This window comes from Salminus brasiliensis, chromosome 24 (assembly GCF_030463535.1).
Source record: "Salminus brasiliensis chromosome 24, fSalBra1.hap2, whole genome shotgun sequence".
In the NCBI taxonomy this organism is placed as follows: Eukaryota; Metazoa; Chordata; class Actinopteri; order Characiformes; family Bryconidae; genus Salminus; species Salminus brasiliensis.
Window position 1 is genome coordinate 4,532,367 of NC_132901.1, and position 72,089 is coordinate 4,604,455.

The following is a 72,089-nucleotide window of genomic DNA, read 5'->3' on the forward strand; positions in this document are numbered from 1 at the left end:
GAAATACGAATCGTAACTGCTGCTGTTGTGAGCTGTAAAGGTAGAGTGTGTGTGAGAAACCCAAGACTGAGCACAGGGCTAGAGGTTGGCTTTCCTTAAATAGGAAAGGTATAGGTGTTGCTCATTTCTCCTAATCAGTGTGTAGTGGATCTGGGTTTCCCACTGGTGACTGGGGGTGGCATAGCAGGTTGCCCAGCCACAGTCTGCACCCTTACAGGACCCCTCCCTCTGAGGAACGGCACCCGACATTCCCAACCCCGCAGCACGGTCATGTCTGAACGCCTGAATGAGCTCAGGCTCTAGAATGTTAAAAGAAGGGACCCAGGAGCGCATCCCAGGCCCAAACCCTTCCCAGGTCACCAGATTCTGAGTGCAGCCCTGGACTAGCCGTGAGTCCATGAGATGCCAAACAGTGTTAGCAGGTGACTCGGCGACCAGAAGTAGGGTTGGATTAGCCGGTACCGAGGAAAGGGTGCTGCAGAGTAAAAGCTTCAGGCCAGAGATGTGGAATGTGGGGTTGATTGCACTGGGTTTACTCAGCAAAGTAACTTGAATGGGCAAGTCTTTAGTGGAGAGTCAGACGCAGTGACCTGGCCATATGGTGGGTCCAGGTCATTGTTTTCCGATCTGCGGCTTGCTTCTGGGCTGCCGAGACAACCTGGAGAGCGGTTCGGGCTTTCTGCCAGATTTAGATTTTGGCTCCTCTACGCTGGGGATTGGAGACCCTTTGGAGTGACCCTGACCCAGGTCCGCAGTTCACCTAACAAAATGCCCAGCTGCTGAGACCCCCACCTCATCCTCCTGCTCTGGAAACATAGGAGGGCATACCCAAACTGGCACTCAAAAGGGGACATGACCAAGCATGAGTGCCACAGGGTGCTATGGGCATACCCCACCCAGAGGAAGAGGCCAGGCTCTAAACTCTAGGTTGACCCTCTCAGTCTGACCATTGGATTGTGATGAAAGCCTGATGATAGGCTCACTGAGGCACTCAGTAGCTGGCAAAATGCTTTCCAGAACCTACTGGCAAACTGCGGACCTGGGTCAGGGTCACTCCAAAGGGTCTCCAATCCCCAGCGTAGAGGAACCAAAATCTAAATCTCAGGTACTAAGGGTTTTGGCGGTTGCTCAGAGGATGGAGGATCAAACTGTCTGGAGAGGGCATCAGGCTTAGCATTCTTTGAACCTGGTTGATGTGACAAGAAAATCAAACCGTTCAAAGAACAGAGCCAACATGGCCTGGCGAGGATTTAGACACTTGTCTTGTTGAACATAAGCCAGGTTTTTGTGATCTGTCCAGACCAGGAACTGGTGTTTTGCCCCCTCCAGCCTGTGCCCCCATTCCTCCAATGCTAGTTTCACTGCCAAAAGCTCCCTGTCACCAACATCATTGTTTTGCTCTGTAGGTGTGAGGTGGTGTGAAAAAAAGCACAAGGGTGCAACTTTGTGAGCACCTGCACGCTGTGACAGCACAGCCCCAACACCTATATAAGAAGCATCCACTTCTACCAAAAAAGGAACATCAGAATCTGGAAGCTGTTACGCTGGAGCTCTTCAAAGGCTTTCTGGGCTGTATTGGTCCATTGAAACCGTTGCATTGTTTTCTTTGTTAGGGAGGTTAGCAGAGCAGCCACTGTACTAAAATTCTGGACAAAGTGCCAGAAAAAAATAGCAAAACGCAAAAAGCGCTGAAGCAGTCGAAGAGAAGTGGGAGGAGGCAAGTTCACAATTGCGTCTGTTTTGGCTGGATCCATGCTCAGCTGGCCCCTGAATACCACAAATCCAAGGAAGGAGACGGATGGCACATGGAAGAGGTATTTCTCCAATTTTACATGGAGATGGTTCTCCAGGAGTAGCTGGAGAATCCTTCTTACATGACCCACATGTTCCTCCATGGAATGACTGTAGATGAGGATATCATCCAGGTAGACAAAGGCACAAACTTCAGAAATGTAAATGTTTTCATTCATGTGTTATGTGTTAATCATGTGTTAATCACTGGCAGCCCCCACTTTTGAAAAAAAGTTGCTAAAGCGATCTATAGAGTAAAAATAAAGACAAAGTGCCACTTGGCCTTTTCTGTTGTAAGAAAAATGATTGCGTGCCCTCTAGTGGTGACAATTGTTTTTTATACATACCCATTGTAAATTATCAATGGGTGCCCTTCTAACAGAAAAAGGGTACAGTTATAAGGTGCACTTTAAGCAGTGTATACTGAGCTTCAATAGGTGACAAAACATGCTGAAGTGCCTAGGTTGGTGGAAACCTAATGGAAATGTCTCCAGTGGATAAAATGTGTGAGATCTATGACCTCCATCATCCCTGACTGTCTCTCAGCTCTCAGCTCCAGGTTGTAGAGTTCTCATGTATCAGTCAGTGAACAACAAACACCACAGTATTAGACAACACATGTGTCTGATCAGTGATTGGTCAGTATTTTAGAATCTTCTGAGGAAGCTCCAGTTAGCATTTTAAACAGCCTGAGTTGGGGAGTCACCTCATAATGATCCACAAGAGGGAGCCAATCAGCAGCTTAAAAGCAGATCCAACCAATGCCTGTATTTCTGAGTTCCTGCATCCAAAGATACTGAGTTTCACACATTACTGTGGAACACATCGGCATCAAGCTGTGCATGTTTCTTACAGTCTGTTAGTCCTCCTAGAGTCTTTAAAGCACAGAGTCTGTATAGAAGTGTAATTTTCAGCAGGAGAACTGTCTCTTGTAAATTCAGTCCTGCTCCAATAGAGAATAAGGAAAGTGTTTGATTGTATATAGTGGTCACTGAATCTCCAGATCAGCTGTTGATCAGTATGTGTGTTGATTTATTAATTATTAAGCTCTACTGTTCACTGTGCTTAAGAATGACATTAATCCAAGATTCCAACAGGGTCACTGTACTGTAGCTGTCCGTGGTGCTGAACTTCATCACCTCTTATTGAGTACAACTGATGCTTCTTCTTTTTCTTTTCTTAATTTTAATGTGAAACTGTGGGGACAAGTGAGTGACATAGAAGCTGCATTATTGTGTATGTTTTTCTTTTTCTATGATAAAAGAACAACTGAACTATCATACCCCACATTACCTTGGAGATGCAGATTCACACCACCATTTGCACTGACTCAAAACAAAAAAAAGGTGAGGAATGGGGGAAGATGGAGTCAGTATTGCTCTATACAGACTGCAGAGGGAGTTGGAGGCGAGAAGAACAGTACAGGGATGGGTTCAGATTGAGTCACTGACCAGTTTACACTACTAGATTACACTCAGAGTCGGGTCAGTATGCTCTGACTGGTCTGAAAAGCAATCAGGAGGCCAAGAATCTGCACCTCTCACACACTAATTGATTCTCTCTCCGAATGTCGACAAAGAAATTAAAATCAGAGTAAAAATCATGTATTGTAATCTGGGCTTTAGTGTGAGGACAAACAGCAGCTCACATGTGAAAAATCTGATATTTGTCAGATGTTGTAGAAATTTAGTCTAAATACTTTTCTAAATGTTGGCATTTTTCCAGATGTATTCAGAGAATTGTCATAGAGTTTTCATGAAGCTAAATGAAGAAAAAATGACAAGCACGGGTAAAATACATTTAATTAAAATAACTGATTAAAATCACTGAAAAACAAATAAATAAGTGTAAAAGAAAAAAGGCCTATTTTCTCACCTCATGACCTTGAGAAGGTCTTCCAACAACAGCAGAGTCCATCCTTCCCATCTTCTCTCTCCATTTATGTCTTAGGAACAAGGTCTTCCATTGAAAACCATCCTATCACAGACTCTGGGTCCAGATCTGCCCATTAAAACTGCTGATTTTGTAAGATCTTTCTGACAGAGTAGTGGGATGCCCATAGACAGATTGTACAAGGCAAAAAGCAACACCTATTCACCTATTCTTCTTTCCAGCTCTCAGACTGACTCAGTGTTTGTGGTTTGTATAATATACACTGCTAAAAAAAATAAAGGGAACACTTAAACAACACAATATAACTCCAAGTAAATCAAACTACTGTGAAATGAAACTGTTCACTTAGGAAGCAACACTGATTGACAATCAATTTCACATGCTCTTGTGCAAATGGAATTGACAACAGGTGGAAATTATTGGCAATTAGCAAGACACACTCAATAAAGGAGTGGTTCTGCAGGTGGGGACCACAGACCACTTCTCAGTACCTATGCTTTCTGGCTGATGTTTTGATCACTTTCGAATAATGGTGGTGTTTTCACACTCGTGGTAGCATGAGACAGACTCTACAACCCACACAAGTGGCTCTGTAGTGCAGCTCATCCAGGATGGCACATCAATGCGAGCTGTGGCAAGAAGGTTTGCTGTGTCTGTGAGCGTAGTGTCCAGAGGCTGGAGGCGCTACCAGGAGACAGGCCAGTACACCAGGAGACATGGAGGAGGCCATTGGAGGGCAACAACCCATCAGCAGGACCGCTACCTCCACTTTTGTGCAAGGAGGAACAGGAGGAGCACTGCCAGAGCCCTGCAAAATGACCTCCAGCAGGCCACAAATGTGCATGTATCTGCACAAACGCAGGCCACAAATGTGCATGTATCTGCACAAACGCAGTAATGGTGTGGGGTGGCATTTCTTTGGAGGGCTGCACAGCAGCTAGACCTCATGTGGCTGAAGTGTGTCAGCGGTTCCTGCAAGATGAAGGCATTGAAGCTATGAACTGGCCCGCCCGTTCCCCAGACCTGAATCCGATTGAGCACATCTGGGACATCATGTCTCCCTCTATCCACCAACGTCACGTTGCACCATATACTGTCCAGAAGTTGGCAGATGCTTTAGTCCAGGTCTGGGAAGAGATCCCTGAGGAGACCCTCAGCCACCTCATCAGGAGCATGCCCAGGCATTGCAAGGAGGTCATACAGGCATGTGGAGGCCACATACAATACTGAGCCTCATTTTGACTTGTCTTAAAGACATTACATCAAAGTTGGATCAGCCTGTAGTGTGTTTTTCCACTTTAATTTTGTGTGTGACTCCAAATCCAGGCCTCCATTGGTTAATACTTTTGATATCCATTGATGATTTTTGTGTGATTTTGTTGTCAGTACATTCAACTTTGTACAGAACAAAGTATTCAATGAGAATGTTTCATTCATTCAGATCTAGGATGTGTTATTTGAGTGTTCCCTTTTTTTTGAGCAGTGTATATATGCTGCTCTGAGGACAGGAAGGTGAGGCCTCAGCTAGTCGGCACAAACCACAGAGCATTCTCACAAGCCCACCTCTCAATCTGCTTTCATGTGTCTCTGCAGATTCAGTTTATTGAACATGTTGTAATTTGTGTGTTCTCTGTGTAGGTTTAACTGTAGTGCCTCAGGATTCAGGATTCAGGGTCTGTGTGTATGTTTGGGGGCTCTCTGAGTGACGGCCTTTAACTGTATTTACACTCTCAATAGTACACACACAATAAACTCATAATATTGACTACTCTTATTCACAGTTGATTAATGCTGAAGTGTGTGTGTGTGTGTGTTTCAGTTGCTCATTGTTGTTTGCTGTGAGCTTTGTGAAAAACCACATTGACAGGAAGCTGAAACCCACAGAACATGGCTGGGCTTAGGCTGTGTAGGTTTAAGGCATAGCTTTGTGGTGTCACACACCCACTTACACACAGTAGTTTCCGGTTGAACTCCACCCCCAGTTCATCACAATATTCAGTGCCCTTGGGCAAGGAAATTAACTGCAAATTGCCCTGTTTTAGATATCTGGAGGAACTTCCACCACCACACTTTTGTATTGATGTACGTGTCATCCTTCTTAAGGGGAGTTCAGCTTTGTCTGTAAGTGAAGATCTAAAGCACTGAAGGAAACACTGCTCAGTTACGATCACCTCTAGTACTGAGATCATCAGCAGTCAGAACCGTGTACTGGTTCAGGTATCATTCATGAGTACAGATGTATTAAAGGAGGCTGTATTAAAGACACAGTGAGAAACTGACCTTTGACCCCTGCTGAGGAAGTGTGACAGACACAGACAGGCCTGTGAAATATGTGTTTTAACAAGCGTTAAAGTAGAAGAACAAAGTATTAATATTGAGATGATAGTTTGTATCATCATCATTTACCTGAATGTAATAATTGATATCTGAGATCACTGAGAGATAAGTTTCTATACTGCCCTCTGGAGGACGTAAGATGATATCATCTAATAAAAGTTTGTCTTATATTAGGAAGGTCTGGCTTAGTTATTGTTCTTATGTGGATTATGAGTAATAATCCACCATTACTTTCAGTTAACCCTTCAGCTAAGAGTGGCCACATACAGGGCATCTCTAACAACCTGGCAACAGTGAGGTTCAGCTACACCCTTTTCTAAGAGGTGCATGAAATGTAGGTTATCTTCAGTGACTAACACTGTGAAGGAGAATTTAAAAGGTTTTTAAAAAGTAAAATTGAAATTAGGAGTAAGCTGAATGCACATGTTGCTTTATTGACATGAATGTGTTCAAATATGTCTGATAAAGTAGGCCCTAGCTAAGAGTTTCTAGAAATACCTAGAGGTTTCACAGTATCCTTAGAGAGCAAGGTCTGCATCCCATGGAGGCGAAGGATAACAATACCAGATGCAGATAACTACACAAGGCAATACAGAGGCCAGGCTGGGGTGAAATAAGTTTAAACTATGATATAGGGCCTTACACCCAGGTCTTCAGGCCTTCTCTGTCTGTGTGTGTGTGTGTGTGTGTGTGTGTGTGTGTGTGTGTGCGTAACAAAACCAACTGGGGTGCCATGGTGTAATAAGAACAGGACTAGTACTGCTGATCTAGGTTTAGGACACACAGGTGTGGGACACACTTCTCTACTGCCCTCTAGAGGAAAGCAGCTGCAGCTCCATCACTGAAGAGGAGCAACAGTGCTGGATCTTCAAAGCACGGTTTGGTGAATCTGCTGGACTCTGGTTTTCTGAATGGATCAGTTGATGATCTTCAGTTCATCTATGAGAGAGAATCAAACTGCTGCTACTGATCAGTGTGTGAAACAGGGGGTAAAACACTCATTAGAAATGTGGAATGATAGATGAGCTGGACATTCAGAACCATGCATGGAAATCTAAACAGACATAAAGAAGCTAAACTCAGATTTTATTATAATATCTCATAAATGTAAAAGTGTATGAGGGTGAGAACCAGCTTTAAGAAAGAGCATGAGGGGCTCTGCTGCATTCACACCTCCAGCATACACAGGAAACTGTTGGTGGTACTTGGTCACTTCCTGCATTAACTCCACTAATGCAGTTAAACTAGCTGAGCCGTGCAGCAGTGCTGTAATGTTCCTACAGAGACGCACTAATTCAGTGTTTCAGTCTTTCAGAGATTAGAGATGTCTCTCAGTGTTTATGATGAAGTGATTGGAACTGAGGAGCTGAACAGAGGAGATAGGGTGGAGATGGTGGTGGAGATCTATGAGAGCGCAGATGCTGTTAGAGGACATGACCCCAACACAGAGACAGAGGCCGTCAACACGAGGAGGAAGCTACAGACACAACAAGCAGGTATCATTACTAATCATTACAAATTTATTGAATCTCTTCTTTCAGAGACAGTAAATACTAGAATACTGAAATACTGAGCTGTATTCTGTAGGAGCTCTACTGTAATGCTGTAATGCTTTCCTTTGAGTGTCTCTGACGTCCGGCAATGCCAGATCGGTGGCAGTTCAAAAAGAGGCGGTGGCCACTCACTTATCAGAGGAGACGTGTTAAGTCCTTACCCTCCTAGGGAGCGAAACACATTCAGAAGTTGATTTAATGACGGAACAAACCTCGTACAAATCAGTGGTCATCAGCTGCTGGTCTAAAACCTTCTTCTCAGGACATGAACATACAGTGGCATGCTAAATTTTGGCCACCCCTGATTAAAATATCTATTACTGCCAGAAGTAAACAGACGATGACCTGGGCAATCAAACTGGCACTGTCCTGCTGGTTAAGCCATCAAACTGGCACTGTCCTGCTGGGTGAGCCATCAAACTGGCACTGTTCTGCTGGGTGAGCCATCAACTTCTGAATCCACCATTACTTTCAGTTAACCCTTCAGCTAAGAGTGGCCACATACAGGGCATCTCTAACAACCTGGCAACAGTGAGGTTCAACTACACCCTTTTCTAAGAGGTGCATGAAATGTAGGTTATCTTCAGTGACTAACACTGTGAAGGAGAATTTAAAATGTTTTTAAAAAGTAAAATTGTAATTAGGAGTAAGCTGAATGCACATGTTGCTTTATTGACATGAATGTGTTCAAATATGTCTGATAAAGTAGGCCCTAGCTAAGAGTTTCTAGAAATACCTAGAGGTTTCACAGTATCCTTAGAGAGCAAGGTCTGCATCCCATGGAGGCGAAGGATAGCAATACCAGATGCAGATAACTACACAAGGCAATACAGAGGCCAGGCTGGGGTGAAATAAGTTTAAACTATGATATAGGGCCTTACACCCAGGTCTTCAGGCCATCAAACTGGCACTGGTCTGCTGGGTGAGCCATCAAACTGGCACTGTTCTCCTGGGTAAGCCATCAAACTGGCCATAGTTTAGCTGACAGCCAGTTCAGGCCAAAAAACATTACACACTTGTTTCACTGTTCAGGTGATGATTTAAAGAGATGATTTAAGGAAGTCGAGGCTCTCGTGGTCAATTTCAGGGTCTGTGATGCTGTGTACACTAGACCTGTTACTCCATTCATGTAAAACAAAGGCTTCAGATCATTAAAATATCATATAAGAAGGGACAGGGAGACTCAGCCTGGCAGCATAATATGTTTGTACCATGACTGGGAGAAGATCTGGCCAGTGGTGGTGTTTCTCCTCCTACAGAATATCTACAGTAGTAAGGCCAGTTCTGGCATTCCCAAACCACCAGCTACATGGTTTTGCTCTCAGACGTCTTTGTGCAGGAAGGTGGAGCAGACTGGATACTTGTTTAGCCCATGATTTTTACCTAATGGACAGCATCCTAACAATTCACTCATTTTTCCAGTAATGAGCTCTGCAGAAAGCAGATCCTACAGACTGACTGCAGTGTGTCTGGGGCTGCTGTGTGTTCTCCTGCTGACTGCCATCACACTGCTGTGGATCAAGTTCAACAACCTGACTGCAGAGAGAGACCAGTTACAAACCAGTTACACCAATCTGACTGCAGAGAGAGACCAGTTACAGACCAGTTACACCAACCTGACTGCAGAGAGAGACCAGTTACACACCAGTTACACCAACCTGACTAAAGAGAGAGACCAGTTACACACCAGTTACGAAGGAAAGCTACAAAGGCAGAAAGATAGACTCCAGAGGAGCCTTTCTGAACTGGGTAGGTGAACAAATGTACACTTCAGGAAAACTGTCTCTTTCTCTTTTTTTCAAAAACTAAAGAGTAAACTTTACTGAACCTGTGAAATATACACTTACTGGCCACTATATTGGAAACCTCTAAAACCATCACAAACACTACCCTGCTGGAAGATCCAGCTCAAGAGCAGCTTTTGCTGCTTTGCCGGTTTCTGGTTTCAGATGGTCCAAGCTGGTCTCTGGTGGTCAAGGTAGTTGAAAAACTGGTAATCCAGTCAAAAACATACCCTATACTGGTAATCCAGCTGGTTACACTGGTTGACTAGCAAAGCTTTTCACAGTATGTGTTTTATTTGTTTTAATGGAAGTGATCAAACCGATTGATGAGTTTGGTCAAGTTGGTCATCTTGGTCAACCAGCATTCAGTGACAAGAGTGTTAGTGAGGTCAGTATGCTGAATGATCAACACCCCACCTCCTCCTATCTCCCCACCTCATCCCAGCTCATCATCAAGTATTGAATGGAGCAGCATCCATCATTCCGGAAAACACAGTTCCACTGTCTATACCCTTCCAGCCCATGCATGACATTTGGCATGGTGCCAATAGGTTTCTTTTGTTTTTATCTGCTCCACTCTAGTAATAAAAGTGTACTTAATTGTGTTTTGAACATCCTGAGATTTGTCTAATCATGTAAATATTTCAGCAGGTTTTAGGTTCTTATTTAAAATATGTTCAAATACATACATTTTATGTTTTCATCAAATGCTTGCGAGTAAACTTTGATCACACTTGCCTGCCCGTGTACTCAACCCCACCTACTATGATAACTTTGAGGTTTTAATATAGCTCTGTATATCTGACTGAGTGTGTGTGTGTGTGTGTGTGTGTGTGTGTGTGTGTATAGTGAAGGCAATGCAGCAGAACTGGAAGATCTTCAACACCAGTCTTTACTACATCTCCACTGAAAGGAAGAGCTGGGATGAGGGACGACAGGACTGCAGAGAGAGAGGAGCAGACCTGGTGATCATAAACAGTGTAGAGGAACAGGTAAATCTCACTGTACTGTAACCTACTGTAATCACTGTCTGTAGCACAGCATGACTGTAGTATTTAGCAAAGTATGAACAAGCTTCAGTATCCATAACAGTACTGTATAGATAAAAGAATTTAGGTTTAAGGAGGAGAACAATACCTGAAGTCCCTGTATCTCAGTCCTACCTCCATCTATCATGACTGGGGAGAAGTTAGGCCTGAACTCCAGCCTCCTCATAACTTCATACAGTCTCTATTCATTCTACAGTCACGTGTTGAAAGCATGGTCTGAACTCACAAACTAATACATTATATGTCCAAATGTTTGTAGATACTCCTTCAATTGAATACTTGCTATCCCAATACTTTTGGCCATATAATGTATGTAATTATTCATCTTTCACTTTTTAGCTCCAGTTATTTGAACAGCGCTGCTTTACACTGGTCTTGGTCTGAGCTGTAATGATCCTGAACTTTCTCACCTCAACAGAAGTTTGTAGATGATCTGAGCAAAAATAAGGATGCTGGGGTTTCTATTGGTCTGACTGACCAAGCTGAAGAAGGAGTCTGGAAATGGGTGGACGGCACAGCTCTGACCACAGCGTAAGAGATGACTGAGTTTTGATGCATTCATGAGCTTTTACATCATTACTCAACATGTTCAGTACAGTTCAATACAGTAAACAGTCTGCATGCTGTTTCAGGTACTGGACGCATAGAAATGTGTTCAGAGACGAGGATGACTGTGTTGTAAACAGGTATTTAGAAGGAATCAGATGGGCTGACAGACCATGCCATGAACGTCACTACTGGATCTGTGAGATACCCTTTCTCCCATGACTGTATGTACTGGTGTAACTGGTAGAGTGCTTTAAGGCTCAGGTTTCCAACCTTATAAAATCATCAGCTTAGCAGCTCTGCCTGCACTTGCATTTTCAAGGTCAATGATGCAGTTCTGTAAATCACAAGCTGTGGATGGGATCTGGGTGGGTGGTGTTTTTAGGAGTGACCTTATGTCTATAAACTGGGGCTACAAATGTATTTGCATGTTGGCAGAGCTGAAGCTCACTGTAATGTCTCCCTCTGCTGGCCTCAGTGTTCATGTGCTCCAGTGTGCAAGAGCTAAGCTCCACCCTTCACCTGAGGCTCACCTCCAGCACAGAGGTGCTGTTCATCATTGGACTGAGTAGGACTCCTCTTGAGCTCCTCAGTTTGGAGGGTTCTTGGTGAAGTCACTGTGACTCCATCAATCTTTGACGTGTTTGTGGTGCATTGTTGCTTATTCTGTTTTGTTTATTGACCTGGATTATGGATTTGCCTGTATTGTACCTGCCTGCCTGTCCTGACGATGAGTGTTGCTTTAGCCCTATTAAAGTCCATTTGCACATGCAGCCAGCCTCACCTACTATGTTACAATAAATGGTTTAAAGAGTGATACCATGAAGACAGTGAGATTAGAATGGCAAAATACAGTCATTTCAGTTAAACTGCCCCTGCACTCTCACGTAGCAAATGCAGTTTTAAACAAATGACTTATTTAATTTTCTAATTTACATTAAAAGGTTTTATAAAAGTCCAAAATATGCTGCCACATCCCACAGATTGTCTTTAAATATTTGATATATGATCAGCCATAACTTTAACACCCCTTACAGGTCAGGTGAAGTGAACTGATTATCTTCATCTACAGTGGCATCTGTCAAAGGGTGAATTTATCAGGATGCAAGTAAACAGGCAGTTCTCAAAGTTAATATTAAAAGCAGCACAAATGGTCCAGTATAAGGACCTGATCCACTTTCATAGGGGTCAAATTGTGATGGCTAGACGACTGGGTCAGAACTTCTCCAAAACATCAGGCAGGTTCTGTGGGGTGCTCCCAGGTATGCAGTGGTCAGTACCTACCAAAACTGCTCCAAAAAAAGAACCATCTATGAACCAGCGACAGAGACATGGGCACCTAAAGCTCATTGATGAAATCAATGGAGGCCTGACCCCTACAACCTTCAGGACTTACAGGATATGCTGCTAACGTCTTGGTGTCAGATACCACAGGATGATTTCAGAGGTCTTGTGGAGTCCAGGTCTGGAATGTTGCTTCAGTTGCAGAAACTGTGGAATGTGGAAAGCGCTTTTACAGTAAAGTTAAAGTGATCGTCTTTAAATCCTGACAGTTTCTATATCTGATCTTTTCATCTGATTGGTTGATCCACATTCACAGCTATTTTAAACTACTGATATTGAATTCTGTACTCATGGGGGCTCTGAGTGGTTCAGGCACTGCCCCCATGACCCAAAGATCGCTGGTTTGAATCCCAGGTCTTGCTGCCTGTCATCATCTATCAGCCTAAAGCGCCGTCACCATGATCGGGAGCATTACATGTGAGGGGGCGTGTACTAACGAGTGGGATTGGTAATTGCCTCTGAAATTCTGATTTTGGGGAGGAAAACTAGGTCAAAATGTGCCTTAAAATGTGTTGTTTATTCAGCTGAGTGTAACTAGATTTTTAATATTAATAAATACTGAACACATCATCTACTAATGACTTAACAACACTTACACTTACACACAATACAGCACTATCAGGAGGTTACCTCCCTATATCTCACTAAAAAAAGGTTGTTTCAACTTAAAACATAAACAAATAAATAAAAGATAAAGCTTCCTATTTATCAAATACAGGTACTGGTCATAAAATTAGAATATCATAAAAAAATTGGATTTATTTCAGTAATTCCATTCAAAAAGTGAAACTTGTATATTATATTCATTCATTACACACAGACTAATATATTTAAGTGTTTATTTCTTTTAATTTGGATGGTTATAACTGACAACTAATTAAACCCCAAATTCAGTATCTCAGAAAATTAGAAAATTACTTAAGACAAAAACAAAAAAAGGATTTTTATAAATGTCGGCAAAATAAAAAGTATGAACATGAAAAGTGTGAGCATGTACAGCACTCAGTACTTAGTTGGGGCTCCTTTAGCCTGGATTACCGCAGCAATGTGGCGTGGCATGGAGTCAATCAGTCTGTGGCACTGCTCGGATGTTATGAGAGCACAGGTTGCTCTGACAGTGGTCCTCAGCATTTCTGCATTGTTGGGTCTGGCATATCGCCTCTGTCTCTTCACAATATCCCATAAATTTTCCATTGGGTTAAGGTCAGGCAAGTTTGCTGGCCAATTAAGAACAGGGATATCATGGTCCTTAAACCAGGTACTGGTAGCTTTGGCACTGTGTGCAGGTGAAATCTGCACCCCATAAAGTTGGTCAGCAGCAGGAAGCATGAAGTGCTCTAAAACTTCCTGGTAGATGGCTGCGTTGACCTTGGACCTCAGAAAACACAGTGGACCAGCAGATGACATGGCACCCCAAACCATCACTGACTATGGAAACTTTACAATGGACCTCAAGCAACGTGGATTCTGTGCATCTCCTCTCTTCCTCCAGACTCTGAGTTTTGTTTTACAATGCTCTCCAGGGTGCGGTTATCCCTATTGCTTGTACACTTTTTTCTACCACATCTTTTCCTTCCCTTCGCCTCTCTATTAATGTGCTTGGACACAGAGTTCTGTGAACAGCAAGCCTCTTTAGCAATGACCTTTTGTGTCTTGCCTTCCTTGTGCAAGGTGTCAAAGGTTGTCTTTTGGACAACTGTCAAGTCAGCAGTGAGCCATTTAAAGGCCTTTGCAGAGTTAATTAGCTGATTAGAGTGTGGCACCAGGTGTCTTCAATTTTGAACCTTTTCACAATATTCTAATTTTTTGAGATACTGAATTTAGGGTTTCATTAGTTGTCAGTTATAACCATCAAAATGAAAAGAAATAAACACTTGAAATAAATCAGTCTGTGTGTAATGAATGAATATAACATTTTTGAATGAAATTACAAAAATTAAAATCAACTTTTCATCATATTCTAATTGTATGACCAGCACCTGTAGATCCCATTTACTTTCACAGCACACACACTTCTCTACTGCCCTCTAGAGGAAAACAGCTGCAGCTCCATCACTGAAGAGGAGCAACAGTGCTGGTTCTTCAAAGCACGGTTTAGTGAATCTGTTGGACTCTGGTTTTCTGAATGGATCAGTTGATGATCTTCAGTTCATCTATGAGAGAGAATCAAACTGCTGCTACTGATCAGTGTGTGAAACAGGGGGTAAAACACTCATTAGAAATGTGGAATGATAGATGAGCTGGACATTCAGAACCATGCATGGAAATCTAAACAGACATAAAGAAGCTAAACTCAGATTTTATTATAATATCTCATAAATGTAAAAGTGTATGAAGGTGAGAACCAGCTTTAAGAAAGAGTATGAGGGGCTCTGCTGCATTCACACCTCCAGCACAAACAGGAAACTGTTTAAAGATGGTTTGGTAACTTCCTTTACTAATACGTCTAATGCAGTTAAACTAGCCGATCCGTGCAGCAGTGCTGTAGTGTTCCTACAGAGACGCAGTAATTCAGTGTTTCAGTCTTTCAGAGATTAGAGATGTCTCTCAGTGTTTATGATGAAGTGATCTACTTTGAGGGCGGAGCGGATGAAGAGAAGATAACTGTAGTTATTTGTGAAAGTGCAGATGCTGTTGGAGGCCTTGACCCCAACACAGAGACAGAGGCAGTCAACACGAGGAGGAAGCTACAGACACAAGCAGGTATCATTACTAATCCTTTATTGAATCTCTTCTTTTAGAGACAGTAAATACTAGAATACTGGAACACTGAGCTGTATTCTGTAGGAGCTCTACTGTAATGCTGAAATGCTTTCCTTTAAGCGTCCGGCAATGCCAGATCGGTGGCTGTTCTATAAGAGGCGGTGGCCACTCATGTATGAGAGGAGACGTGTTAAGTCCTTAGCCTCCTAGGGAGTGAAACACATTCTGAAGTAGATTTAATGATGGACCAAACCTCGTACAAATCAGTGGTCATCAGCTGCTCATCTTAAACCTTCTTCTCAGGACATGAACATACAGTGGCATGCTAAAGTTTGGCCACCCCTGATTAAAATATCTATACTGTCTTGCTTGGTGAGCCATCAAACTGGCTCTGTTTTCCTGGGTGAGCCACCAAACGACACTGTCCTGCTGGGTAAGCCATCAAACTGGCATGTTTCTGCTGGGTGAGCCATCAAACTGGCACTGTTTTCCTGGGTGAGCCACCAAACCACACTGTCCTGCTGGGTAAGCCATCAAACTGGCATGTTTCTGCTGGGTGAGCCATCAAACTGGCACTGTTTTCCTGGGTGAGCCACCAAACCACACTGTCCTGCTGAGTGAGCCATTAAACTGGCACTGTCCTGCTGGGTGAACCATCAAACTGGCATTGTCCTGCTAGGTGAGCCACCAAATGACACTGTCCTACTGGGTGAGCCCCCAAACTGGCACTGTTCTGCTGGGTGAGCCACCAAACTGCACTGTCCTGCTGGGTGAGCCACCAAACTGCACTTTCCTGCTGGGTGAGCCCTGAAACTGGCACTGTTTTCCTGGGTGAGCCACCAAACGACACTGTCCTGCTGGGTGAGCCATGAAACTGACACTGTCCTGCTGGGTGAACCATCAAACTGGCATTGTCCTGCTAGGTGAGCCACCAAATGACACTGTCCTACTGGGTGAGCCCCCAAACTGGCACTGTTCTGCTGGGTGAGCCACCAAACTGCACTGTCCTGCTGGGTGAGCCACCAAACTGCACTGTCCTGCTGGGTGAGCCCTGAAACTGGCACTGTTTTCCTGGGTGAGCCACTAAACGACACTGTCCTGCTGGGTGAGCCATGAAACTGGCACTGTCCTGCTGGGTGAACCATCAAACTGGCATTGTCCTGCTAGGTGAGCCACCAAATGACACTGTCCTACTGGATGAGCCCCCAAACTGGCACTGTCCTGCTGGGTGAGCCACCAAACTGCACTGTCCTGTTGGGTGAGCCACCAAACTGCACTGTCCTGCTGGGTGAGCCCTGAAACTGGCACTTTTTTGGTGTCTGGGCTATCAAACTAGCACTGTTCTGCTGGGTGAGCCATGAAACTGCCACTGTTCTGCTGGGTGTGCCATCACACTGGCACTGTCCTGCTGGGTGAGCCATCAAACTGGCACTGTCCTGCTGAGTGAGCCATCAAACTGGCACTGTCCTGCTGGGTGAGCCATCAAACTGGCTCCGTTTTCCTGGGTGAGCCACCAAACGACACTGTCCTGCTGGGTAAGCCATCAAACTGTCACGTTTCTGCTGGGTGAGCCATCAAACTGGCACTGTTTTCCTGGGTGAGCCACCAAACCACACTGTCCTGCTGGGTAAGCCATCAAACTGGCACTGTTTTCCTGGGTGGGCCACCAAACCACACTGTCCTGTTGGGTGAGCCATCAAACTGGCACTGTTTTCCTGTGTGAGCCACCAAACGACACTGTCCTGCTGGGTGAGCCATCACACTGGCACTGTTGTTCTGGGTGAGCCATCAAACTGGCACTGTTCTCCTGGGTAAGACATCAAACTGGCACTGTCCTGTTGGGTGAGCCATCAAACTGGCACTGTTCTGCTGGGTGAGCCATCAAACTGGCACTGTTCTGCTGGATGTGCCATCACACTGGCACTGTTGTTCTGGTTGAGCCATCATACTGGCACTGTTCTGCTGGGTGAGCCATCAAACTGGCACTGATCTGCTGGGTGAGCCATCAAACTGGCCATAATTTAGCTGACAGCCAGTTCAGGCCAAAAACATTACACACCTGTTTCACTGTTCAGGTAATGATTTAAAGAGATGATTTAAGGAAGCCGAGGCTCTCATGGTCAGTATCAGGGTCAGTGATGCTGTGTACACTAGACCTGTTACTCCATTCATGTAAAACAAAGGTTTTCAGCCAAGCAAAACATCATATAAGAAGTGACTCAAGTCATGTCAAGTGGGTTTTATTGTCATTTCAACTACATACAGAGTACATTTACAATTATGGCATTTAGCAGACGCTCTTATCCAGAGCGACTTACAAGGTTACTCATATTATAAGAAGGCCAATATAGTGTTAGGAGTCTGGCCCAAGGACTCTTATTGGTGTAGCGCAGCATAGTCACCCAGACCGGGAATCAAACCCTGGTCTCCCACATGGTGTTGTTGTAACTCAATGGCAGGTAGTGGTGTTATCTGTTGCGCCACACCAACCACGAAATGAAACAAAACAATGTTCCTCTAGGACCATGGTCCAACATAGACACAGTGCATACAGAACACAAGTGCAACACAATACAAGTGCAGACAGACAATACAACACAGTACAAACAGAGAATAATAAATTATTGGGGGTAGTGTGCAAATTATGCAGTGTGTAATAAATAATAAATATTGAGTCCAGTGAGGTAGTAAAGTTATTTGTGCAAAAATGCTACCCATTTTATCTGGGGTAAGTGGTTGGAGAGAGAGAGAGTATGTGTGTGCATGTAACAAAAAAGACATCAGGTCAGAAGTTGAGTTGAGTTGAGAAGTCTGATGGCTTGGGGGAAGAAGCTATAGAAGAGTCTGGTCGTGTTGGACCGGATGCTGCAGTACCTTCTTCCAGATGGCAGGAGGGTGAACAGTCTGTGTGAATGGTGGGTGGAGTCATCCACAATGCTGGTTGCTTTGCGGATGCAGCGGGCAGTGTAAATGTCCATGACGGAGCTGTCCTCAGCCTGGCAGCATAATATGTTTGGAGATCTGGTCTGTGATGGTGTCTCTCCTCCTACAGAATATCTACAGTAGTAATTGCAACTCAGGCATTCCCAAACCACCAGCTACATGGTTTTGCTCTCAGACGTCTTTGTGCTGGAAGGTGGAGCAGACTGGATATTTGTTTAGCCCATGATTTTTACCTAATGGACAGCATCCTAACAATTCACTCATTTTTCCAGAAATGAGCTCTGCAGAAAGCAGATCCTACAGACTGACTGCAGTGTGTCTGGGACTGCTGTGTGTTCTCCTGCCGACTGCCATCACACTGCTGTGGATCAAGTTCAACAACCTGACTGCAGAGAGAGACCAGTTACAGACCAGTTACACTAACCTGACTGCAGAGAGAGACCAGTTACAGACCAGTTACACCAACCTGACTGCAGAGAGAGACCAGTTACACACCAGTTACGAAGGAAAGCTATTAAGGGAGAAAGGTGGACTCCAGAGGAGCCTTTCTGAACTGGGTAGGTGAACAACTGTCCACTTCAGGAAAACTGTCTCTTTCTCTTTTTTCAAAAACTAAAGAGTAAACTTTACTGAACCTGTGAAATATACACTTACTGGCCACTATATTGGAAACCTCAAAAACCATCACAAACACTACCCTGCTGGAAGATCCAGCTCAAGAGCAGCTTTTGCTGCATTGCCGGTTGCTGGTTTCAGATGGTCCAAGCAGATGGTAGTTGAAAAACTGGTAATCCAGTCGAAAATATACCCTATACTGGTAATCCAGCTGGTTACACTAGTTGACTAGCAAAGCTCTTCACCAGCATAGTATATGTTTTATTTGTTTTAATGGAAGTGATCAAACTGATTGATGAGTTTGGTCAAGCTGGTCATCTTGGTCAACCAGCATTCAGTGACAAGAGCGTTAGTGAGGTCAGTATGTTGGATGATCAACACCTCCCCACCTCATCCTAAATTCTCACCTCATCCCAACTCATCTTCAAGTATTGAATGGAGCAGCATCCATCATTCCGGAAAACACAGTTCCACTGTCTATACCCCTCCAGCCCATGCATGACATTTGGCAGGGTGCCAACAGGTTTCTCTGCTCCACAGTAATGAAAGTGTATTTAATTGTGTTTTAGACATCATGAGATTTGTCTAAGCATGTTGTAAATATTTCAGCAGGTTTTAGGTTCTTATTTAAAATATGTTCAAATACATACATTTTATGTTTTCATCAAATGCTTGCGAGTAAACTTTGATCACACTTGCCTGCCTGTGTACTCAACCCCACCTACTATGATAACTTTGAGGTTTTAATATAGCTCTGTATATCTGACTGAGTGTGTGTGTGTGTGTGTGTATAGTGAAGGCAATGCAGCAGAACTGGAAGATCTTCAACACCAGTCTTTACTACATCTCCACTGAAAGGAAGAGCTGGGATGAGGGACGACAGGACTGCAGAGAGAGAGGAGCAGACCTGGTGATCATAAACAGTGTAGAGGAACAGGTAAATCTCACTGTACTGTAACCTACTGTAATCACTGTCTGTAGGGCAGCATGACTGTAGTATTTAGCAAAGTATGAACAAGCTTCAGTATCCATAACAGTATTGTATAGATGAAAGAATTTAGGTTTAAGGAGGAGAACAATACCTGAAGTCCCTGTATCTCAGTCCTACCTCCATCTATCATGACTGGGGAGAAGTTAGGCCTGAACTCCAGCCTCCTCATAACTTCATACAGTCTCTCTTCATTCTACAGTCATGTGTTGAAAGCATGGTCTGAACAAACTAATACATTATATGTCCAAATGTTTCTAGACACTCCTTCAATTGAATACATTCATTTGCTGTCCCAATACTTTTGGCCATATAATGTATGTAATTATTGATCTTTCACTTTTTAGCTCCAGTTATTTGAACAGTGCTGCTTTACACTGGTTTTGGTCTGAGCTGTAATGATCCTGAACTTTCTCACCTCAACAGGAGTTTGTGGATGATCTGAGCAAGAGTAAGAATCATGGGGTTTCTATTGGTCTGACTGACCGAGATGAAGAAGGAGTCTGGAAATGGGTGGATGGCACAGCTCTGACCACAGTGTAAGAGATCACTGAGTTATGATGCATTCATGAGCTTTTACCCCATTACTCAACATGTTCAGTACAGTTCAATACAGTAAACAGTCTGCATGCTGTTTCAGGTACTGGATGCCAATAAATATGTTCGGAGACGAGGAGGACTGTGTTGTAAACAGGTATTTAGAAGAAATCAGATGGGTTGACAGACCATGCCATGAAACCTACTACTGGATCTGTGAGATACCCTTTCTCCCATGATTCTCCCCATGAAAACACAAAGATGTTTTCATCAAAGACAGATTCATTAACTACAGTTCAAAAGAATTAGAATCAGGATTGTTGGGGGTTTCTGAGTAGAGCTGATGTGTGAGATTAAACAACAATGTAGTGAGTTGAATTTGGTGGGAGCAGTTTGTTCTGAAAGTGATGTGAATCTGGTTCTTTTGTAAAGCTTGCTGTGAATATGAGTGTTAACCTGAGCAGGATTCAGTCAGCTGCTAGAAGAAGAAGCTATGAAGAAGGTCTGCTCTCGTCTTAATCTTATGATGATAAAACTCACTGTGTGTTTCTCTCTTTCTGATTCGGATGTTTTGGGAACTTTAGGGTGTTCGTTTTTAAAGAACTGCTTCTGTTACTGCTGTTACAGAATGTATGAAGGTTTATGGTAATTTATGGAAATGGTTTATAATAAAATGCTGATTGAGATTTAACGGATTTGTCTTTTTCCATAAAAACAATAAACATAATAAACGCCACGGTATTACACAACACATGAGTCTGATCAGTGATTGGTCAGTATTTTAGAATCCTCTGAGGAAGATCCAGTTAGCATTTTAAACCTCCTGAATTGGGGAGTCACCTCATAATGATCCACAAGAGGGAGCCAATCAGCAGCTTAAAAGCAGATCCAACCAATGGCTGTATTTCTGAGTTCCTGCATCCAAAGATAGTGAGTTCACACACATTACTGTAGAACACACCAGCAACAAGCTGTGCATGTTTCTTACAGTCTGTTAGTCCTCATAGAGTCTTTAAAGCACAGAGTCTGTACAGAAGTGTGATTTTCAGCAGGAGAACTGCCTCTTGTACATTCAGTGCCGCTCCAATAGAGAATAAAGACAGTGTTTGATTGTATACAAAGGTCACAGAGTCTCCAAATCAGCTGTTGATTAGTACGTATTTTGATTTATTGCTTATTGAGGATGATAAATGTATCCCAGACTCCACCAGGGTCACCTTACTGGAGCTGTCCATGGTGCTGAAACTCTGAGTTCTACACAGTCCACAGACTGGAGTAACCTACTGAACACAGCACAGTGCCAGAGACACTCACACACTGCTTATGAAACTAGGGGTTGCAGTGTGGGGACAAGTTGATGACAAGAAAGCTGCATCACTATATATGTTTCTCTTTTTCTATGAGAGCTCAGATCCTCCTTTTCTGCAGTTACTGTGTTTTTCACAGTAACACTCCACTGAAACCAATGCTAAAAGCAATGATTGTAAGAGTAAAAAGCAGTGTTTTATATGACTCACCATTTATAACCTTTATGTCTTTAATTTGTGCTGAAAGGATTTTGTGATTTCATCCCTGTAGCAAAGAATAAAGCTCAGATAGATCAAACAGTCCTGAACATAATTGAAATATATAAATGTGTTAGTATTGAGGATTAGAGCTCCCCCTACAGTCAAGAACTGTCATTTGTGCTTTGAGCCATCACTGAAAGGCACATTTTACACATGCATTTCTGGATGAGCTGAAACATTCAGAACAGTCCCTGAAAGTGAAAGAAGTATGTGGACTGAGTCTGTTGAGTCAAATTATAGGCCTTTACACTAATATGACTCGGGTTACACAGATGTCACGAGTGTTATCCTGCCCACTTTACCAGAGTTACACAGTGCACCGAGCCTAGCCCAGAGTAACTGGTTCTAGCGTTCTGAGTCCAGAATAGGAATGACAGACACTACTCTCCCTATTACAGGTCAGTGGAGCATCACAGTGATTCTGAAGCTGCTATTTTAAGATAAAATTGCTGCATGATGTTGCTTTAATCATTGTTCTTCCATTTCTCTTGTTTATGTTTTATATTTTTCACAGTTTGGGAAAGAATGTCTGTGAGGCCAAGCACAGTTCTTTCCCTTTATCCCTGAACCCTCCCGTGTTCCAGTGGGACACTGGTTTCACTGGAAAGCTAGACACATTGGAACAGGGCAGAGTTTTGTCCCAGTTCAGACCTCACTGAGGCCATGAGCTACAGATCAGACAGAATCAGGGACAGCTGTCAGTAAAAGTGTGTGTTTGTTCCAGCACTTGACTAGTAGGACAATATCCATTCTTTTCTGTTCAGGGTTGTGTAAATATCTGTGACTGCTTGGCTACAACACAGGACTTTTAAAGTGGTAGCAGATTTTAAAAAGACTGGGTATCTCACACTTCCCCACTGAGTTTTACTGATTGTTACAATAATGTCCATTGCATAAACGACTAGGTATCATCCACTACACAACTAAAACCTACTGCTGGACTGAACCCAACATTCGTACAACGCGTTGCCTAGGAGATGCAGATTTAGGTCGCTATTTGTGCTGACCCAAAACAAAAGAAAGATGAGGTCGTGGGGAAGACAGAGTCAGTGTGGTCTGTACAGACTGCAGAGGGAGTTAGTTCAGTAACCCAGCACATATTGGAGACTTCCCTGCATCCACCTTAAATGGTGCTGTAGCGTAAAAGTAAGATAAGAAACTGTTCACTGACCAGTAAACACTACTAGATTATGAATCAGGTTGAAAAACAAATCACACATTTAACATGCGCTGACTCATCTGCACCCCTCACACACCACTCTTCAACTCTTGGAAAACCTGCAGACTGAAATCAGGGAAACAATCCCGTCAGCTTTAGTGGCAGGACAAACAGCAGGTCACAAAGGTCACAGCGATTTGCCAGATGTTTTTTTACAGGTTTATTCAGGGAAGCGAAAAATGACAAACTGGAGGCAAAAAGCATTAAATTAAAATAACTGATTTAATCACTGAATAATAAAAGAATAAATATTAAAGAAAAAAGGCCTCTATTCTTGCCTCATGACCTTGAGAAGCAGAGTGACCCGTAGACCCGTAGTCCTGATAAGGCCTCGTCCTCCGTTCTTCTCACTTCTTCCTACAACAGCAGTGTCGATCTTCCCCATCTACTCTCTCCTCTCCGTCTGTATTAACCCTTTATCTCTCAGGAACAAGGTCTACCATTGAAAACCATCCAATCACAGACTCTGCCTCCAGATCTGCCCATTGTAAGGTTTTGTAAGAAATTTGAGGTTTTTTTTCTTAATTTCTGCATATACTACAAACTGCATTCACTAAGTCTGACCTTTACTCTACTTATGTAGTTATGAAATGCTGAAGCTTAAACATCTCCAATCCTGAATTCCCCTGAATATACAGTAATCTCTACAGAATCAATACACACCCAGAAATGAGAGGATATTGTATGTCCATCTATCAATCAAACCAACCATAAATCCCTGAAAGGAAGAAATGTAAAATAGAGCTCATAAGCAACCTTAGATCGAGCAGATTGAACCTCACACATGTGGCATTTAGTGTGAGCAGCAAGGAAACTAGAGGTTTTAAAAAATATGAGTGACACTCTGAACCGCATGTAGTATTGCCATGGGTGTGTGTGTGTGTGTGTGTTTGTGTGAGTGAGAAATCTATTATTTCTAAAACACACTTTTCTCACAGACAGAAAAAAAGCGGTTATCACAGGGATAATCAGCCCAGGCCTTTGTAGAATTGTACGTATAGCCTGTTAGGACACAGTCTTCATCTCCAGCTCTACTGTTGGGTTCTCCAGGGAACCAGAAACTACAAGATAGAATCAGAGGATCAGTGTGTTTATCAGAGCAGTGAGGAGTGAGAGTCAGTAACTGCATCATGATCAGAGTTCAGTTCAGTGCTCTCTTACCCAGTGGTCAGTGCTGAGCCGTCCACCCATTTCCAGACCCCCTCTCTTTCACTGTCAGACAGACCAATCCAAGTCAACTGACTTTTCAGTAGTTTATCAATAAAGTCCTGTTGGCAGTCAGATACACATTCTTAGTAAGAAAGAGGAAAATGTACTTTATTGTAAATGTGTTTCATCACACAAGCACATTCCTCTCTCTCTCTCTCTCTCTCTCTCTCTCTCTCACCTTTTTCTCTCTGCTGTTGATGATCAGCAGATCTCCTCCTCTCTCTCTGCAGTGCTATCTGCTCTCACTCTAGCTCTTCCTCTCAGTAGAGATGTAGTACAAAATAGCATGCGAAAAACGCCCAACCTTGCTGCAAGGCCTTTTCTAGACACAAACATACACACTCAGATATACATTACTGACGTCATATATTTCATACACAATATTTACACACACACACACTTTGGAGTTAGTCCAAAGTGTAAATAAAAGGAAAGCAAGGTCCAGTGTTCATATCATGTACGGCAGGACTGCACAGCGCAGCTACATGCCTACACACTACATTTAAAGGTTGATGAGACCAGGTCCAGAGGGAGAAAACAAATGTTCAGACACCATTTGTAATGCTTTAGAGTTAATCCAGCTTCAACTTCAATTTAGATAACTTTGGACGACTGATATGCAGCTGAAACACGAAGAGGAGATGCAATTCAGTGACTAGTACCCATACAATGTTGGTTGTATTCCACTAGTACATTTATTTACTACTTGACCTTTCATACGTGAACTGAAGAACAGGGGGCAACAATGCCAAACAAAACCAAAGAAATGGAGAAGACTTAAAGGAAAGATTTGTTTTTGTTTTGTTGGTGTTTTTTTTTTGTCTGACTTGAGACAAGCCCAAGAAGAGGTTAGGTCTAACCAGGACCAACAAGAGATCAGAAAAGAGACCCAAGAGAACACTCGAGGGAGGTTTACCCATTTACCAGCCAGACTTGTGTGTGAGAAACCCAAGACTGAGCACAGGGCTAGAGGTTGGCTGTTCTTAAATAGAAAAGGGACAGGTGTTGCTGATTGATCCTAATCAGTGTGTTGTGGTTCTGGGTTTCCCTCTGGTGGCTGGGGATGGCATAGCAGGTTGCCCAGCCACAGTCTGTACCCTTACACCTTTCTAGGTTACATCATTAACACCTTTACCCTTTAGCCTGGGCTGGAACAGCTCACAGCATCCTTACTGGTTCTACTACTAGCCATGAACTCTGATTGTTCTTTCTGTGAGAGCTGTCACCAAAGAGCAAGACTTACATTACTTCATCACAGCATGAGACCACTGTGATCAGGGGGCGGGGACATTGGTTGACTAATTAGCATAATGTGACGTGAGCTATGTCATCTTTGCCTATAGCATAACAGAAGGGGGTCCTGCAGAGGCTGGACCTGGTTGGTGTAACTGGTGTTACTGGTGTGTAACTGGTCTCTCTCTGCAGTCAGGTTGGTGTAACTGGTCTGTAACTGGTCTCTCTCTGCATTGAGGCTGGTGTAACTGGTCTATAACTGGTCTCTCTCTGCAGTCAGGTTGGTGTATCTGGTGTGTAACTGGTCTCTCTCTGCAGTCAGGCTGGTGTAACTGGTCTGTAACTGGTCTCTCTCTGCAGTCAGGTTGGTGTATCTGGTCTGTAACTGGTCTCTCTCTACAGTCAGGTTTGTGTAACCGGTGTGTAACTGGTCTCTCTCTGCAGTCAGGTTGTTGAACTTGATCCACAGCAGTGTGATGGCAGTCAGCAGGAGAACGCACAGCAGCCCCAGAAAAACTGCAGTCAGTCTGTAGAATCTGCTCCATGCAGAGCTGCTTCCTGAAGCTAGAAATAAACACACTCTTCACACTTATGATAGTTTACACATCACAGTGAATACTAGTGTTAAGTCAGAGCCTTCATGAGATGATACTGCTGTGTCTTTAGTAGTGGAGCTTTTAGCTGCAACCCTATGTATGTGAGTGTACCTGTGATCATGGTTCCTTCATGGATTCTTGTCACACGAGTATCTGGGACGTCTGCATTCACACATACAGCTCTTCATATGAGTCCTTGCTGTTGTTTGAAGAGGTCGATTTGAGATCTGCTGTAAATCCTGAATTCATATAAACATCCTTATCTCTGATTCTGCTCTCCTCAATTTAAAAGAAGTAGAAAAATCTTGATTATGATTATTTTTGGTTTAATTTGCAGACTACAATCCTCAGAGCCTCCAGCTCTCAGACTGACTCAGTGTTTGTGGTTTGTGTAATATATATATGCTGCTCTCAGGACAGGAAGTTGAGGCCTCAGCTAGTTGGCACAAACCACAGAGCATTCTCACAAGCCCACCTCTCAATCTGCTTTCTTGTGTCTCTGCAGATTCAGTGTATTGAACATGTTGTAATGTGTGTGTTCTCTGTGTAAGTTAAACTGAAGTGCTTCAGGATTCAGGATTCAGGATTCAGGGTCTGTGTGTGTGTTTAGAGACTCTCTGAGTGACAGCCTTCAACTGTATTTACACTCTCAATATTGAGTACACACACAAACTCATATTGACTACTCTTATTCACAGTTGATTAATGCTGAAGTGTGTGTGTGTGTGTGTGTGTTTCTTGTGTTTCAGATGCTCAGTGTTGTTTTCTGTGAGCTTTGTGAAAAACCACATTAACAGGAAGCTGAAACCCACAGAACATGGCTGGGCTTAGGCTGTGTGGTGTCACGCTCACTCACTCACTCACTCACACACACACACACACACACACACACACACACACACACACACAGTAGTTTCCGGTTGAACTCAACCCCCCTTTCTAGACAGCAGGGGTTGGTAGGGGGACGATTAACCCTGTTGATTCACACTGAGAGCTGAATGAAGATGTTAATAAGGATATGGAAGACACCATAATCACTGCGCCTGGGAGTGATCTTGGGTACACTGGACAACATGGACCTCACTTGTTGGAGTGTAAAGTTTTTTTTTTCGTTTGTTTGCCCCCTGACCTGCAGGAAGGGAAGGTGTAAGGAATGATGGAACATGGCGTTCACCTCCATCAACATTCAGTGCCCATTAGCAAGGAACTTAACTGCAAATTGCTGACCAGGTGCTGAGATGACTGACCACCACTCTGTGTGTGTGCTCTCGGCCCCTAGGATGGGTTCAATTCAAGTTCTATTGTACATGGACAATAAAATGGGAAATAAAGGGAAATAAAGCTGCACAACAGATTATTACATGATGAATTTAATATTTACACCAGTTTTGGTAATATAATGTTAATTAGACGATTATCCACTCCAATATCTGCCCTCATCAGGTCTCTTCGTCAGCCTTGTCTTGTCTCATCTGGTCTCAAGTGAAAATCCCTAAGTCATATCAGTGTTGACTCATTTTATTCACACCCCCAACATTTACACACACCCAGCCCTCTAGCAAAAGACTTTTGATGCCAAATGCAATGGATACTTAGGGAGAATATTGAAACAAGGCTTAAAAGGAGATTAGCAGATTGGGCGAAGCACCGTTTAGAGAGTTTGTGTGTGTCTCTCTGTGTGTGTGTGTGTGTGTGTGTGTGTGTGTGTGTGTGTGTGTGTGTGTAACAAAACCAACTGGGGTGGCCTGACCTCAGGTGTAATAAGAACAGGGCTAGTACTGCTGATCTAGGTTTAGGAAACACAGGTGTGGGATACACTTCTCTACTGCCTTCTAAAGGAAAGCAGCTGCAGCTCCATCACTGAAGAGGAGCAACAGTGCTGGTTCTTCAAAGCATGGTTTAGTGAATCTGTTGGACTTTAGTGAATCTGTTGGGTTTTCTGAATGGATCAGTTGATGATCTTCAGTTCATCTATGAGAAAGAATCAAACTGCTGCTACTGATCAGTGTGTGAAACAGGGGGTAAAACACTCATTAGAAATGTGGAATGATAGATGGGCTGGACATTCAGAACCGTGCATGGAAATCTAAACAGACATAAAGAAGCTAAACTCAGATTTTATTATAATATCTCATAAATGTAAAAGTGTATGAGGGTGAGAACCAGCTTTAAGAAAGAGCATGAGGGGCTCTGCTGCATTCACACCTCCAGCACACACAGGAAACTGTTGGTGGTTCTTGGTCACTTCCTTTACTAACGCCTCTAATGCAGTTAAACTAGCCGAGCCATGCAGCAGTGCTGTAGTGTTCCTACAGAGACGCAGTAATTCAGTCTTTCAGAGATTAGAGATGTCTCTCAGTGTTTATGATGAAGTGATTGGAAATGAGGAGCTGAACAGAGGAGATAGGGTGGAGATGGTGGTGGCGATCTATGAGAGCGCAGACGCTGTTAGAGAACATGACCCCAACACAGAGACAGAGGCCGTCAACACGAGGAGGAAGCTACAGACACAACAAGCAGGTATCATTACTAATCCTTTATTGAATCTCTTCTTTTAGAGACAGTAAATACTAGAACTAGGACTGTAGAGAACATCAGTAGATCACAGGTTCTTGGGAAGCTCTCAGTAAACACAGGTATCTCATACTGATAAAGGTGTAGTTTAGTTTCAGGTAGGATTGGTCAACAGAGAGACTCCACTATAGGTCAGACTCACACTACAGAACTGTTCTCTGGTTACTGAGAGATCAGCATGGGTTTTATACAGCTCTCACAAAGATGTGGTTTGGTGTGAAGTCAGACCACAGACAGTCTGGATGATCTGACTGCTGGATTTGATCAGTCATAGATGAGGAGCTGATGATTATCTTGGCATAGTTGAATAATGAGAGTTAAGTACCTGAAAGTTATATTTACCCCCAAAATAAAGTGAAATACAGCCAGCCCACTAATGAAAGGGTATATAGAATGGCTATTGTCGAGTATGGAAGCAAGGCTAAAAGTTAATGCTGAGCTGACCAGGAAAGAGAGAAGCCTCGAACAGAGGAAGTGACACTGTGGGTATCTGCTCAGAGAAGATGACTGACTGTGGTGTGATGTAATGAAGCCAGAGGTTGACTGGGTGCTAAGCAAAAAGCTAATCAACAAACCAGTTACGATCTCTTCAACTAGCTAGCTAATTGAGAAAAGGCAGCAGGTTCTGCTGAGTTTGGATTTGTAGCCAGCTGTGTGGGCTTAAGTAAGGTAGCTATCAGGCTAAGCACCACGTCACAGACTGTGTTCCAGCTAACTGAGGCTCAAATCACACTCATTTAGAAGAAAAGGCCTCAAATCTGAGAGCACAGAGTCTCAATCCAGCGTTCTCCTCCTTCTGTGTTCATCTCTTAGAGTCACTGGGGAGAGTTTACCTGTGTTTAAACAGTGAGACTGGTTCTGACTGAAGCTCATGTATCTGTGTTTCCACCATAGAGAGTCACTCTACAGGAAGCAGACGCTACAGGCTGACTGCAGTGTGTCTGGGGCTGCTGTGTGTTCTCCTGCTGACTGCCATCACACTGCTGTGGATCAAGTTCAACAACCTGACTGCAGAGAGAGACCAGTTACACACCAGTAACACCAACCTGACTGCAGAGAGAGACCAGTTACAGATCAGTTACACCAACCTGACTGCAGAGAGAGACCAGTTACACACCAGTTACACCAACCTGACTGCAGAGAGAGACCAGTTACACACCAGATACACCAACCTGACTACAGAGAGAGACGGGCTGCAGAGAAGGCTTTCTAAACTGGGTCAGTGATTAACTGCAGTTTTTAATTACACTCACTGACCACTTTATTAGGAACATTCTAATACAAGGGGTCTCAGTTTGAGCCAGGAAAGATCTTCACACACCATCACACTAAACATCAGGTTGATCTGTTGACTCAAGGTCAGACTGGTTCCATGAATTCCTGCTGTTTATGAACTCGGCACTGGAGTGAGGGCAGCAATTACTGGAGTGAAGACTAACTCACACTTTTGACCTGTGTCTGCATAATTTTAACTGATTCTAACTGAGCTGCTGCCACGTGATTGGCTGATTCGGAGATTGGGGGTTGCATGACTAAGAAGGTGTTCCTAATAAAGTGTCTGGTTCTAGTGATTGATTACAGTTCTTAGCTGAAGAGTTGAACTTCATTCCATTAGATTATGAAACAGAGAGACTGAAATATGATATATTATATTTGATATTAATGGAGAATATGAATGATCTTGTGTTTAATCGAGGAAATGCAGAGAAAAACTCCTCCTTTATTTGATCCGTAGGAAAAGCCACTCAGGAGGGATGGATCTGCTTCAGCTCCAGTATCTATTACATCTCTACTGAGGAGAAGAGCTGGAGTGAGGGCAGAGAGGACTGCAGAGAGAGAGGAGCAGACCTGCTGATCATCAACAGCAGAGAGGAACAGGTGAGTGAGAGAGAATGGGGGACGGGGAGGGGGGGCAGAAATCAGAATGTACTGTTAGTCAGTCAAGTTGTTGATTGGTTGGTTAGAACACAAGAACAGAGAAGAGCACAGTTGGAAGAACACAGATCAGCACAGTTAGAAGAACAGTTAGAAGAGCACAGGTTCGAGTGCTGATCATCTCTGTGAACTCCAAACATGATGGATTAGTTCAGTTTACTTCAATAAGGGACTGATTAGATACACTGGGTGCTGGATGAGAACTGGAAACACTGGACATCCTCAAGAAGAGCTTTGAAAACGCTGACAATCACTCATACACATCTCTCTCTCTCTCTCTCACACACACACACACTCACACGCACACACTCATCAGATCACAGTGTGTTTATTAGTTGATCAGTGTTTATTCCACTCTCAGACAGTCTAATGTACAGTTGAGGCTGATGTTCAGTACAGATGTTTTCACAGGCTTCAAACTGATCACATGATCAAATATGTGTGTGTGTGTTGGGTTGCTGGGAATGTGTAAGCAGTTATTTTACTTCAACAGGCCTTTATTAACAAGCTGAGAGGAGGTCAGCAGGCTTGGATTGGTCTGACTGACACTGAAAGAGAGGGGGTCTGAAAATGGGTGGACGGCTCAGCACTGACCACTGAGTAAGAGAGAACTGAACTGAACTCTGATCATGATGCAGTTACTGACTCTCACTCCTCACTGCTCTGATAAACACACTGATCCTCTGATTCTCTCTCTCAGATTCTGGAAAACAGGAGAACCCAACAGATCAGATGAACACTGTGTCATAACTGGCTACGGCTACTGGTCTTATTCTGTAAAGAACTGGGCTGATTTTCACTGTAATCATCAGTTTGTTTGGATCTGTGAAAAGAGAATATTAATGAGGCAGTGAGCCTGAGAGCAGAGAGCAGACGGAGATCAGACGGAGAACAAACGGAGAGCAGACGGAGATCAGACGGAAAACAAACGGAGAGCAGAAGGAGGGCAGACAGAGATCAGACGGAGAACGAACAGAGATTTTACTTTCGTCTGTAGAAGAAGTCGTATCAGTCTCAGAGAATAAAAAGTGGACTGAGCTCTCTTAGCCTTAACCACGACTGAAAAACTAAAGGACTACTCTCTCCCTCTCACCTCTCACAACAGCCCTTTACTCACACAAACACTTTCTGCACAGTCGTTCAGTCTCCTCACCTTCATCACTCTTACTCTCCTTTTAGAGAGCTCAAATACTCTGAAAAATAGCCAAACATTGTTCTTCAGGACTTCTCACATTCAGCAGCAGTGAAATGACCAAGGCTAAAGATGACTAAGAGCCTCACTTCTCTCACTACAATATGGGAACCCTACAATTATATAGGCTAATCCTTTGTGGAGACCTCTGCAGGTCAAGGCCTTTATCTGCAGCCCCTAAAGTCTATTCGGGTCATCTGTCCCTGGTATCTCTATGGCCAGTTCCTAAACCAGTTCAGACGTGGAACCATGTTCTCTGGAGTGATTGTGCTTCATCCAATACTTTTTGGAAGAGGTGGGTAGACCTTATTACCGCTCTTGCTGCTGAATGAAATCAAATCATCACACAAAGGCTCCTCTAAAGTCCAGCAGAATGCCTTCTTCCCTGGACAGTAGAGGCAGTTACTCCAACAAATGCAGGATAGACTTATGATTTCAGAAGAAGAATGAGCAGGTGTCCCAAAACTTTTGTCCATACAGTGCATTTACCTGAAGACCACACTGGGGAGCACATGGCCGAAGCACTGCAAAATGCCCTTGCTGACTGGAACCCAGATGAAGAGAAGCTTGCTGCTGTAACGGGCCACAGTAAGACCGACCTTGTGCTGCAGAGCTGCAGCGCTTTGCTGGCATCAGCTTCTTCTGGCATGTTGTAGGAGCAACTGCTTCAGTGTTGCTCTTATCATAGCCTGAATCAAGCAATAAACAGTGGGGGTTCAATGCTTCACCTTCAGAGTGAGATGTGCCTGTTCACTATGATAACATCTAGAAAATACAGTGAGTGAAACTGTTCAGTAACAGCTCGGACACAAGGTGCACTGGAACTCTCAATGGAGGCGGCACTAGTGCCACCTGCAGGTATCATGCTGTTACTGTGGGGGGGTTCTAACTTTTTCCTCAACGGAAAACTGCATTTCTACTCATTAAATTCTACAAATCATTTTTAAAGACACGTCTAGAGTGATATGTGTACAGTTACATTACCTCTGTCTCTTAATATTGATCAAATGTTTAATATGTTCAAAAATATGTAGAAAAATATATAATTTTCATCGTTTTTTCACTGAGACTGGTCTGGTGTATTGTCTATCATCATTGGTCTAGTAAACTGTGTGAAAGGAATGGACCAATAGCAATGCTTATATATAAACTGTGTGAAAGGAATGGACCAATAGCAATGCTTATATATAAACTGTGTAAAAGGAATGGACCAATAGCAATGCTTATATATAAACTGTGTAAAAGGAATGGACCAATAGAAATGCTTATATATAAACTGTGTGAAAGGAATGGACCAATAGCAATGCTTATATATAAACTGAGTGAAAGGAATGGACCAATAGCAATGCTTATATATAAACTGAGTGAAAGTAAAGGACACTGTATCAAGGCTAGTTGAAATTAGAGGAAATTACAGGTAATTACTGGTTGCTGCTGAAGTGACAGAACTGCTGAAGAACACCAGCCAGGATCTTCTCCACACATCAAGCCATCAAAGGTAGGATAAGCGGTGTATAATCAGTACTCCTGCCCGCTGTGGCAGCGTGTTCTACACTTTGCTGAAGGTCTTCTTGCTCAGGGTTGTTCTTCTCAGCTGTTGGAGTAAATCCAGCCCCTGTATTTCCCTTTACTAGAGTAAAAGGGTAAAAGGGTGACAGTAAAAGGCTTACGATGAAGATTTATGTAGGAATGATCATAACCATAATAATTTCTCTTTTCTGAGACTGATGTGGAAAACTCGACAGTGTTCCCATGGCAATGCTTATCTGTAAATTGTGAAAAGAATAACCACTATGAGTTTTAATACAGTAGCTGGATGGACAGATGTAAAATACAGACAGACAGATAGACAGATAGATGAGGTTCTGGAAGATTAGATAGGTAGATATATAACCAATAGCTAAGCTTATTGGTAAAGTGTGTAAAATTAATTGACCAATAGCAATGCTTATATGTGAACTATGTTAAATCAAAGGACAAATAGCAATGCTTATAGGTAAAATGTGTGAAAGGAATGGAGCAATATGAACACTTTTATGTAAGCAGTTTAAAGGAAATGAATCAATAGCAATGCTTATATAACTGTGTGGAAAAATGGACCAATAGCAATGCTTATGTGTAAATTCATTGAAAATAGTGGACCAATAGCAATGCGTTTATGTAAACTGTGTGAAATAAATGGACCAATAGCAATGCTTATTTGTAGATTGTGTGGATAAAATGGACCAATAGAAATGGTTATACATGAACTGTGTGAAAAATTTTAACCAATATGCTCATGTGTAAATTCAGAGAAAATAGAGGACCAATAGAAATGCTTATGTATAAACTTCAGAAAAGGAATTGACCAATTGCAATGTTTATATGTAAACTGTGTAAATGAAATGTACCAATAGAAATCATTATATGTAAATTGAGTAAAAACAGTGGAGCAATAGCTTCTTTCTAAACTGTGTAAAAGAAATTGATCAATTCGAATGCTTATTTGTAAATGGTGTAAAAAATGGATCCATAGCAATGGTTCTATATACATTAAGTAAAATGAGTGGACCAATAGCAATGCTTTAATATAAACTGTGTTAAAGAAATGGACCAATAGCAATGCTTAATTGTAAACTGTGTGAAAAGAATTGACCAATAGCAATGCTCTTCTGTAAACTCTATGCAAAGAATGAATCAATGGCAATGCTTATTTGTCAACTGTCTGAAAGAAATGGACCAATAGCAATGCTTATGTTTAGATTTTGTGGATAAAATGGACCAATAGCAATGCTTATTGCTAAGGACAATGGTGCCTGAAATTCTGTGAACCCCTTATTCTAGATGGATGGATGTTCAGATACATATAGCAATCTATTCATCTATTCATGAAGATGAATGAAAGAATGAATGAAGGAATGAAGGAATAGAGATGTAGACTTATCACAAAAAATATAACAATGTAAACAGACATATAGACAAAAGGATAGATCATAGGGAGGAGGTGTGGATGGATAGATGGATGGGTGGAGGTTTTTATGATCTGCCAATCAATTAATGAAGATCAAAGAAGGAATGAATGAAAAAACAGATAGGTAAGTGTTACATTACATAGATAGCAGATAGATAGATGCAATGAAGCAATGCTTCCATCTAAACAGTGTGGAAAAAATGGACCAATAGCAATGCTTATTGTTTGGGACAGGGGTGCCTGGGATTCTGTGAACCCCTTATTCTAAAACAGAGATGGATGGATGTTCAGATATATATCTATCTATTCATCTATTCATGAAGATGGATGAAAGATTGAATGAAGGAATGGAGAAATAGACCTCATCATAAAATATATGAAAAATGAAAACAGAAAAAAAGCTAGAACATAGGAAGGAGGTGTGGATAGATGAATGGATGGAGGTTTATCTGATCTGCCCATTGATTAATAAAGATAAAAATAGGAATGAATGAAAAAACAGATAGGCATGTATATTACATTACATAGATACAGTCAGATAGATAGAGGTGGAGGCAAGGACAGTGTGACAGGTGGATGGAGGTTTAACTATCTATCTATCCATCTATAAATCTGGAAGATATGCAGACACGTCATATGAAATATGAAAACATAAAACAGATAGTTAGATGTATGTATGTCTCTATGTATTAATAAAGATAAAAATAAGGAATAAATGAAGAAAATAGATAGTTAGGCATAATGATATTTTCTAAAATATGAAATAGGAAACAGATACATAAAAAAACAGACAGATCTATAGACAGACAGACAGACAGATAGGTTGGGAATGGAAGGATTGACAAAAGTCTATCTATCTATAAATATGGAATATAGGTAGACATGTTATATAAAATATGAAATGGGGAAAAAGATCAACTTAATCTTAATCTTAACATAACCCTTAACCTTAATCTACACATTAATCTACACCTAGCTGTAACCTTAACCTACCCCTTATTCTACACCTAATCTTAACCTACCTTACCCTACACCTTAATCTACACCCAAATCTAACCTTCAACTCTTCTAATCTTAACAAAAGAGAAATGAGGAATTTTAACTGTTAATTTTTACTTTACTGTTTCTTCATTGATGTTCATAAACAGCAGAATTTTCTCTCAGCTGTTTTTCTGAGAACATGAACTGCAGCTTGTGTTTGTGTGCATTTTCCTCAACAGCGCTGAGCTTTTAGATTTGACTTTAAGAATGTTAATAATAACACTGTGAGATTGTCTACGTTTAGCAGTTAAACTTGTTAGAAATCAGACACGGCTATTTTTCTCTAGATTCTTATAAAAACCTTCTAGGAGCAAAACTTCAGACCAGAGGTGAAACTTCACTCAGCTGAGTTTCATTACATCAATCTCTGCTTGGTCTCGGTGTAATCTGTAATTAGTCTTACATTAATACACATGTATTCTTCACTTTTTATCATTTCCTTAATAATGTTTCTGCTTAATAAATTCTACATTTCTTGATCAAATCAAAGCCTCAATGTGGTTTGTTTAATGTTTCTATTATTTATCATTTCTATTCTATAGAATTTCTATTTTTATTCATATTGTGCAATTCTGCGGATGATTATTACTACATATATACCCAATGTTTATAGAGACCCCTTTTAATGAATGGTTACACCCATTTTAGGAAACGTAATCAGATTAAAATAAACTGTTTCTCTGTGTTTGTATAAAAGGAAGTTTCTATCATTAATAATATGTTCAAATTGTTGCCAGGTTTGCCCCTTAGATTATTTCAGAAAAAAAAATTCTTGTGGAAATGTTTGGACTGGTTGTGGCTATGCTTTGACTTCAAGGCCTACTCTAATAAAAAAATAAATAAAAAGAGAGAATACAGAAACATCAGTTCTGCTCAGTAAGAGGTGATGACGTTCAGCACCCTGGAGAGCTCCAGTACAGTTTAAAATGCTAACTGGATCTTCCTCAGAGGATTCTAAAATACTGACCAATCACTGATCAGACTCATGTATTGTGATATATACCATAAATATACACAACACACATCACCACATCCCCACCATGTCAGTATATCTGTAGTGCTAAGAATGACCCACCCCCCAAATACTGCCTGCTCTGTGGTGGTCCAGTTCTGCTGAGCATTGAAGACCAGGGTGAAAGGAGACAGATCTTATGGCTGCATCTTCTACCACCTTCCTAACATTCACATCATCTATAAAACGTTTTTAGGGATTGAAGTGTTCAGAGGAAAAGAGCTACAGTGCACATTATTACAGAATGATGTATATTATACTTATATTTCAATAATAATAATCTGGACATCCTCAATCAATTACAGACATGACTTATTTAAGCTTAATACAGCAGTAAGACAGTAGAAGTGAATCTGAACATTCCTGCAGTAAATTGAAGGACTTCTAGAGTAGGAAACCATAGTTACTTTGACACAGTTTAATAACGAGAGTTTGGTTCATGGAAGTGACAAACTGTGAACCGCAAACACTGTTGTTCCTCTTTCAAAAGGAGAACCCACATGACAGTCTCAACAGTCCCCCAAACTAAAGCCACATACTTAATATTCATACATCAAACAACCTAAATTCTCAATAAACACATTGTTTGACACCTTTAAGAAAAAATATCTACCAACAGATTTTATACAGAAATAATTCTTATGCATTTTCAATTATGAGCACGTCATGAAAGATGCATGCAAAGTTATGTGTGGCATTGACATCAACTGAGTCATTCACTTCCAGGTATGAGCTTTCTCACAGATCCTGATGGTCTCCTACTCAGTGGTCAGTGTGGAACCATCTATCCATTTCCAGACCCCCTTCACCCTTCAGTGCCCCCTCCCCCACCAGTTGCAGCAGCAAACCCAAGACTATTAGTAAACTGGAGGCCACTGCCCATGAGGAATGGACTAAGGAACCTAGTGTTGATCATGAAGTGTTACTGCTGCGTCTTTAGTAGTGGAGCTGTTAGCTGCAACCGCATGTATGTGAGTGTACCTGTGGTCATGGTTCCTTTATAGCCTCTTGTCACACGAGTATCTGGGATGTCTTCGTTCATATAGATCTCTTCATATGAGTGAGGAGACACCACCCTACCCCCCCCCCCTCCCTGATGCTGTTGAAATAAAGGTTGCTAACTCACTTGAGCCCCGTGTTTGTGTTGTCTCTGAGCCTCGCTGCCTACCAAGTCACGGTGGCTCACTCATCTCTGGTTCTGCTCTACTCTGGAACATTTTGAAACAAGTAGAAAAATCTTGATATTGTTTTGTTGTTGATTCACACTGAGAGCTGAAATGAAGGTGTTAATAAGGATCCCTTTAAAGAAGATGCCATCGTTACTGGGCCTGAGAGTGATCTTGGGTACACTGGACACTGACTGTAGAATAAAGATAAAAGGGCTGGTCTGTCTGGTCAACACCACACACTGAAGTGACGTCTGACTTGTTGAAGTGTGGGCGTTAATAAACCAATAAACTCTCATCACCATGTGGGGTTGGGTTGGGACTCAAGTGCAGTTTATTTATTTATAAAGTCATTCATTTAATGAATTTACTTTTTTAATGGTTTAATATCATGTGTGTGTAACAACAAATGAATGAACAATGTGAATGTTTGAAATGAAGACAAGACTGGTGCTCGGTGACTCTACATGGCCGTGGTGATGTTCGAACTCCCAACTCTGGTGATGGAAGCCCAGTGCATGACCACCATGCCAATACAGCTGTAAAGGGTGGGAGCATAAAAACTCTTAAAGGTAATGCAGACTAACGGGCAGAAAACTGTAACAAAGGAAACACCAGGAGTGGCATTTTTCCAACAAAGGAAAATCTGTTTACAACCTAAACTCTTTTCTTTTCCAGCTCTGTGGTAGTTGTAAGTGCAGAAGAACGTCACATGGTTAAAGTGTGAATTCAACAAAGCACACAGCTGAATTATCACATTGCACAGCTGGACTGAGCTGAGTGTGTTCTACCGTAAACTAAAGGAAGGAAAAGCACTGTAAAACAGGCTGTACTTCATGCTGTAAAGAGGGGTGGGGGGTTCATGTGGGCATTATACTGTGGTAAAAGCACTCAGTGGGTGGAAATGAGGCTGGAGGAGCCTGAGTGCAGTTGCTGTCCAGACTGTTGAAAGGTCTGTCGAGCAGGTCTTCTCTCTATCAAAACATTAGCAGACACCCTAAACCCTAAGCTTCTGAACACACTAATTACAGTGAACTTCCCAAATAACCAAATAATTAAATTGGTTTATAGATTCAAAAATAGATTATAGATTCATAGGTTTATATATATATATATATAAAGTATACACTTGTTTAGTATATCAGCTTAACTCACACTGCACAGCTGGACCCAGACTTGAGTTCAATGATGAAAAAAATAGAAGGACAAACATTACATCAATATTTACAAAGTATATATAAATATATATAATAAATATACTGCTCTGACTGATAAAGAGAGCTGCACCATTTTCCACAGCACACACACTTCTCTACTGCCCTCTAGAGGAAAGCAGCTGCAGCTCCATCACTGAAGAGGAGCAACAGTGCTGGTTCTTCAAAGCACGGCTTAGTGAATCTGTTGGACTCTGGTTTTCTGAATGGATCAGTTGATGATCTTCAGTTCATCTATGAGAGAGAATCAAACTGCTGCTACTGATCAGTGTGTGAAACAGGGAGTAAAAACACTCATCAGAAATGTGGAATGATAGATGGACTGGAAATTCAGATCCGTGCATGGAAATCTAATCAGACATAAAGAAGCTAAACTCAGATTTTATTATAATATCTCATAAATGTAAAAGTGTATGAGGGTGAGAACCGGCTTTAAGAAAGAGCATGAGGGGCTCTGCTGCATTCACACCTCCAGCACACACAGGAAACTGTTGGTGGTATTTGGTCACTTTGGTAACTCCACTAATGCAGTTAAACTAGCCGAGCCGTGCAGCAGTGCTGTAGTGTTCCTACAGAGACGCAGTAATTCAGTCTTTCAGTCTTTCAGAGATTAGAGATGTCTCTCAGTGTTTATCATCAAGTGATCTACTTTGAGGAGCTGAACAGAGGAGATGAAGATGAGATAACTGTGGTTATCTATGAGAGTGCAGACACTGTTGGAGGCCTTGACCCCAACACAGAGATGGAAGCCGTCAACACGAGGAGGAAGCTACAGACACAACAAGCAGATATCATTACTAATCCTTTATGGAATCTCTTCTTTTAGAGACAGTAAATACTAGAATACTGGAACACTGAGCTGTATTCTGTAGGAGCTCTACTGTAATGCTGCACTTCTGGACTAGGTGAACTGTTTTAGTGGTGGTAAAGAACAAGCAGCATTACTACAGTACAGCTATCAGTGCATCTTTGTATTGGACTGTAGAGAACATCAGTAGATCACAGGTTCTTGAGAAGCTCTCAGTAAACACAGGTATCTCATACTAATAAAGATGTAGTTTAGTTTCAGGTAGGATTGGTCAACAGAGAGACTCCACTATAGGTCAGACTCACACTATAGAACTGTTCTCTGGTTACTGAGAGATCAGCATGGGTTTTGTACAGCTCTCACAAAGACGTGGTTTGATATAAAGTCAGACCACAGACAGTCTGGATGATCTGACTGCTGAATTTGATCAGTCATAGATGAAGAGCTGATGATTATCTTGGCAAAGTTGAATAATGAGAGTTAAGTACCTGAAAGTTATATTTACCCCCAAAATAAAGTGAAATACAGCCAGCCCACTAATGAAAGGGTATATAGAACGGCTACTGTCGAGTATGGAGGCAAGGCTAAAAGTTAATGCTGAGCTGACCAGGAAAGAGAGAAGCCTCGAACAGAGGAAGTGACACTGTGGGTATCTTCTCAGAGAAGATGACTGACTGTGGTGTGATGTAATGAAGCCAGAGGTTGACTGGGTGCTAAGCTAAAAGCTAACCAACAAACCAGTTACGGTCTCTTCAACTAGCTAGCTAATTGAGAAAAGGCAGCAGGTTTTGCTGAGTTTGGATTTGTAGCCAGCTGTGTGGGCTTAAGTAAGGTAGCTAGCAGGCTAAGCACCACATCACAGACTGTGTTCCAGCTAACTGAGGCTCACATCACACTCATTTAGAGGAAAAGGCCTCAAATCTGAGAGCACAGAGTCTCAATCCAGCTTTCTCCTCCTTCTGTGTTCATCTCTTAGAGTCACTAGGGAGACTTTACCTGTGTTTAAACAGTGATACTGGTTCTGACTGAAGCTCATGTATCTGTGTTTCCCCCATAGAGAGTCACTCTACAGGAAGCAGACGCTACAGACTGACTGCAGTGTGTCTGGGGGTTCTGTGTGTTCTCCTGCTGACTGCCATCCCACTGCTGTGGATCAAGTTCAACAACCTGACTGCAGAGAGAGACGGGCTGCAGAGAAAGCTTTCTGAACTGGGTCAGTGATTAACTGCAGTTCTTAATTACACTCACTGACCACTTGTTTAGGAACACCATTGTAATACAAGGGGTCTCAGTTTAATCCATGAAAGATCTTCACACACCATCACACTAAACATCAGGTTGATCTGTTGACTCAAGGTCAGGCTGGTTCCATGAATTCCTACTGTTTATGAACTCGGCACTGGAGTGAGGGCAGCAAATTCTGGAGTGAAGACTAACTCACACTCTTGACCTGTGTCTGATTTTAATGTGTGCTGCTGCCACGTGTTTGGCTGATTGGGAGTTGCATGACTGAGTTCTTAGCTGAAGAGTTGAACTTCATTCCATTAGATGATGAAACAGAGAGACTGAAATATGATATTTTATATTTGATATTAATGGAGAATATGAATGATCTTGTGTTTAATCGAGGAAATGCAGAGAAAAACTCCTCCTTTATTTGATCTGTAGGAAAAGCCACTCAGGAGGGATGGATCTGCTTCAGCTCCAGTATCTACTACATTTCTACTGAGAAGAAGAGCTGGAGTGAGAGCAGAGAGGACTGCAGAGAGAGAGGAGCAGACCTGCTGATCATCAACAGCAGAGAGGAACAGGTGAGAGAGAGGATGGGGGGGAGGTGCAGAAATCAAAATGTACTGTAAGTCTGTCAAGTTGTTGATTGATTGAAGAAGAACAGAGCTAGTAGAGCACTGTTAGAAGAACACAAAAGAACGTGGTTAGAAGAACAGAGAAGAACGTGGTTAGAAGAACAGTTAGAAGAACAAAGAAGAGCACAGTTAAAATAACTGAGCACAGTAGAGCACAGTTAGATGAACAGAGAATAGCACAGTTAGAAGAACAGTTAGAAGAACAGGGAAGAGCAAAGTGAAGAAAACACAGTGTGTATGTGTGTGTGTGTGTGGTGGGTTGCTGGAAATGTCTAAGCTGGTATTGTATTTTAACAGAAGTTTATTCACAAGCTGAGAGGAGGTCAGCAATCTTGGATTGGTCTGACTGGCGGTGAAAGAGAGGGGGTCTGGAAATGGGTGGACGGCTCAGCACTGACCACTAGGTAAGAGAGCACTGAACTGAACTCTGATCATGATGCAGTTACTGACTCTCACTCCTCACTGCTCTGATAAACACACTGATCCTCTGATTCTCTCTCAGATTCTGGGGAATTGGAGAACCCAATGGATCAAAGGAACACTGTGTCATAACTGGATATGTGTCTGATCCTGTAAAGAACTGGGCTGATTTTCCCTGTTATTACCAGTTAGTTTGGATCTGTGAAAAGAGAATATTAATGAGAGGGTGAGTGTGTTAGTGTGTGTGTGTGTGAGTGTGTGTCTGTGTGTGTGTGTGTGTGTGTGTGTGTGATTGTGTGTGTGTATGAGAGAGAAGTGAGAAATTCTGTAAAAGTCTGTAAATGTTATCAGATCACTTTCAGTTACCTTAGATTTATAGAATTTTTGTTATCAGATTTTATTATTAATAATACTTTTTTTTAAATGAAATATAATATAGATATATAATATAGTTTTTATAAAGATAACAAAATTAGCCAGAAGAATATTAAGTCTCAAATCTCCTGTTATTAATCTTTTCTCTATGATTATGAGGTGAATCCCTGCTGGCTGGTTTGAGCAGGTTGATTAGATTCTTCTTGTGGAGAATAAGGTGGAGGCAGTTCTGGACCTGGACATGGTCAAATAGTCTACATGAATAGAGTGATTCTTAAAGTGAAGAAGAAAGCCTGTAAGTGTGAATGTGAAGCCTCAGCTTAGTTTCTCCCACACACAAATACATTCATGAAGAAAAACCTCCAATTAGACACAAAACTTCACAATAAAACTGAAATTCAGTGGTTAAACTGTCTTCCCCTGATCTGACACAAGAAGGAGTTATAATTCCTGGAAAGTGGCCAATTAGAGATCATGTAGTGATATGACTAGCTCAGATAACTTTTAAAATTGAATCAGGTATTGAAAGGTTTGAATCACTGTTCAAAGGATTCAAATCTATTTCTAAATATTTGGATCACTGTTAAAAAAGAGTCAAATCAGTGTTCAGAATCAGGATTGAACTGAGTTGAATTTGGTGGGAGCAGTTTGTTCTGAAAGTGATGTGAATCTGGTTCTTTTGTAAAGCTTGCTGTGAATATGAGTGTTAACCTGAGCAGGATTCAGTCAGCTGCTAGAAGAAGAAGCTATGAAGAAGGTCTGCTCTCGTCTTAATCTTATGATGATAAAACTCAATGTGTGTTTCTCTCTTTCTGATTTGGATGTTTTGGGAACTTTATGGTGTTCGTTTTTAAAGAACTGCTTTTGTTACTGCTGTTACAGAATGTATGGAAGTTTATGGTAATTTATGGAAATGGTTTATAATAAAATGCTGATTGAGATTCAACGTATTTGTCTTTTTCCATAAAAACTATAAACACAATAAACACCACAGTATTACACAACAAATGAGCCTGATCAGTGATTGGTCAGTATTTTAGAATCCTCTGAGAAAGATCCAGTTAGCATTTTAAACATCCTGAGTTTGGGAGTCACCTCATAATGATCCTCAAGAAGCCAATCAGCAGCTTACAAGCAGATCCAACCAACGTCTGTATTTCTGAGTTCCTGCATCCAAAGATACTGAGTTCCACACATTACTGTAGAACACACCAGCATCAAACTGTGCATGTTTCTTACAGTCTGTTAGTCCTCATAGAGTCTTTAAAGCACAGAGTCTGTACAGAAGTGTGATTTTCAGCAGGAGAACTGCCTCTCACACATTCAGTCCTGCTCCATTAGAGAATAGAGAAAGTGTTTGATTGTATACAGAGGTCACAGAGTCTCCAAATCAGCTGTTGATCAGTAAATGTTTTGATTTGTTGATTATTGAGGATGATAAATGTATCCCAGACTCCACCAGGGTCACCTTGCTGGAGCTGTCCAGGGTGCTGAATGTCATCACCTCTTATTGAGCAGAACTAATGCTCCTTCTTTTTCTTTTCTTAATTTTAATGTGAAACTCTGAGTTCTACACAGTCCACAGACTGGAGTAACCTACTGAACCCAGCCCAGAGAGACACTCACACACTGCTTATCAAACTAGGGGTTGCAGTGTGGGGACGAGTTGGTGACAAGAAAGCTGCATCACTCTATATGTTTCTCTTTTTCTATGAGAGCTCAGATCCTCCTTTTCTGCAGTTACTGTTTTTCCCAGTAACACTCCACTGAAACCAATGCTAATAGCAATGATTGTAAGAGTAAAAAGCAGTGTTTTATATGACTCACCATTTATAACCAGTCTTTAATTTGTGCTGAAAGGATTTTGTGATTTCATCCCTGTAGCAAAGAATAAAGCTCAGATAGATCAAACAGGCCTAAATATAATTGAAATATATAAATGTGTTAGTATTGAGGATTAGAGCTCCCCCTACAGTCAAGAACTGTCATTTGTGCTTTGAGCCATCACTGAAAGGCACATTTTACACATGCATTTCTGGATGAGCTGAAACATTCAGAACAGTCCCTGAAAGTGAAAGAAGTATGTGGACTGAGTCGGTTGAGTCAAATTATAGGCCTTTACACTAATTTGACTCGGGTTACAGAGATGTCACGAGTGTTATCCTGCCCACTTTACCAGAGTTACACAGTGCAGCGAGCCTAGCCCAGAGTAACTGGTTCTAGCGTGCTGAGTCCAGAATAGGAATGACAGACACTACTCTCCCTATTACAGGTCAGTGGAGCATCACAGTGATTCTGAAGCTGCTATTTTAAGATAAAATTGCTGCATGGTGTTGCTTTAATCATTGTTCTTCCATTTCTCTTGTTTATGTTTTATATTTTTCACTGTTTGGGAAAGAATGTCTGTAAGGCCAAGCACAGTTCTTTCCCTTTATCCCTGAACCCTCCCGTGTTCCAGTGGGACACTGGTTTCACTGGAAAGCTGGACACATTGGAACAGGGCAGAGTTTTGTCCCAGTTCAGACCTCACTGAGGCCATGAGCTACAGATCAGACAGAATCAGGGACAGCTGTCAGTAAAAGTGTGTGTTTGTTCCAGCACTTGACTAGTAGGACAATATTCATTCTTTACTGTTCAGGGTTGTGTAAATATCTGTGACTGCTACGTTAAGCCTTGGCTACAACACAGGACTTTTAAAGTGGTAGCAGATTATAAAAAGACTGGGTATCTCACACTTCCCCCCTGAGTTTTACTGATTGTTACAATCAAGTCCATTGCATAAACAACTAGGTATCATCCACTACACAACTTAAACCTGTTGCTGGACCTAACCCAACATTCGTACAACGCGTTGCCTAGGAGATGCAGATTTAGGTCGGTATTTGTGCTGACCCAAAACGAAAGAAAGATGAGGTCGTGGGGAAGACACAGTCAGTGTGGTCTGTACAGACTGCAGAGGGAGTTAGTTCAGTTGCCCAGCACATATTGGAGACTTCACTGCATCCACCTTAAATGGTGCTGTAGCGTAAAAGTAAGATAAGAAACTGTTCACTGACCAGTAAACACTACTAGATTATGAATCAGGTTGAAAAACAAATCACACATTTAACATGCGCTCGTCTGCACCCCTCAAACACCACTCTTCAACTCTTGGAAAACCTGCAGACTAAAATCAGGGAAACAATCCCGTCAGATTTAGTGGGAGGACAAACAGCAGGTCACAAAGGTCACAGCGATTTGCCAGATGTTGTAAAAATTCAGTCCAAATACAAAATGTTTTTTTACAGGTTTATTCAGGGAAGCGAAAAATGACAAACTGGAGGCAAAAAGCATTAAATTAAAATAACTGATTTAATCACTGAATATTAAAAGAATAAATATTAAAGAAAAAAAAGCCTCTATTCTTGCCTCATGACCTTGGGAAGCAGAGTGACCTGTTCCCGTAGTCCTGATAAGGCCTTGTCCTCCGTTCTTCTCACTTCTTCCTACAACAGCAGTGTCAATCTTCCCCATCTAGTCTCTCCTCTCTGTTTGTATTAACCCTTTATCTCTCATGAACAAGATCTTTGAGTTTTTTTTTTTCTTAATTTCTGCATATACTACAAACTGCATTCACTAAGTCTGACCTTTACTCTACTTATGTGGTTATGAAATGCTGAAGCTTAAACATCTCCAATCCTAAATTCCCCTGAATATACTGTAATCTCTACAGAAGCAATACACACCCAGAAATGAGAGGATACTGTATGTACATCTATCAATCAAATCAACCATAAATCCCTGAAAGGAAGAAATGTAAAATAGAGCTCATAAGCAACCTTAGATCGAGCAGATTGAACCTCACACATGTGGCATTTAGTGTGAGCAGCAAGGAAACTAGAGGTTTTAAAAAATATGAGTGACACTCTGAACCACATGTAGTAGTGCCATGGGTGTGTGTGTGTGTGCGTGTGTGTGTATGAGAGAGAGAGAAATCCATTATTTCTAATACACACTTTTTTCACAGACAGAAAAAAATCGGTTATCACAGGGATAATCAGCCCAGGCCATTGTAGAATTGTATAGCCTGTTAGGACACAGTCTTCATCTCCAGCATTACTGTTGGGTTCTCCAGGGAACCAGAAACTACAAGATAGAATCAGAGGGTCAATGTGTTTATCAGAGCAGTGAGGAGTGAGAGTCAGCATCATGATCAGTGTTCAGTTCAGTGCTCTCTTACCCAGTGGCCAGTGCTGAGCCATCCACCCATTTCCAGACTCCCTCTCTTTCACTGTCAGTCAGACCAATCCAAGTCAACTGACCTTTCAGTAGTTTATCAATAAAGTCCTGTTGGCAGTCAGATACACATTCTTGTACTTGTATATTGTAAAGGCACATTCATCTCTCTCTCTCTCTCTCACCTGTTCCTCTCTGCTGTTGATGATCAGCAAGTCTCCTCCTCTCTCTCTGCAGTCCTCTCTGCTCTCACTCCAGCTCTTCTCCTCAGTAGAGATGTAGTACAAAATAGCATGCGAAAACATCCAACCTTGCTGCAAGGCTTTTTCTAGACACAAACATACACACTCAGATATACAGTGAGTCCAAGAAGTATTTGATCCCTTGCTGATTTTCTTCGTTGGCCCACTAATAAAGACATGATCATTCTATACTTTTAATGGTAGATGTATTCTTACATGGAGAGACAGAATATTAAAAAGAAAATCCAGAAAATAAATCTAAGGAATATATATTAATTGATTTGTATTTCATGGAGTGAAATAAGTATTTGATCCCTTAGTATTCATTAGCAGTTCTGGCTTTTACAGACCAGTTAGACACTCCCAATCAACTTGTTACCTGACCTGAAGCCACCTGTTCTCACTAATCACTTGTGTGAAAAACACCTGTCCACAGAATCAGACAGATCACACAGATTTCAAGTCTCCAACATGGGTAAAACCAAAGAGCTGTCACAGGACCTCAGAGTCAGAATTGTTGACCTTCACAAAGCTGGAATGGGCTACAAAAAGATTAGTAAGGTGTTGGATGTGAAAGTAACAACTATTGGTGCAATTATCAGAAAGTTTAAAGAGTATAACATGACAATCAACAGACCTCGGCCCGGTGCTCCAAAGAAGATTTCGCCTCGTGGGGTGGCAATGATGCTGAGAACAGTCAGAAATCGTCCTGCAACCACTCGGCAGGCGTTAGCAAATGACCTGAAGGCAGCTGGGACCACAGTTTGCAAGGAAACAATTGGCAACACTTTGCGCAACAATGGATTCACATCCTGCAGTGCCCGAAAGGTACCCCTGCTGAAGAGAGCACATGTGGAGGCGCGCCTCAAGTATGCCAATGATCATTTGAAAGATGAACCAAGTTATTGGGAGAAGGTTTTGTGGTCAGACGAGACCAAAATTGAACTTTTTGGCCTCAACTCCACCCGCCATGTGTGGAGGAAGAAAAATGCTGCCTATGACCCCAAGAACACTGTGCCCACCGTCAAGCATGGAGGTGGAAGCATAATGTTTTGGGGGTGTTTCTCTGCCAAGGGTACAGGGCTACTTCACCGCATCACTGGGAAGATGGATGGAGCCATGTACCGCACAATCCTGAGGGACAACCTCCTCCCCTCTGCCAGGGATCTGAAAATGGGCCGTGGTTGGGTCTTCCAACATGATAACGACCCTAAACATACAGCAAAGGCAACAAAGGATTGGCTCAAGAAAAATCACATTAAGGTCATGGAGTGGCCCAGCCAGTCGCCAGACCTCAATCCGATCGAAAATCTATGGAGGGAGCTGAAGGTCAGAGTTGCCAAGCGACAGCCCACCAACCTTCATGATTTAGAGAGGATCTGCAAAGAAGAGTGGGCCAAAATTCCCCCTGGTGTGTGTGCTAAACTTGTGGTTAACTACAACAAACGTCTCACCGCTGTGCTTGCAAACAAAGGCTTTGCCACCAAGTATTGAGTGTGTTTGGCAAGAGGGATCAAATACTTATTTTCCTCATTGAAATACAAATTAATTAAAATATATTCTTTAAAATTATATTCTGGATTTTTGTCTTGATATTCTGTCTCTCCATGTTAGAATATATCTACCATTAAAAGTGCAGAAGGATAGTGTCTTTATTAGTGGGCAAACAAAGAAAATCAGCAAGGGATCAAATACTTCTTGGACTCACTGTACATTACTGACATCATCATATATTTCATACACAATATTTAAACACACACACACACACACACACACTTTGGAGTTAGTCCAAATTGTAAATAAAAGAAAAGCAAGGTCCAGTGTTCTTATCATGTACGGCAGGATTGCACAGCGCAGCTACATGCCTACACACTACATTTAAAGGTTGATGGGACCAGGTCCAGAGGGAGAAAACAAATGTTCAGACACCATTTGTAATGCTTTAGAGTTAATCCAGCTTCAACTCCAACAGTGAGCTTTGGACAACTGATATGCAGCTGAAACACGAAGAGGAGATGCAATTTAGTGACTCGTACTCTGATGTTGGCTGTATTCCACTAGTACATTTATTTACTACTTGACCTTTCATACGTGAACTGAAGAACAGGGGGCAACTTGAGACAAGCCCAAGAAGAGGTTAGGTCTAACCAGGACCAACAAGAGATCAGAAAAGAGACCCAGGAGAACACTCGAGGGAGGTTTACCCATTTACCATCCAGACTTGTGTATGAGAAACCCAAGACTGAGCACAAGGCTAGAGGTTGGCTGTCCTTAAATAGAAAAGGGACAGGTGTTGCTGATTGATCCTAATCAGTGTGTAGTGGTTCTGGGTTTCCCTCTGGTGGCTGGGGATGGCATAGCAGGTTGCCCAGCCACAGTCTGTACCCTTACACCTTTCTAAGTTACATAATGAATGCCTTTTACCCTTTCTAGTTTCTAGATTGCAAGAACCTAGAATATCTATACACTGCTAATCCTATCAAGTCAGATCAATTTACCATAACCTCAAGTCCTATTAAAGTCAATGCCCTCTCTAGTGTTTACAGTCAAAAAGTCAAATCCTCTACTGTTCTCCCCACTAGCTTTATCGTGGCGCCTATTGGAAACTGCTGAGGCCCTGTTTCAAGGCCCTGTGTTTTTGGTATTCTGGAGGATATTGAATCTGACTGTGGTGTCCAGTTTACTGCTTACTAAGTTTGGATAGCATTTATGGAACAGTTGGGAATATCAGTTAGTTTAACATCAGGCTGCTATCCTTAGTCAAATGAACAATGTGAGAGGGCCAACCACAAAGTTCTTCTCTCATTATAATCATAATACGACTGGTCTAGGTACTTGGCCTGGCCTGGGCTGAAACAGCTCACAGCATCCTTACTGGTTCTACTACTAGCCATACCCCATTTGGTCACCAAGTCCCTCTAAAGCCCTGGTCCTCCATTAACTCTGATTGTTCCTTCCATGAGAGCTGTCACCAAAGAGCAAGATTTACATTACTTCAGCACATCGTGAGACCATTGTGATCAGGGGGCAGGGACATTGGTTGACTGAATAGCATAATGTGACGTGAGGTATGTCATCTTTGCCTATAGCATAACAGGAGGGGGTTCTGCAGAGGCTGAACTGACCACAAGGATGGTGTGATTTTTGACACTGAACAATAAAAGAAATGATAAATGTTTTAATAAAAAAACTTGCTTAAAAAAGGTTTTGGGTTTAATTACTCTTTAAACCTACAAATATTTACTCACCCAGTTCAGAGAGCTGCCACTGGAATCCTGCTTTACTCTTCAGCAACTGGTCTCTCTCTGCAGTCAGGTTGGTGTAGCTGGTGTGTAACTGGTCTCTCTCTGCAGTCAGGCTGTTGAACTTGATCCACAGCAGTGTGATGGCAGTCAGCAGGAGAACACACAGCAGCCCCAGACACACTGCAATCAGTCTACAGAATCTGCTCCCTGCAGAGCTGCTTCCTGAAGCTAGAAATGAACACACTCTTCACACTTATGATAGTTTACACTTTACAGTGAATACTAGTGTTGATTCAGAGCCTTCATGAAGTGATGCTGCTGTGTCTCTAGTAGTGGAGCTGTATGTATGTAAGTGTACCTGTGATCATGTTTTCTTTATGGCTTCTTGTCACACGAGTCTCTGGGACGTCTTCATTCACATAGATCTCTTCATATGAGTCCTTGCTGTCATTTGAAGCAGTTGATTTGAGGTCTGCTGTAATTTCTGAATTCATATAAACATCCTCACACATCTCTGGTTCTGCTCTCCTCATTTCGTTATAATTATAAACAAGTAGAAAAATCTTGTTTATAATTATTTTTGGTTTAATTGCAGACTACAGTCCTCTGTGTTGACTCTATGACTCTGTGTTTGTGGTTTGTGTAATATATATATATGCTGCTCTCAGGACAGGAAGTTGAGGCCTCAGCAAGTCGGCATAAAGCACAGAGCATTCTTACAAGCCCACCTCTAAATCTGCTCTCTTGTGTCTCTGCAGATTCAGTGTATTGAACATGTTGAAATGTGTGTGTTCTCTGTGTAGGAAGTTTAACACTATGGAGGGCACTGTAGTTTCTCTTTAAGGTTTAGGGCCTGTATGTGAGTTTGGGGATTTCTCTTTGAGCTGCCATTGCATTTCTAGGTCACAGCCTTTGGCAAGCTTCACACTCTCTTCAATGCTAAATGCACACACAACAAACTCATCTATAATCATTTATTTTCACAGTTGATTCATGTTGAAGTGTGTGTGTGTGTGTGTGTGTGTGTGTGTGTGTGTATTTGTTTCAGATGCTCATTATTGCTGTGAGCTCTGAGAAAAAAACACATTAAACAGGAAGCTGAAACCCACAGGCTGAGCCTGAGCCGAGTGTGGGTAGAATTATTTCACAGTTGTGTGGTTTCTTTTGTGAACAACACTTACCAACCATCCCTCCCCACCAACACAAACTGAACTGGAATGAAGGGTAATAACCATGTTGATTCACACTGAGAGCTGAAATGAAGGGGTTAATAAGGATACCTTTACCACCATTATCACTGGGCCTGGGAGTGATCTTGGGTACACTGGACAACATGGACATGTACAGATGGTTCATACATACTGAAATATATATATATATATATATATATATATATATATATATATATATATATATATATATACACTGCTTAAAAAAATAAAGGGAACACTTAAACAACAAAATATAACTCCAAGTAAATCAAACTTCTGTGAAATCAAACTGTCCACAACACAGATTGACAGATCAATTTCACATGCTGTTGTGCAAATGGAGTAGACAACAGGTGGAAATTATTGGTAATCAGCAAGACACACTCAATAAAGGAGTAGTTCTGCAGGTGGGGACCACAGACCACTTCTCAGTATGTATGCTTTCTGGCTGATGTTTTGATCACTTTTGAATTTTGGTGGTGTTGGTGGTAGAGACAGACTCTACAACCCACACAAGTGGCTCAGGTAGTGCAGCTCACCCAGGATGGCACATCAATGCTAGCTGTGGAAGAAGGTTTGCTGTGTCTGTCAGCATCGTGTCCAGAGGCTGGAGGCACTACCAGGAGACAGGCCAGTACACCAGGAGACATGGAGGAGGCCATAGGAGGGCAACAACCCAGCAGCAGGACCGCTACCTCCGCCTTTGTGCAAGGAGGAACAGGAGGAACACTGCCAGAGCCCTGCAAAATGACCTCCAGCAGGCCACAAATGTGCATGTGTCTGCACAAACGGTCAGAAACCGACTCCATGAGGATGGTATGAGGCCTGACATCCACAGATGGGGGTTGTGCTCACAGCCCAACACCGTGCAGGACGCTTGGCATTTGCCAGAGAACACCAGGATTGGCAAATTTGCCACTGGCGCATGTAAGCATGTGACAGACGTGACAGAGTCTGGAGACGCCGTTGAGAGCGATCTGCTGCCTGCAACATCCTTCAGCATGACCGGTTTGGCAGTGGGTCAGTAATGGTGGTGGGTGGCATTTCTTTGGAGGGCCGCACAGCCCTCCATGTGCTCGCCAGAGGTAGCCTGACTGCCATTAGGTACCGAGATGAGAACCTCAGACCCCTTGTGAGAACATATGCTGGTGCGGTTGGCCCTGGATTCCTCCTAATGCAGGACAATGCAGCTAAAAGACCTCATGTGGCTGGAGTGTGTCAGCAGTTCCTGCAAGATGAAGGCTATGAAGCTATGGACTGGCTCGCTCGTTCCCCAGACCTGAATCCGATTGAGCACATCTGGGACATTATGTCTCGCTCCATCCACCAACATCATGTTGCACCACAGACTGTCCAGGAGTTGGTGGATGCTTTAGTCCAGGTCTGGGAGGAGATCCTCATCAGGAGCATTCCCAGGCATTGTAGGGAGGCTATAAAGGCATGTGGAGGCCACACACAATACTGAGCCTCATTTTGACTTGTTTTAAGGACATTAAATCAAAGTTGGATCAGCCTGTAGTGTGTTTTTTCCACTTTTATTTTGTGTGTGACTCCAAATCCAGGCCTCCATTGGTTATTAAATTTGATTTCCATTGATTTTTGTGTGATTCTGTTGTCAGCACATTCAACTTTGTATAGAACAAAGTATTCAATGAGAATATTTCATTCATTCAGATCTAGGATGTGTTATTTGAGTGATCCCCTTATTTTTTTGAGCAGTGTGTATGTATATGTATGTATATAAAATTAAGATACTGGCTGACCTGCCGATTTGCCTCTGACAGCAGTAGCATCTAGACTTCTGGTTTAAAAATTAGGAAAGCCTCTTATGAAATGTGTGTGTGTGTGTATGTGTGTTTAGCAACTTCTAAAGTCATGTGGTAGCTGTAGGTCAAGAACAACATCACAAGGTTGAGGTTAGAATTCAACAAGGCACACAGTTGCTTAGTATATCATCTTAACTGTCACACTACACTGTTGGACTTCCATTCTCTAATGAAACTAAGTAAAAAACTTTCAGGAGGGCAAATATAATATATTTAGAAAGACTGTGTCTAAACTTTGACATTCAGAACCGTGCATGGAAATCTAAACAGATATAAAGAAGCTAAACTCAGATTTTATTATAATATCTCAAATGTAAAAGTGTATGAGGGTAAGAACCAGCTTAAAGAAAGAGTGTGAGAACTCTGCTGCATTCACACCTCCAGCACACACAGGAAACTGTTGGTGGTACTTGGTTACTTCCTGCATTAACTCCACTAATGCAGTTAAACTAGCAGAGACATTTTAGACTAGAATAGACTAGAATAGACATTTTAGACTAGAATAGACTAATGCAGTTAAACTAGCCGAGACATTTCTAGTAGACATTTTTTTTTTTATATTTCTAAACTTGGAACTTAGATCACAGGTTCCTCACCATCCAACAAGCCCTTCTGGCGTTTCAGCTTTAAGGTCCACCAAGACAAAACCGAAGGGACGCTGAGTTTATTGTGATGAGAATACTTTGTGAAGGCTTTCTTGAGTTCAGAAGAATCATACAATTCTGCCATAAGGTTGTCAAAAACCATCATCGTTTGATTTCCGGGGATATTCAGTTTGGAAACGTTCAGTTTAGAAGGTGCGCCCTGAAAAAACTCTCCAGAGCGCGTTCGGACAGCGTGTCGTAAATCTCTTGCCAATGGCCATAGAACCAGATGATTTTGTAAAAAGGTCGGGTCAGGGAAGTCTGAACAGGCACTAATAGTCTTTTCACAAAAAAAGTTTTTTCTGCAGAGGCTGGGTCCCGCTAGTATACATCCGAAAGGGGGTTGTGATCTCGTGTCAAAGTTAAAATCCATAAGGCAGAGAGGAATAGTCGCGTTGCAACGCTCGTTTGTTGAAAATCAAAGAAAACTTTTTCCTCAGGACTCAGTGTTTTTTGAACCATTTAAATGGTGTCTGTCTCAGAGCAGGTGATCAACCGAAGTGGAGGGATTAGAAGAGGCCATGCAGCAAAGGGTCCGTCCAAAGCATTGGTTGACTCTCTCAGTCTGACTATTGGATTGTGACGAAAGCCTGCTGATAGACTCACTGAGGCACCTAGTAGCTGGCAAAATGCTTTCCAGAACCTACTGGCAGACTGTGGACCTTGGTTGGAGACCAAATCTGCAGGCTTTGGAGAACCTGTCAACTATGACTAGGATTACAGTGTTGCCCTGGGACACAGGCAACCCTGTGACAAAGTCCAAGGAGAGACCGTGGGTGTGAAGGAATAGGCAAGGGGTGAAGCAAGCCTGTCGGTCATATCCTGGGATCGTTGTTGAGCACAGACCTGGCAGGCAGCTGTATAGGCCCTGACATCTCCATCCATATTTGGCCACCAAAATCGCCTTTGCAAAAACTATGGGTGGTTCCTGGATGGGCTGTAAATGATGATGCATGACCCCACTGAGGTACTTGAGGTTTGACAGAAGTAGAGACATAAAGCCTTCCTGGAGGTCCCCCACCTGGGTCAGGGTCCCTAAGAAGGGTATTTGTATTGCAGTCTCCAATCCACAGCGTAGAGGAGCCACAATCTGAATCTCAGGTACTATGGGTTTTGGCAGTTGCTCAGAGGATGGAGGATTCCACTGCTTGGAAAGGGTATCAGGCTAAGCATTCTTTGAACCTGGTTGATGTGACAACAAAATCAAACCATGCAAAGAACAGAGCCAACCTGGCCTGGCGGGGATTTAGACACTTGTCTTGTTGAACATAAGCCAGGTTTTTGTGATCTGTCCAGACCAGGAACTGGTGTTTAGCCCCCTCCAGCCCGTGCCCCCATTCCTCCAATGCTAGTTTCACTGCCAAAAGCTCCCTGTCACCAACATCATAGTTTTGCTCTGTAGGTGTGAGGTGGTGTGAAAACAAAGCACAGGGGTGCAACTAGAAGCTGGAAGCTGTAACACTGGAGCTGTGACTAGACAGTGTTTGAGCTCTTCAAAGGCTTTCTGGGCTATATTGGTCCATTAAAACCGTCCCATTGTTTTCTTTGTTAGGGAGGTTAGTGGGGCAGCAACTGTACTAAAATTCTGGACAAAGTTGTGGTATAGTGGAATGTACTTTCCTTCCATGTGGTGGCGCTGTTGTGACTAATGTTCCACACATTGTTCATGTACAAGCTCTGAGGAAGATAGAGACCTGCAGTACTAAAGTAAAGGCTTGTTGTTAAGAGTTCCTGCCTGAGTCTGCTTTATTTTCAGCTGAATATACAACATATTGGCGACGAGGATGACTTCTTTTGGGATATCACAGCCCCCAGCTTTGCTGGAAACGCCTGGTGAGCCACTAATGCCATATACCTCTTGGATTCGGATGTTTGAAAACTACATCCTCGCACTCAGTACTAACGACATGGCAGACAAAAGAAAACGTGCTTTATTGCTTCATTGTTTGGGCACTGAAGGCCAGCGTATTTTTTATACACTCCCTGATGTCGGAACGAGTTACCAGTCTGCCTGCACTGCATTACAAGCCTTTTTTGTGCCAAAGGTGAACGTAGTTGCCGAACGGAATAAGTTCCGTCAGAGAGCTCAGCGTCTGGGTGAGTCCACTGTTCAATATGTGGCTTCGTTACGGGACCTGATTGTGAACTGTGACTTTGGCGCACTTGCTGATGATATGATTAGAGATCAGATTGTTGAGAAAACGTGTACTCCACGTATCCGTGAACGGCTGCTTTTGGAAACAGATCTCACACTGCAGAAGGCTATTGCCATTGCTTCACAAATTGAATCTGCAATATCTGCAGCTAAGGCTGTGGCTCACACTACTGAAGCTACAGTTAAAGTTGTTCAGCCAGCGAGAGGTGCCACACACAAACGTAAACAGAGGTATAAAGCAAATGCAACTTCAATGCAAAACACAGCAACTGACTCTAAGCAGACTTACCAACAAAAGTCTTGCTATCGTTGTGGATCTAGTTCACATTTAGCCAACAACCCCAAATGTTCTGCACGAAATGCTAAATGTAAACAGTGTGGCAAAAACGGGCATTTTGCACGAGTCTGTCGTGGGTCAGCACCTACATGCAATGTACAGGAGGTTGCAGTGCCTGATCTCACAGTTCTGAGCATATCTTCCACATCTGCTGCTGTACAAGGAGATCGCCTCACCTGTACTGTGTCTCTTCATGTGAAAGGTGGTCAGCCATTTACTACAGATCTGCTTGTAGACACCGGCTCAGCAGTTTCCATTCTTCCAGAATGCATGTACCGTCAGATGTTCTCACAGGTGCCTCTCACAAAGCCCAATTTGCGTCTAGTGACCTTCATGAAGAAACCTATTCCTGTTCTGGGGTGCCTCACACTTACTGTCACCCATTACAACCACAGCACACAAGCAGATTTCTACATTGTACCAGATGGAACATCACTGCTTGGAATGGACCTGTTCAAAGCTCTGCGTCTTCAAATTCGTGATGGACACATTGAGCCACCTGCTTTGCAAACTGCTGTCCACAGCACTGAGGCCTTAGGAGTTGCTACTGGCTTCATACATAAAGTTAAAGTGCGCTCGGATGTACCTCCAGTCCAACAGAAGCTTCGCAGATTACCTTTTTCTGTGCGTGATGCTGTGTCAGAGGAGTTGAAAAGACTTGAATTAGATGGCATTATAGAGAGGGTTGATTCGTCTCCTTGGGTCTCTCCACTGGTGGTCGTGCAGAAAAAATCAGGTGGAATTAGACTCTGTGTTGATCTCCGTGAGCCAAACAGGGCAGTAGTGATAGACAGCCACCCTCTGCCACACATTGAAGAGGTCTTTACTGAGCTTCGTGGTGCAACTATGTTCTCCACAATTGATTTACAAAATGCTTATCATCAAGTTCAGTTACATCCTAGCAGCAGAGACCTTACAGCCTTCATTACACATGAGGGACTTTTTCGCTTCTCCAGAGTTCCGTACGGATTGGCTTCCGCACCAAGCGCATTTCAACGGATGATGTCCCAGATTCTAGCTGGTCAGAGCGGAGTGCAATGTTATTTGGATGACATCATCATTTTTGGTGACACGCCCGAGGCTCATGATAAGCGCCTGAACGCTGTTCTCCATTGTCTCCAGGAGAGGGGATTGAAGCTAAATACAGCAAAATGCCACTTCAGAAAGACAGAGTTGTCTTTTCTTGGTCATCTCATCTCTGCCTCTGGCCTACGACCAGATCCTGACCATATTCGTGCGGTGACCGAAGCTCCGCCCCCCCATGATGCACAATCACTGCGATCTTTCCTAGGTCTGACTGCATGGTACTCGAAGTTCATTCCTAGTTACGCTACACTCGTTGAGCCTCTACGTGCTCTTCTCCGGAAATCAGCTGGATTCAATTGGACAGAGGAGGCCCAAGAAAACTTCAGCAGAGTTAAAAACCTCATCGCTACCAGCTCTGCTCTTGCCCTATTTGACCCTTCTTTGCCAACTTTTGTCACCACTGATGCATCAGACTACGGCATTGGTGCGGTGCTGACACAGATCCAGGGTGGTACAGAACAGACAGTTGCATTTGCCTCTCGGACATTGACAGAGTGTGAGCGCAAGTACTCAACAATTGAAAAGGAAGCTTTAGCATGTGTCTGGGCAACCGAAAAGTGGCGCACTTACTTGTGGGGTCGTCATTTTACTTTGAGAACTGACCATAGCCCTCTGACAACGCTACTGTCTACCAAAGGTCTTGGACGTGCAGGAATGAGAATAGCTAGATGGTCGGCTCGTCTCTTATGTTTCAACTACAGCATTGAATACAAGCCAGGCCGAGAGAATGTTACAGCTGATTGCTTGTCACGCTTGCCTCTTGCAACCACAGATGAACACCAAGAACCTGAATTGGAGATGGTGGCCATTGTGTCAACTGACTTTGCTGCAGTTACCGCAGAAGAGCTCTCAGGGTCCTGTGCTGCATGTCCCGTGCTACAGAAAGTTAGAGACTACATTAAAAACGGATGGCCATGCAGTTCAAATGGCCTGGACTCTGCTGTCATTCCCTACTTTCGCATCCGAACTGAATTGGCTGTGCTAGATAATTACATTGTCCGTGGCACACATCGTGTGATCATTCCTCTAGCCCTGCAGTCAAAATTCATCCAGCTAGCCCATGCCACACACCAAGGGATCGTTCGGACAAAACAAAGACTGAGAGACTTGTACTGGTGGCCAGGAATGGATTCTCAAGTTGAGTCTGCCATTAAGTCATGCTCCACTTGCCTCCAGCATGATAAAACTGCCATCACCCATGCCGCACCACTACATCCTGTACCTACACCAACAGCTGCCTGGGAAAAGCTAGCTGTCGACATTGTTGGACCATTCCACACTGCACCGACTGACTGCCGTTTTGCTATAACGCTCATTGACTACTACAGTCGTTGGCCTGAGATAGCCTTCTGCTCTGCTGTTACTTCAACGACTGTAAAGAACTTTCTTGCCACTGTGTTCAGTCGGGAGGGAAATCCACTTGAATTGGTCACTGACAATGGCCCTCAGTTCATCTCAGCTGAGTTTACATCCTTCCTTGCAGACAGAGATATAAAGCACTCCCGGTGCTCTGTCTATTACCCGCAATCAAATGGGGAAGTCGAGCGGTTTAACAGAATCCTCAAGGACTGTTTACAGACCGCTAACATTGAAGGAAAGCCATGGAAGGCTTTTGTCACTGAGTTTTTGCATACATACAGAGCTACACCCCATGCTGTGACTGGTGTGTCTCCTGCTCAGCTACTACATGGGCGACCACTTCAAACAAAGCTGCACATCAGAGGTCTCCCACTCACGGTCCCTCTTGCACAGCAAACAAATATGAAGAAGAGTATCCAAATCAAACAACAGAAAATGAAACAATACACTGACCAGCGACGTGGTGCGAGATCTCCTACTTTCCAAATTGGGTCGTTTGTCCGCATCCGAAAGCCTGGAATCATTGCTAAAGGACATACCGTGTTTACCCGGCCTTTCCAAGTTGTGGCCCAGAAAGGTCCTGCCTCCTATCTCTTGTCAGATGGAAAAGTTTGGAATGCCATACATCTCGCCCCAACACCCCACACCAGTCCTCCTTCTTCAACACCATTGGATGATGCTTGCATGCAGCCAGGCACATCTTGCGAACCATTTGAAACTGTGCACCCTGTTTCCCTTTCTAGTCGAGTTCCAAGACTGCGAAAGGCTCCAGTGTGGTCTAAAGACTATGTCACTTAAAAAAAAAAAAAAAAAAAAAACTGAAATGCATAACTATGCTAAGAACTCTTTGGACTGTACGTTCATGTCATTAGGCATAGTGAGATAGATTTACTTCCACACGGATTTTGCGACAGAGTACAGAGTAATGTTGTTTCAGTTTAAAGGAAATTTCAGTTTATACTTTGGCAAGAACCTGTATTGTTAGCACTGCTGTTTGTGGTTACATAAGTTGTCTGTTTACTGAGATATTGTTATGCTTTAGTTTAAGATTTCTTTTATTACAAAAAGAGGATATGTGGTATAGTGGAATGTACTTTCCTTCCATGTGGTGGCGCTGTTGTGACTAATGTTCCACACATTGTTCATGTACAAGCTCTGAGGAAGATAGAGACCTGCAGTACTAAAGTAAAGGCTTGTTGTTAAGAGTTCCTGCCTGAGTCTGCTTTATTTTCAGCTGAATATACAACAAAAGTGCCAGAAAAAATTAGCAAAACCCAAAAAACAGTAGCAGTCGAAGAGAAGTGGGAGGAGGCCAGTTCACAATTGCATCTGTTTTGGCTGGATCCATGCTCAGCTGGCCCCTGAATACCCCAAATCCAAGGAAGGAGACAGATGGCACATGGAAGAGAGGTTTCTCCAAATTTACAAGGAGATGGTTCTCCAGGAGTAGCTGAAGAATCCTTCTTACATGACCACATGTTTCTCCATGGAATGACTGTAGATGAGGATATCATCCAGGTAGACAAAGGCATAGCGGTCTAGGGCCTCCCTTGAGACCTCATTTATGTATCTATGGAAGATTGCTGGTGCATTCATCAACTCAAAAGGCAAGGTACTCGTAGTGGCCTGATGGAATGATGAAGGCAGTCTTCCATTCGTCACCTTCTCTAACCCTGGACAAGGTTGTAGGCACTGCGTAGATCCAGTTTGGTAAAAACTGAAGCCTGCTGCAGTGCCTCAAAGGCAGAGGTCATGATGGGGAGAGGGTAGCGGTCTTTGACTGTAATTTTATTTAGACCCCGGTAGTCTGTGCAAGGATGAAGCCCCCCATTCTTTTTCCCTATGAAGAAAAATCTCCAGCTGAAGAGGTTAAAGGCTGGATGAAGCCTGAAGCCAACACATCTAGTATGTAGTCCTCCATGGCTTTCCGCTCAGGGCCAGAGAGGGAGAACAGTCTGCCACGTGGAGACCTCCAACCACCATCGTGATCAGGGGGCGGGGACACTGGTTGACTGATTAGCATAATGTGATAGCGCCATGAGGGGTTCCTGCAGGGGCTGAACTGACCACAATAATCGTGTTATTTTTGACACTGAACAATAAAAAATTTATAATTAAAAAACATTTTTTAAAAGAAGTTTTAATTACCTTTTAAACCTTTAAATGGTCACTCAGCCTGTTCAGAGAGCTGCCTCCACAATCCTTTTCTGCTCTGTTGTAACTGGTCCCTGTCTGTAGTCAGGTTGGTGTTACTGGTCTGTAACTGGTCTCTTTCTGCAGTCAGGTTGTTGAACTTGAGCCACTGATTGTACATCTTGATTTCTTTATTGTAATGATGAACATGTTTAACATTGCAAAGGTAGTTATATTGAAGTGTTTGCAACACTGTTCATGCAGCCCCTCTTATTTCAGTACACCACCATTTTTGGGACATTTTGGCTTCACATGTGTTTTACTCAGGTGTTCTGAGAGTGAAAAACAAGCATAAAACCAGTACAAGCATTAAAAAAACAGTCAAGCTTTGCTGTCAAATCATTACCAAAAATCAACTGCGTGGATATGAAAAAAAGAGACTGGTAAGTCAAGGAAGACCTCCACTGCTGACGGTGGAAGAATTCCCACTAACCTTCAGAAATGTAAATGTTCATGTGTTAATCACTGGCAGCCCCCATGGTTAAAAAGAGTTGTTAAAGTGCCCTCTAGAGTAAAAATAAAAACAGAGTGCCACTTGGCCTTTTCTGTTGTAAGAAAAATTATTGCGTGCCCTCTAGTGGTGAAACATTTTATAAATTACAATTATGCGCCTAAAAAATCTGATAATGTGTCTTATCAATGGGTGCCCTTCTAACAGAAAAAGGACGCAGTTATTAAGTGCACTCTAAGCAGTGTATATGGAGCTTCAATAGGTGAGAAAACATGCTGAAGTGCCTAGGTTGGTGTTCCTGTAATGGAAAAGTGTCCCTCCAGTGGATAAAATGTGTGAGAATGTAGGGAAACCTTTCTCATACAATGTAGGCCCACTTGAATCCCTCTAGCCACAACAACCCAATCACAGTGGATGTCCTGTATGTCCTGTACTATGGTCACCCATCATAAGACTTTTTTTCATTTACCTCTGCTGCACACAGTTCTCATGTCCCTCTTTTATAAAGACTAAAAGAATAAAATCCTAAAATTCATAATGCTGATTGTAGCAAATATTCGGGTATCATCGATACAGATCTGACGATCAATGATTTGACCATTTCTTAATGAAATGAAAGCTCAGATCTTAAATCAGTTAAGTAATTTTGTCATTTTACTGCAAGCTAAAAATCACTGATCAGCCTTACAGCCCTCTTGATAACCATCATGATGTTCACACCCAAACTCCACCTCCACCAAAAATGCTGACTAAAGCTCCTGGCAGGATTATGAAATGCTGAGCGAATTCTGCTTATAACTGTGGACGTTTCTAATAATTTTCTTCACTGATTCATATATACAACTCTACAAAATGGAGCTGATTCCTAGTTTTTATTTAATGATAGTCTTACTATGATTTACAGTGGGTTTTAATAAAACCCCCTTCAGAGAGGATTTGCTGTGCAGCTTGTCTCTGTGATGTGAAATATTCTAAACAGGATTCTTAATCCTTTTAATATCATCCCTAAAGACCCTGAATCCAGAAGTACAGAAATATCCATAGTAGAAATACAAAGAAACAAAACCCAAAATAAAGACAAAATGACAGTACACAACCAGGACCCCAAACCACAGCAAACAGACCAACATCAACAATATCAATAATGCTAGACAACACCTGGGGAAGATAATGAGAGGGCAGGGCTACAAAGGGGAGAACAGTTGTGAACACTAATGATTAGGCAGGACAAGGGCAGAGACAAGAACACAAACATAAACAGAGCCATGTGCTGATCTGCAAATGGCAGGGTAAAACAAGGCAAGACACCTGTTCCAGGTTCAATCCTTAAAAGTTTTTAATCACTGTTCAAAAGATTAAAATCTCTGCTGAAATAAATCATATCACTTTTCTAAAGTTTTTAATCACAGTTTAAAACATATGAATCACTGCTGATAACTGAGTCAAATCAGTGTTCAGAATCAGGTTTCTGAGTAGAGCTGATGTGTGAGATTATCCAACAGCGTATCCAACATTTGGTGGGAGCAGTTTGTTCTGAAAGTGATGTGAATTTGGTTCTTTTGTAAAGCTTGCTGTGATCTCTTTCTGTTGACCAACCTCTGATCATATAAAAATATCATTGATCATTCTTTCTGAAAAATGTGTTAAAGGTATTGCTTCAGCCAGGGGATTGTGTACTTGTTCACAAGTTGTCTGAGAGAGGTGGCCCAGGCAAACTTCGTCCATACTAGGAGAACAAGGTACACAGTGTATGAAAGGAGAATAAGCAGATCTTAGCCATCCCCATCCAAACCCAACTGCCACCTCTGAGCTGTAGCACCAGAATTCAAATCGGTGAGACAAGCAAGTGAACCAGAGACTGTGCAGCAAGAATCTGTGCCATTGGTAACTTCAGACTCAAACCAAGCACCAACTCATGCTGATTCAGTGATCACTGTTGAGGACGCTCAAGAACTGCCCAGAAAAGATAATATGCTTCACCATGTAAGTTTGGAGGCGTCCATAGAAGAGACTGAACCTGATCCAGAGCTGTCAGGTGATCCTGAGCTGTCAGGTGATTCAGAGCTGTCTGTGAGAAGGACCACTTGAGCTAAAAAGTCCAAAGAAATATTCACGTATGAGCAGTCAGAGACCTGGAGTGAATACAATGTTTACATGTGGGCTTTACCCTATGACAGTCTATCCACCAGTCACAGAGGCCTGCTATGACACAAGCACTTCTGAATTAGATGTTGGACGAACACTAAGACTCACTACATCTTATGTATATAGACACACATTCACAGACAGCTGACAGACAGTAGACCAAACTGATACAGCATAATTCGTTTAGTTCTTGATGTCTGGAGACATTTCTTAAAGCAGGAGAGAGTGTAGAGTGTTAAAGAATTGCCTCTATGTTCAGTTTACTTTAACACAGATACCCCCCACTTATTTATTTGTATTTTATTATAATATTATTTTAATTACTAGAACTATTCTAAAAATCTATTCAAGCCATTGCTACACTGTATTCCCTGACAGTGTGGTGAACTCATTAAAATTATTCTATTTGTAAGCAAAACTGCAAAACAGTTCAAACAGCTTAAAACATTCAAGTTCATAGAACGATATTCAAGTTTTAATCTCAACAAGCTCAATGTGTTCAAGTAAAGACAATCACTAAACTCATTGTTTTTCATTTAATATTTACGGAGCGTCTGACGCAATGCGCTCCTGCATGCCCATTGGTTATAGCCGTCTAATTAGCATACTGGGATTTCTGAACAAACATGGCGGACAGTGCGGTTGGTGAGGGAAAATAAGTTTATTAGCAGTTTTTAAAAAAGAAACAGTTAATTTACTCTCTTTCTCTGGATAAGTACATGTTTTTGTTCTAAACACTGGCATAATTTGCGGCAAGTGATGTTTTTTTTATTAAGGGGAGCTATTTTGAAGTGCGCGCACGTTTTTTGAACTCCATCTCGCGCGCCTCGTTAACAGCACCTGGAGGGAGAGAGAGCGAGCGAGCGAGAGAGAGAGAGAGAGAGAGAGAGAGAGAGAGAGAGAGAGAGAGAGTAGAGAGAGAGAGAGAGAGAGAGTGAGAGAGTGCTGCTGACCTGCTGAACTCTCATAGTGCAACACAAGTCCCAGCGGTCTTCATTCTCCTTACTGTGGCTGCTGCTCTCATGCTTGGAAGTGTAATTTGGTGAGTATATTTAAAAATAGTTTAATTGTAGTTCGTTTTTGAGGTAAATAAAACTGGTAGTTTGTCCGTTTACTTTGCCTGTAACTTGGCTTGTCGTAATGGGGAACAGCTAACTTGCTAAGCTAAGCTAAGCTAGTACCTAACCTAGGTTAGTTAACTAGCTAGCTAGCCAACGTTAAAGAAGAAAGTTAACTTAAGTTAGGCTAATTAGGTAACGTTATTTTACATCTAAATACCCATAATAGTTGTTAATGTCTAAACTTGGTTAAACTATAGTTATTTTCTTGGTACTTTACAGTGTGTTTAAACTTGTATTTCCCATATTCACATTTAGTTTGAGTGAGTTTGATATTCCTGCACTGACAACAGAAAATGCAGTGAAATAGAGAGGTTTAGCTAGAGATTGATAGTGGAAAGGCCATGAAAGCAGAGTCTAAACTTTAATTGTTTTTGCTGTGTGTTCATTTAAAATTGCCTAATGTCGATGTAGTTAGCTTCTGAAATGTTTTGTTATTTTGCATGCTTAAGGATTTAATGATAAGAGCAGATAACGTAGATGTAAATGCAATTCATTGGTGCTTTTGATTTTTTTTTATCATTACAAACAAAATCATTATTCTCTGGCATTGACTACTGTGTACACATTGATACATTTGTTGCATTGTCAAAGAGATTTGTATTTGTGTGTGCACGAACAGGAGGGTACACTAAAGATGAACGTGTCCAGCCCCTAAAACATAACTGCATAGGTAAGTATAATATGAGTTAATTAAGTGCTAATTTTGTAAAGCAAATTTAGAGCAGAGAGAAATATAACAGAAATTTTAGAAATATAGAGCTCCTACCTCAACAAGTATTAGCTTTTTGTCACTTGCCTGTCATTTTGTCAGTTGGTTTATAATGGCAGATATGGAGTGGAAATGCAGGTTATGTGATGCCTTCTCTGATACTCGTGGCAAGTTACTTTGTCATTACCGCTTGCAACATAACCACTATTCAAAAGTCTGTCCTTTGCCATGTCTTTACGACTCGTGTATTTGCACATTTCGGTCATTCAATGCACTTAAAATTCATCTTTCAAGGATTCACAAAAACACAAAAGGGACAAGTCAAGGGGGACAAGGAGTGCAAGTGGTGTATACATGTCCCTTGTGTGGGTTTAAGCAGCCTTTTTCAGAGAAAACACTATTCACTCATTTAAGAGGGCATTTGAGGACCCATGAAATGGTAACATGTCCATATAAGAGCTGTGCCTATAGTACTAATGTGTACACTTCCTTTAATGCTCACAAAAGCAGAACACATGGAGACTCTAGTAGTGCAGATCTATTTAATCATGTCTCTACTGATGAAGACTCTGTAGGCCTAAGTGCTGCTGGTTCTTCTGTGGAAAATGTTGACCTGTGTGAGGGGTTGGGACCATCTGAAAATGAAGACACATTAGATGATGAGGATGATGGTCTGTGTGACATGAACCAGTTAAATATACAGTTGCGTCAGAATTTAGCCTCTCTTTTTTTGAAGATGCAGGCTATACTTCATGTTTCTGATCTAGCAGCGCAGGAGATCATCATTTGGGTCAGGTGTTTCTCTTGTCTAGACCTCTTCTGAAACAGAACATAAGTGAGGTGTTGCAGAAACATTCCACCATTGTAAATGATGCTGTTCTTGAGGAAGTTGTTAGTGTTGTCATGGACAGTAATGTTTTTGTCAGGGCAACAGCTGAAGGGGCAGAATTATCCTCCAATAAACGAAGGAAGTCCTATATAGAGAGGGCCTATCCTGTGGTCATGCCTTTCCAGTATGTCATTGAACATGGGCACGCAGCTGTGTATGTCCCTATACTTCCAATGATTCAGGAGCTGTTCAAACATACTGATGCATTTGATAAAATTCAAGAAGCACGTTGCTCTCAGCCCAGTCACTACATGAGCCATCGAGATGGTTCATATATTCATGCAAATGAACTGCTGTCAGCATCACCTGAGCTGAAATTGCCATTAATTTTATATGTTGATGAGCTAGAAGTTTCAAATCCTTTAGGTACTTCAAGGAAAATACATAAACTCTTATCAGTATACTGGGTTCTTGCAGATCTGCCTAGCAAATATCGATCAGCCTTGCATGTCATACAGCTGGCATTATTATGTAAAGTGGTGGCTGTTAACTCTGGTAAGAGGAGCCGAAATAACCCAGAGAGTGAGTCACCCCACTGCAACATCAAAAGACCTCGTCGAGCAGAGGTGAACTATCTACCAAATTTCCCAAGAGGAGAGGATGCCTCAAGTCTGGAGCGACTAAGAGTGCAAGTGGTAGAAGAAGTATCAAAGATGGATAAAAATCTACAGATGATAGAGAGACTAATGCAAACTACATATGCATTACGCCGGAAACAAATAATTGCCGACAACCCATCCCAATCTGTCAAGGACCTTCTGGAAAATTGGCCTGCGCTTCGAATAGAGTCACAGGTAACTTTTTCTTAACTTTCTTGTTACATTTATCCTCATACTGGTATTTGTAGAATCAGATTTCTAGAAAATTTTATTGAAAACTTCTTTATTGCAATCTTCTGTACTCCAAGGTTTGTGATGTGATAGGAATTCCAATTTATAAACAAATTTTAAATGCAGATTGTAATGTACTGTAAAACAACAAATTATACAATTGAACATTAATCTTATTTGTATTTCTATGCCTGAATGTTTAGGTTTGTGCAGAATTTCACAGGATCAGAAATATCAACTTGCGAAGCAAGTTCTATGCAGAGTTGGACAAACATACACCGAGGTTATTGGCTGTCTACCGGCAGAAGGCTGCACGTACTGGCAAGACTGCGGAAGCTCTGAGGAGCATATTTAGTGCTTATGATCTTCTGGTATGTGACCACATTTAGTATTAATTTTAACAAAGATATTGCACAAATTTTATGCTTCTTCTGTTTTTTCTTCTGCTTTCCCTGTTTCTTCCTATCCTGCATCTACTGCTGCTTCTGTTGTTTTACTCTTCATTTGTTTCTTCTCATTCCCTCATCTAATCTAAAGAGTTTCACATCTATTTACAGGAGCAATGTGATGTAAACCACAGACGTACTGCTGCGCTTCGAGCCCTCCCTGTGTTCCTTTGTGAAGATGACTCTGCTTTTTTCAGGACTTGGAACGTAAGTTACTAAATATGTACAGGGTTAGTCAAAAGTTGCAGGATACCCTTTTATTAAATGGTCACCATATATTATTACTGAAATAAATGGCGTCCTTTTATTTCAGTACAAGAAGTATTTTTGCTCTCAACAGTAATTGTTCAATTTTATGTCTTGGGACACTTTGTGCCACTACTTAACCAAAAATATTAAAAAATCTATAACCCTCATGTTTTACATTTGAAGACATCCCACCAACACCACTGAATCTTGTATGCTTGTTCTGCTTTGGAAAGAAAGCATAAGTTGGAAGAAAGAAATCAAAGATTGGAATTATTGTTGTATGTGTGTTTACTATTTTGTTTGTTTTTGTTTAATTTATTTTTCAGACTGAGAAAGAGAGTGAACCGGACATCGCAGACTTGGCAGTTGGTCTTCTCACCATGGTGAATGAAGACCCAAGTTCCCCTGTTCAATTCAGCCCTGCAAGGATTGCCATTGTGCTGGAAGGTGACATTGTGCTGAATGACCTTTCTTATTTGGCTGATGCTTTTCTCATGTTACTTGGTTTAATGTATGCATTAAACATCTGCTATCCAAAAAAACTGATCCACACCTTCCACTTCATTCAGAAAGTCATTATGGGCTTGGATGACTTTAAACCACTAACACCCAGGCTGCTAAATCTAAAAAATGATCTGCTAGGGAGGGTGTAATTGGCGAATGATACACTCCCTTTTGATGGGACTTTTGTAGGTTCTGCCTGTTGTAAATTCCTGTTGAAGCATCACCTTTCTATGCTCTGTTAGATAAACCTGCTGTTGTGGTAAGTTTTTTTTTTTTTTTTTTTTTTTTTTTTTCTAGATTGCATTACCACCTCTTTAAATTCCAAGTTCCAAAAATTGTTCTGTTGGAGAGTCACAAATATGTTCAGAAAATATGCCAGTTTTTTTTTTTTTATTATTGTTGCCATGGTACAGGCCATTGTACACAGAATTGTTACTGCACAGGTACACATTACTAAGCATTAAGGGCTTAACTAAACATGCTTAACATATTTTGTTTAATACTATATTTTATTTTATTGTATTTTATGGAATATTTTTTCAGTTTATTGTATGCAGAGCAGCCCTATTAATACATGGCTAGGCCTGTCACGATTGCTGTAATGTATTGTACTATATACTGGCCCAAAGATTATTGCAATAGTAAAATAATAAGTTATTTTAAGGCATATGTATGTGACAGATATAATGATAATATAATGGCATGATAATGCAATTAAACCCTTTTAAAGAGCAATGTACTTTTAATAATTATTAATATTAAGAATTTGTGAGTGGAATATAAGTAAATACTCATTATGCACAAGTTAAGCAAATAAAATGAAACCAAAAAAGCTGACATACTTGCTCCTCATTTGCTTTATTCATTAAACCCATTGTACCATTAGTCAATGTGATTATTGTGACAAGCCTATGCAAAGCCATACATTTTTTTTTTTTTTTTTGGTTTAAATGGTGTAATGTGTTTTGACTTCAGCAAAGTTTTATTGTACCTCAGAATGGGTTTTATATATTTGTTGAAATGAGTGGTTTATGACTTGCATCCTGGTTACTGATTTGCTAAAATAAAATGTTAATTTTAGCAGATTAACGTTTCCTTGTTTTATATTTATTTTTTGTGAAGGTATTTTGAGTTAAGTTAACTCAATTACTTTGTGGTAATTAGTTTCCTCAAATGTTTTAAGTAAAGTATTAGTCAAGTATGAGTATTTTCTAGTTGAAATGTTTGAGTAAATGAAAAGTGTGTCTGACACAATATTTTTAATTTAAACTTAATACAACTTTTTGAGTATTCCAAACTATTACAGTATACATTTTGAGTTCATTAAAAGTAGTTTAGTATAGTTAAGAAAACATTTAAATATTAAGTACAACATATACAGTTATTTTAAGTAAAGTTAGACTGAATTTAAATAGTTCTAAAAATGTAATAATATTGAGTACAAGATAATAAGGTTTATAAATTTCAGTGCACATAAAAATGTTATATTCTTTGCACTTAAAATAATAGTTTGTCTACTTAAGTAGTTTGTGGTAATCAGTTTCCTCAAAAAATTTGAGTTAACTGAACTTATTCGGGTTTACAGTGTAGTTGTTTCATATGGTTTTACATCACTTAACCCCTATATCCCAGTGAATGACATGGAGAACACACTAGCACAGTGAGCCCTGGCTTCGACTAAGTTGTTCATTGCTGTTGTGTATCTCTACTGATTCACAGATACACATATTTCTAAGGATACACAGCACTGCCTGATCTGTATATCTTTTGCTGCTGGCCAAGAGAACTGGCTGGATGTCACGGTGTGGTGGAGCTTGGAGGCGGACATAGGATGCAGGTATTATTAAAATAGGAAAACAGAACAAACAGGCTACAAACCGAGGAACATAAAACAGAGGCAGAGATGACAGAACAGGGGCAGGCATGACACGAGACCTGGTGCCAGCAACATCCACAACATTCAATTTTTGATTCATCTGGTTAAAAAACATTCCAGAAGTTCCAGAAGTCCTGGTGTTGGTCAAGGAGTCTCTGGGACATGTTCATTTGCATAGAGCTCTTCATATGAGTCCTTGCAGTCATTTGAAGCAGTTGATTTGAGATCTGCTGTAAATCCTGAATTCATATAAACATCATCACACATCTCTGGTTCTGTTCTCCTTCAGAACATTTTAGACCAAGTAGAAAAATCTTGATAATAATTGTTGGTTTAATTGCAGACTACAATCCTCAGAGCCTCCAGCTCTCAGACTGACTCAGTTTTGGGGTTTGTATAATATATATATGCTGCTCTCAGGACAGGAAGTTGAGGCCTCAGCTAGTCAGCACAAACCACAGAGCATTCTCACAAGCCCACCTCTCAATCTGCTTTCTTGTGTCTCTGTAGATTCAGTTTATTCAACATGTTATAATGTGTGTGTTCTCTGTGTAAGTTTAACTGTAGTGCCTCAGGATTCAGGATTCAGGGTCTGTATGTGTGTTTGGGGACTCTCTGAGTGACAGCCTTCAACCATATTTACACTCTCAATATTGAGTACACACACACACAAACTCATATTGACTACTCTTATTCACAGTTGATTCATGCTGAAGTGTGTGTGTGTGTGTGTGTGTGTTTCAGATGCTCATTGTTGTTTGCTGTGAGCTTTGTGAAAAACCACATTAACAGGAAACTGAAACCCACAGAATATGTCTGGGCTTCCTACGCTTCGCTGGGCGTAGGTTCACGGCACAGCTGTGTGGTACACACACACACACACACACACACACACACACAGTAGTTTCTGGTTGAACTCCACCCCCATTTCTAGACAGCAGAGGTTGGTAGGGGGACGATTATCCCTGTTGATTCACACTGAGAGCTGAATGAAGATGTTAATAAGGATATAGAAGACACCATAATCACTGGGCCTGGGATTGATCTTGGATACACTGGACAACATGGACCTAATGTCTCACTTGTTGGAGTGTAATTATTTTTTTTTTTGGGGGGGTATCTAATAAATTGGCCAGACTTAGTGGAAAGCCAAAATATTGGGCCACTGACTAATGCAGATTGAACCCAGACAGCTAATGTTAATGGTAACATTAATGGGGAAAGCTTTGGCCTTAAAGTTTGAGAAGCAGGCCTGAAACCTGAAGGTTGTTGGTTCAGTTCCCTGACCTGCAGGAAGTGAAGGTGTAAGGAATGATGGAACATGGCGTTCACCTCCATTAACATTCAGTGCCCATTAGCAAGGAACTTCACTGCAAATTACTAACCAGGTGCTGAGATGACTGACCACCACTCTGTGTGTGTGTTCTCGGCCTCTAGGATGTGTTTAATTCAAGTTCTATTGTACATGGATGAATTCTGTTTAGCCAAGGCTGAGGGAAATAAAGCTACACAACAGATTATTACATTCAAATATAATGTTAATATAATTTTAATTACACGATTATCCACTCCAATATTTGCCCTCATCAGGTCTCTTCGTCAACCTCCGTCTTGTCTCATCAGTCAGTGTGTTCACCTGCTACCCATTAAAAGTACCCGGACTGAAAAACTGTAGTAAATGTAGTAGAATAATGAGAGTTCAGTATATGGAAGTGAGAAACCGTGAACCTCAAACACCGCTGTCTTCTATATCAAAAGCAAAACCCACATAAGTAAAAACCCCCAAATCATATCAGTGTTGATTCATTTTATTTACACTCCCCAACATTTACACACACCCAGCCATCTAACAAGTCTAAGTCTTTTCAGGCCAAATGTAATGGATACTTTGGGAAA

At 41.8% G+C, this 72,089-nt stretch overlaps 3 protein-coding genes, 1 long non-coding RNA gene and 1 pseudogene across 5 annotated transcripts; 4 read left to right on the plus strand and 1 right to left on the minus strand.

The window, feature by feature from the left end:
- The first annotated feature begins 304 nt into the window (after positions 1-304).
- LOC140546345 (uncharacterized) lies at positions 305-11,565 on the plus strand. Its single transcript, XM_072669534.1, has 7 exons — positions 305-327; positions 7,405-7,517; positions 8,997-9,168; positions 9,298-9,323; positions 10,208-10,350; positions 10,826-10,938; positions 11,448-11,565. The coding sequence occupies exons 1-7, from the start codon at positions 305-307 to the stop codon at positions 11,563-11,565; spliced, it is 708 nt and encodes a 235-aa protein (XP_072525635.1).
- Positions 11,566-22,159: 10,594 nt separating this feature from the next.
- On the minus strand, positions 22,160-50,695 carry LOC140546346 (uncharacterized). The gene is made up of 6 exons (XM_072669535.1): positions 50,521-50,695; positions 50,166-50,390; positions 46,861-47,003; positions 24,032-24,138; positions 23,866-23,931; positions 22,160-22,259 (listed from the first exon to the last, which is right to left on the minus strand). The coding sequence occupies exons 1-6, from the start codon at positions 50,693-50,695 to the stop codon at positions 22,160-22,162; spliced, it is 816 nt and encodes a 271-aa protein (XP_072525636.1).
- LOC140547183 (CD209 antigen-like protein A) lies at positions 28,257-31,271 on the plus strand (annotated as a pseudogene).
- LOC140547184 (C-type lectin domain family 4 member K-like) lies at positions 32,122-45,039 on the plus strand. The gene is made up of 6 exons (XM_072670773.1): positions 32,122-32,197; positions 40,858-41,013; positions 41,469-41,611; positions 41,963-42,069; positions 42,168-42,311; positions 44,919-45,039. Exons 1-6 carry the CDS (start codon positions 32,122-32,124, stop codon positions 45,037-45,039), a joined length of 747 nt encoding a protein of 248 aa, XP_072526874.1.
- A 13,497-nt stretch (positions 50,696-64,192) lies between the features above and the next one.
- Positions 64,193-68,608, plus strand: LOC140546905 (uncharacterized). 2 transcript variants are annotated; one of them, XR_011978371.1, is made up of 6 exons: positions 64,193-64,611; positions 65,310-65,360; positions 66,706-67,082; positions 67,322-67,489; positions 67,676-67,771; positions 68,140-68,604. It is a non-coding gene; the product is annotated as an uncharacterized lncRNA (long non-coding RNA). The 2 variants fall into 2 exon arrangements; XR_011978370.1 differs by having other exon boundaries at positions 65,310-67,082; positions 68,140-68,608.
- The last annotated feature ends 3,481 nt before the right edge of the window (positions 68,609-72,089 follow it).

Bases quoted from the DNA above. Each gene is read 5' to 3' on its own strand.
- LOC140546345 (XM_072669534.1), top strand. From the start codon at position 305: ATGTTAAAAGAAGGGACCCAGGA. The intron at 7,518-8,996 runs GTATCATTACTA...TCATTTTTCCAG, and splicing joins GCTACAGACACAACAAGCAG to TAATGAGCTCTGCAGAAAGC. The intron at 9,169-9,297 runs GTTACAGACCAG...GCAGAAAGATAG, and splicing joins CTGACTGCAGAGAGAGACCA to ACTCCAGAGGAGCCTTTCTG.
- LOC140547184 (XM_072670773.1), top strand. From the start codon at position 32,122: ATGGCCGAAGCACTGCAAAATGCCCTTGCTGACTGGAACCCAGATGAA. The intron at 41,014-41,468 runs GTCAGTGATTAA...TTTGATCTGTAG, and splicing joins GAGAAAGCTTTCTGAACTGG to GAAAAGCCACTCAGGAGGGA. The intron at 41,612-41,962 runs GTGAGAGAGAGG...GTATTTTAACAG, and splicing joins TCAACAGCAGAGAGGAACAG to AAGTTTATTCACAAGCTGAG.
- LOC140546346 (XM_072669535.1), bottom strand. From the start codon at position 50,695: ATGAGGAGAGCAGAACCAGAGATGTGTGAGGATGTTTATATGAATTCA. The intron at 47,004-50,165 runs GTGAGTAAATAT...GTTTGTGTCTAG, and splicing joins GTGGCAGCTCTCTGAACTGG to AAAAAGCCTTGCAGCAAGGT. The intron at 24,139-46,860 runs GTGAGAGAGAGA...GACTGCCAACAG, and splicing joins TCAACAGCAGAGAGGAACAG to GACTTTATTGATAAACTACT.